The 72,089-nt window shown below is 38.1% G+C and overlaps 3 protein-coding genes, 1 long non-coding RNA gene and 1 pseudogene across 4 annotated transcripts in view; 3 read left to right on the top strand and 2 right to left on the bottom strand.

Moving 5' to 3' along the window:
* LOC140233369 (uncharacterized) overlaps nt 1–1,322 on the top strand; it is a 14,516-nt gene extending 13,194 nt beyond the window's left edge. Inside the window, exons 16-17 of the mRNA XM_072313475.1 lie at nt 316–479; nt 1,166–1,322. Coding sequence (XP_072169576.1) covers nt 316–479; nt 1,166–1,322 — 321 coding nt within the window. The remainder of the gene's footprint in view (nt 1–315; nt 480–1,165) is intronic.
* Nucleotides 1,323–5,997: 4,675 nt separating this feature from the next.
* Nucleotides 5,998–6,592, bottom strand: LOC140232579 (uncharacterized; annotated as a pseudogene).
* A 12,866-nt stretch (nt 6,593–19,458) lies between these two features.
* LOC140233368 (uncharacterized) lies at nt 19,459–23,547 on the bottom strand. Its single transcript, XM_072313474.1, has 3 exons — nt 23,396–23,547; nt 22,876–22,883; nt 19,459–21,121 (listed from the first exon to the last, which is right to left on the bottom strand). The coding sequence occupies exons 1-3, from the start codon at nt 23,545–23,547 to the stop codon at nt 20,484–20,486; spliced, it is 798 nt and encodes a 265-aa protein (XP_072169575.1). The 3' UTR covers nt 19,459–20,483.
* Nucleotides 23,548–38,101: 14,554 nt separating this feature from the next.
* Nucleotides 38,102–65,870, top strand: LOC140233367 (arrestin domain-containing protein 3-like). The gene is made up of 9 exons (XM_072313473.1): nt 38,102–38,140; nt 38,995–39,220; nt 42,813–42,947; nt 57,233–57,465; nt 58,477–58,659; nt 60,135–60,329; nt 62,672–62,909; nt 63,922–64,264; nt 65,750–65,870. The coding sequence occupies exons 2-9, from the start codon at nt 39,100–39,102 to the stop codon at nt 65,868–65,870; spliced, it is 1,569 nt and encodes a 522-aa protein (XP_072169574.1). The 5' UTR covers nt 38,102–38,140; nt 38,995–39,099.
* LOC140232485 (uncharacterized) lies at nt 45,221–50,319 on the top strand. Its single transcript, XR_011901488.1, has 5 exons — nt 45,221–45,240; nt 47,109–47,293; nt 48,003–48,115; nt 49,287–49,414; nt 50,206–50,319. It is a non-coding gene; the product is annotated as an uncharacterized lncRNA (long non-coding RNA).
* Nucleotides 65,871–72,089: the final 6,219 nt, after the last annotated feature.

Genomic DNA, 72,089 nt, shown 5'->3' with positions numbered 1-72,089 from the left:
AGACAGTGTACATGGCTACATACTCTGTAAAGGATTGATTTTATCACAAATATCTTTGCTGTAGAAATGATCAACTACTTTTAATTTCAGGGTTTGTGCTCCTCTACGCAAGGCATTCTTAAGGTACTATTTGTGTTGACATAAAGAATGTATCTTTTGCCTTTTACATTAGCGTAACTTGAGAACAATGGCATGAATAAAGTGGAACATATTATTGATTCATGCATATTTGTTTTAAATAATTTTAAGAAGACAATGTTACTAACCCATGTTGTTAAACTTTTGGAGTTCTTTTGTGTCTCTTTTGCCCTTCAGTCTTCTGCTGTCATTGCTGGCTGGGACAGCCTGGTTCTTCTTTCCCTGGAAACTGGGGCCATCTTGGCAGAGCACTCACTCCCATGCCAACCAACGGCTCCACTCATTGTCGGCGACTTCAACAATGATGGCTGGAATGATGTCGTGGTGCAATGCATGCACAGGTTGGTCCCACTCATTTTGAGTCTCTCCCTTTCTTTGACCCATTGCATGCTCGTGTTCCCTCGCATGTAGCTATGATATGCCTATATTATGGCTAAAGCATAATATGGGCATTTTGGTTTCTCCTTGAGGTACAGAACTCCAGTTTAAGTTTGATAATTCATTATACAGCTTCGGTTACACAATGTGAAACTATGCATAGTTTAATAAATGGTATTTTGCTTCAAGAAGTTTGGGCAGTCTGTCCACAAACTTGTCGAGAAGTTACCAGCGAAACTTGTTATGAAACTTGCTGCATGTACTTGGGAAGTTTCTCACTTCTTTGTGAAACAACACATAATTTCGAGTAGTTTGACCGACGTAAGGCTGAAACTTGGAGAAATATGTCACATGATCAGTTCCATTTCACATTGTTTACTCTTATTGCATAAACGACATTGAGGAGGTGGGGGAGAGGGGGGACTTAGGTACTGTAAAATCAGTTTTTGTCTCAACTTGCCTCATGCCACTTACTATTTAACAAATTATAAGTGGCTGTGAATCTATGCCAATAATTCACTGCTTTTCTTTTTTAATTAGTTGTTTTTTCCTCTTTGTCTGCCGGAGATATTTTTGCAAGTCAAACAAACAGTGTGATATTATGAGTATGTGACGTTTAAAATGCATCATATTTCTGTTTGAATTTCAGCTACCTGGGATTTTCCCTTCAGCAGCAGTCGCGCTACTGGGCCACAGCGGCGGTCGGCTTGGCCGTGGTAGTCATAGTAACAGCCCTCGCTTCTACCTGCATGCCTGACGACGAGCCAACAGAGGGGGCTGCAGAGGGGCATGAGCACCACAGGTGACGATGTGCATCACGGATTAAACGTCATTTGTGATTTTCAAGCGTTGTGGTTTGCCGTAACCGGCAGTCTTGCAACAGACAGTGGAGATGATGGTGGTTTGATTTTGGGGAGGTAAAGACTGCGTGAGACAAGAGAGACGGGTTAACGATCGGTCAGAGTAAGTACCGGATGGTGCCGGAGAAGTGAAGAAATCTAATTTCGACTGACAGACGTGCATGCATGTTTCATGTGAGCCAGTGAACATTACCAGTACTGTAAGTGGAAAACAGTTCATGATGTTGATTGATTCATAGGGCAGACTCCCAGCCATGAGGGACACATGTAGATAAAGAGGAAGTGTGTCTAGATACTTGGCTTTCTGTTGGTGGAATGGTTAAGGTTGAAATCTGGCACATTCTTGTTAGTGTGCCAGTACACCTGATAAGAGACCAGTTAAGCAACAGATTGCAATTCGTAGCAAAGCATTATAACACCAGGTGTCAGTGAGTTACCCGAAGATTACAACACTCTTTATGTCATGATCTTGTGTATCATCTGTATGAGAGGGAAAATTAGCTCCGGAGGTCTTTTACAAGAAGAAGCATGGAGATATGTCTAGTCTAACATTGTTCAGCGTCAGAGAAGAAATATGAGACTGTTCTGCACCTGCTCTCACAGTTGAGAGATGTGTGTTGGATATCCATTGTGAGAATTGCCAATTGGGAAGTAACCAATCTACTCATGTTGCTGTAGCTTTATGTGTGCTACACATGGAAACACAGTGTGTCAGAGAAATAAGGATGCTGCCACAGTGCATACTGTACATGTAAACTGTAGCCAGGCTGTTTTCAGGCATTCTTTTTGTGCAGGCCCCATACTGTAACGTAACACTTTCACCGCTGTGTCCACATTACTAAACTGGCTCGGGGATTCAAATATGGAATCCCGTGTCATGCCATTGCAGATCTCCTCACAACTCTCCTCACATATCCATTCCAATCAGACTCTGTATAACATGATAGATCCACACAGGTGTACAATACCGTTTCAATTAGATCAACTTTATTCTTCGATCTCAGCTCCGAGTACAGCACGGTATCACACACGTCACAGTCAAAGCTGGAGAGTAGGGGCAGTACACAGCTGCTCTTGATGTCTGCCTGTTGCCAACACACTGCTCTAGCCCTCGGTATGTTCTAGCCCCCGTGTGTCTACTGTCCTCAATCTATTGTGTGCGCTCTTCTGCTTACAGTACTACTTCCGAAGCGCACACACAGAAAATGCATGCTTGTCTAGCTACGCGATCCTTTGCTGTATGCGCATCATGTAGCACACACCCTGTGTGTACAGTACACACAGCAACTAACAAGTACATGTACTAGTGATTCCAGGCACACACATCGACAGGCCACTCACACACATACATACACAGAGAGAGAGTTAGGAGATGGGAAAGAGAGGGAGGGTAAAAAAAGGTAGAGTTAAGAGATACAAAGCATCAGAAAAACATGATGTGTAGTGGCCAATACAATGTACTGACATTACCTTGTATCTCGTAATCAATTTTGTTACAATACACAGTGTCTGCACTCAGCTTACTGTTGTACATGGTCCTTGCTTGTAGTTTGTAGATGCAGTCCCCAACGTCGTAACATAGGTTTTTGAAAAGTCTTTGCACAGTCTCTGTTTATGTAGTGACTGCAGACTCTGTCAACACCACAGGACTTTTACTGTGATTTTTGGGGATATACCACCTTGGCACTTCACACCAGGTGTCACAGAAACCACCACAAACCAATTACTGTAAAAGTGGATATTTTCGTGTGACTAATTTTTCGCGCTTGGCCGGGTCGGAAGAGTTTCGCGTGTTTTTAATTCCACGGAATCAAGACATCACGCACAGGCACATCTGGCAAGCAAAAATATTCGCGTGCTTTTATTTTCGCGCTAGTTTCTGGTTGCGCGAAATGCGCGAAAATTTGAACACCGCGAAAATTTCCACTTTTACAGTAACCCTTTCTATGCAAGTGACTCAAATGTGCATGTATTTTACACACATACTGGTAGACAGGAAATTAATTAGACATGCACAGGGTTAGGATTACCAGGCGCCTGATATGATAGGAAATACATCTGTACCACAACCTGTAACCACAAAATTACTATTCACTAGTCACCACAGCACTATGGTACTACACATTATTAACTACAGCTTCACCACATTCCCATTAAGACAGAACTACCAGACACCTTGTCCCACTGCAACCTTATACGTAACACATCACTTGCCTACATGCTAAAAAGTAATTCAGCTTGGTCCCAACATCTTGCAATTTTGCTATCTTTTGGTCCATCTAGGGATTTCCTCCTACAAAGGGTATAATAAGTGTGTCTTCATTGAATACTGGTACGTCAGTATGCTTTGATAGCACCATCCTAAAATCTGCTGTCGTCTGCCTAATGCTAGCAGCAGCGAATCGCTTTTGCCAGCCACTTCTTTTTCTCCCCTAGCAGGTGAGCCACTGCGTTTTGTGATGGCGTCCTTCTGGGGAATAGCTGTTTGTGTGTTAATCTAGATTTTCTATATTTCTAGTTTTCTACATGAACTAGTTGACTGAGACATTCTTCGCAAGTGAATTCTCTTTTAGCTCTATCTAGAGCAGCATGTTGGACGCGATGTCGTCCACTAGCTTGTACTGAGTGTCAAAACATTCTAGTTTCTAGATACAAGGCTGATCCTCAAGATACCTCTTTACGTCTTCCATTTTCTCATGAACTGGTTGACTGAGATATTCTTCACAAGTGAATTCTCTTTCAACTTCGTCTACAGTAGCATGTTGGACCTGATGTCATCCACTAGCTTGTACTAAATGTCAAAACATTCCGAGCAAGCCTAACATTATACCGTTGTCGCCTTATGTTGTATCTGCGTCGCAGAGCTGTGGCTAGAGGATTTGTGCGGTGCAGACTTTCTCTGACCGAAAACGCTGGATATGTATCCCCCTTTCACGTATTAACCCCATCACCATGGATTGACCTGCTGTTGGGCAAACCTGAAGAATACTGGAAACCAACTGATGAAGTTCATCATTATTGAGATCGTGGTATGCTTGCTCTCCTACTGGCATCCCTAGTTCATGCCTACAATTTCTCATTGTTCTCGGTGATATCCCCAGAATTTCTGTAATTTTCACCCATGAAAATCCAATATCACGCAGAAATTTCATCTGCACTAGGGATACATTACTGTATCCTTGGGCAACCAACACATCCTGAAGTCGTTCCGTCGTTGGGTGCAATTACGTCTCTACGTTCACATTGATTTTGTTCATTGCTTGCAGCACTCTCAGAAAGGGTTGAAAGTCTGGAAAGCAGGGATTGAACATTCCTATATTCATCATACAGTGCTGCGTTTATTGTTTATACTTGTTGTCATTTCAAACATACCCGTAGTTGATTCAGCCTTAGTTTAGCGATTGGCTGAGGGGTTTTTGGACTAGTTTACTTACTGTCAGGGGTAGGGCCGGGGAAAAAAATACATGAGGGCTAAGGGCAATTAATCCTCTAAAATGAAAAAAAAAATCATCTGTTAAAAAATCATTGTTGCGAGAGCATCATCCAAGAAGTGCACAGTTTATCTCCCACTATTTGCGACTGTGATGAGTTGGATTCGGCTAATTTTGTACCCTTTCCCTATGGCTTTATTCAGTTACATAGAAACCCAAGTACATGGTGTAATGTGCCAATATCACAGTGTATTAGCCATTCCTGAAAAATGTGGTGGCAATGGTTGCATGGAAAATTTTGTTAGTTTGGGTTGGGTGTTGGGTTTTTTTGTTTGTTTTTTCCATTGGGGCGGGCCCTGTGGTCACTTTCAAAGGAGACCGCAGCTGGCTGGACAGTAAGTTGCAAATGTGTACGGTCAGAGGCGGTAGCAGCTCATTGTCGGTGGCCAATGTGGCAGGGGCTTAGGGTTTTCTTCCAGCAGTTCTTGCATCTCTTTCTGGATCCACCTCTGTCTCGGTGTCCAGTAAGAGAGCTCACCGTTCATTATGACCTAAGGAAGGCGATGGTCTCCCATTCTTGAGACATGGTCAGCCCAGCGCCGTTGGGTTTTCATCAGCATGGCTTCGATGCTTGTGGTCTCTGCACGCTGAAATACTTCAATGTTGGTGATCAGTTCCTCCAGTGAATGTTGAGGATGGTGTGAAGACAGCGCTCACCATTAGCTCTCCTTCATTCCTAGCATGGCACGTGTACCGATGAACATTCTCTTTCTCAGTCAAATTCTTTTACTATTTGATTGAAGTTTTAGAGGGCAAGTGACAGAGATTACACTTTTAGTGGAATAGTAACAGTGGTGTTCTTAGAAAGATAATTTGTTTTTTCATATTAATGTAGTTTTTTTTTTTCTATAAATGCAGTTGCAGGCAGACAAAATGGTGATTTTTTCTCAAAGGGGATGACGCCATTTGTAGTTTGAGAGAATGGGTTCTGAAATGGCACAAAACATAGGCAGAGGTCGTCGAGACAGCTGACACAATATTCATGCACTTGTTCTGCCATAATTGAACTCTGTTATCTTGGAGTTCTCTCTCTCTTGGTTCATTACAGAAACTCATTCTTGTATGCATGTCATGGTAGCTTAAATTAGGCAGAGTTGACTCCACTTAACCTGTATAGCCTCTTCTTAAGCTTACCCTGCAAAACATGTACAATATGCCGAGTTGATAGATCCGGACTTCTTGTGGAGGCTCACCCATACCTTCCATGGCACGTTGTTTATATTCTGGGAGGGCCGGCACTCTGTTCTCAGGAAGCAGTAGTCGCTGTCACTAGCAATTCCATTGTACTGGATCTCCTTGACCCATCCAGAAGCAAAATAGCTGTATCCTTAATTTGCCATATTTATAGTCCGATAAGAGCCGTCTCTTAAGTGGGACATTGCCAATGTTTTCTAAGTATTACCCAATTTCTGGGACCATGGTTGGGGGCCATTTAGTGATGGCTTTCTGCTCACCTTCCCAGTCTTGAAGAGAGTCTGGATTGGGGAGCCTCAAATTAGTGTTCCTTACCATAAGAAGGTCCTCGAGTTTGCTAGCTCTCTCTTCTGATGGATCGGAGGTCGGTTCTGGGGCGAGAGACGGCACCTGCTTGGCTGCGAATACGAGCGCAACTAACTCATCTTTCCTCCCAGACACTTTTAGTTTCCTCTTCTTCAAGAAAGCTTTCAACTGTGGTACTGTCCACAAACGAATCTCGTCAATCAAAACTCCATCCTCCTCATCCATCGTCACAAATTTCACGCGGAAAAACTGCTAAATTAAATCACAAACTGGAGAAAGATACGAGCAAATGAAGCTTGAAGCACTATGAAAAGCCGACAGTGATCGAACGCGTCACACAACAGTACAGTAATCGGTATAGGTGGGAATGTGCATTGCATTGTATGCACGCACAGCGTTTTCGCACAGCTTGCTCGCGACCGAAAAAACTCCAGAACGGGCCCGATTGACCTCATGACCCGTGACGTCATAAAAGCCCTTCGTGCAACTCCGAACTCGCTTATTCCACCACCCTCATCCAACCAGAAGCATAGTGGGAGTAGGCTTTCTACCCTGCAATCTGGTCATCAGAGTCAGCCATCAGTCCCTCAGTCAATATTGTAAATGCTGCTTATCAGGCTTCTGGGGTCCGGTAGAGATCCATGTGGGGATTTCAGGTGATCCTCATACTCTTGTTTCTTTTATGCTGCTGCTTAGGCTGAGCTGGTCGCCGGTAGTGTGATAGCTGGCATAATCCTAGGTGCACAGATAAATGCATGCACACATAAGTGCAACTAACTCATATTTTCAACCAGAAACCTTCAGATTTCTTCTACGGAGGAATCCTTTCACCTTCCACAGTTTCGTTGTGCAATATCCTGCCAATACGTGAAAAGTTCTCGCTATAACTTTTAAGCACCATGTGATGGATCAACCTCAAACTTGGCTCATGTATGCATATGGAAGAGACAATTCTCTGATTGGATTTTGGGTCTCATGGTCAAAGTTCAAAGGTCAGAGAGGTCATAATGTACATAGATATAGTTTGTCTGGTGATAACTTAAGAACTCTGAAGATTCAGCTTCAAACTTGACTCATGTATGCATATGGAGGAACAGTGGTCTGAATAGATTTGGGGTCAAAGGTCAAGGTCGAAGATGTCATGGTATACATGAATATGCCATACATTTCCGATCTGGCAATGGTGGAGGCATAAATTCCACCCACGCGCGGTCGAAGAACTCATCTTGTCTTTTCTTCTCATTCAGTCTTTGAAAATGACGAGACTTAAATGGACAATCTATTCACAAAAAATGATAACTGAGATATTAGAAAAAAAAATGTCACTCAGTATCTCTGGGATGAATGTGATATTCTGCTCTACATCTATATGGGTCCTCATTAAAACAAAAACAAAACATGGTAGGGCCCCCATATCTTAAACTGTATCCCTGTGCCAAGCAATATGCATACTTATGTGTTCTGGGTACCTTCATTTAATACATACAAGTAAACTTTGATAATTTACTTTCATAGTTTCTCAGTAAAAAGGTACACAAAATTTACAGAACTCCCCAAACATGTCCATGTTAATACTGATGACATCAGCATCATCATGCCTTAGGCAAGCTGAAAGGAATTAAATCCCTATTCTTGCAATTCTACAACAAACTACGAAATCACTACTTTGATGCATATCGTACATGTAGTACATGTAAGTACTGCCTTTCCTTTATCCTAATAAAGTTTTAAAATCTTACTCATATGATCTGGAGGCAGCGACTGAAGTGGAGGCAACGACTGAAGTGGAGACTGCAGCAGAGGATACAGTGAGGGTGGTAGGAGGGGCTCCAGCAGGGGTTGAAAGTTCTGGATCCACCAGGTCGTCGTCAGAGTCAGAGATGACCAGCTGAGGGCAATTGTATGCATTCAGCTGGATGCGTTGCTCTCCGCTGTATGCCCCATTGGGAGAAACGAAAGTGACACTGACTATTCTTGGATTCTACATTGCCAAAGGCAGTCCATCGGTTGTCGAGTCTGTCTGAGTCAGTCCGAGTCTGTCCAAAGTCGCTCCCCACTACGCTTTCCCACGTCGCATATGAGCTTCCTGGTGGGGGGTTAACTCCAAGGTAGCTCTACCCTGGCCAATGCGACTGAAATGGGGGGAAGTAGGGGGATAAAGGTGTTGAGAGATACCGTCTATATCCCTGTACCAGAAATAATAGTTTAATTTATCCACACAAAAAAAATGAATTTGATTACAATAAGGAATATCATAAATGCTTAAAAATACCTTATAAAATGTCTGATCCCCTGTGAAATGCTGAGTGTGCCAATGCGCTTCTCAGAAGTGATGGACTAATTGCTGTCTCTGTGGGGCCTAGCCAGGTAGTCTCCTTTTTGTACAAGAATGCTCTCACATCCAGAGACAGATGGTATTATAGATGGTGTCAATATCTCAAAACTGCCTATAAGAGAAAGAACACTTGGCAGAATACTTACCTATGTTCGTATTCTGGCATCTTCTGTTATTTGAGATGACACAAAGCCCTGAAACGAGCGAGAACTTCTGGATCTGGTGGCTCGTTGGTTCTCAAACGTTCTCCCGTACAGCATATGTCCTTTGTTACCCGAAGGCATTCCGTTGGTCGTTGAGTCGATCAGTCAGTCCAAGTCAGCCTGAAGTGCTCCCCACTACATTCTCTCGTCGCATAAGAGCTTCCTGGCAGGGGGGTAAACCCCAAGGTCTACCCTCACCAATGCAACTGAAATGAGGGAAGTAGGGGGATAAAAATGTCTATATCCCTTTGCCAGAAATGATCTAGATCATCTAGATCCCTATCACATCTATATTTAGTGGGACAGCCTGTCATCCTGTGTGTCTGAGGACCTGTGGTCTGAGGGACGTAGGCCTCAGCCTACCTCTACCCTCTGTACCAGATGAGTTGGCTCGTCCTTTGCAGCCACAATCGCACTTCTTTTCAGTGCTTTCTGAACACACATGCTGTTTGCTGTATAACCATTTAGCATGAAGGGTGGCCTCCTTTAGCTAGCAAATCATTGATTCAACACTTGTTGACCAACCTACCGATCAGAGCAGCTTTGACAGAATCGGGTGATAATCTGTTGCTCTAATTGCTCCATGGGAATACCCAGAAATGCCCGAGAGGCTCATTAGGTAAGGCAGTCTGCCCATTCTGACAGTGACTTGGTTGGGCCTTGGCATGCATTGGTGAACTCAACATGCGCGAATTCAGGTTGCAGTTACCAGCCAAACCTTTCCTTCATGCACCAGTGTTGTGTAGTAATCTGCAGTGCTACCCTGAAGGCACCAGTAGAGCTTGGTGGTGCATTCTTCAGCAGACCAGCCACTTTGAGTAGCAAATGCCTCAAACTTCCCGAAGAATGTATGCCATCTACCAGTCCCATCGTGATATACTTTGGGGCGGATCATGGTGGTTGGGCCATGTGGAAATTGTCCTGTTGCCTCTGGCCACTGTCATCATGCTGTCCATATGCCGCCCTCTGATGTTCCAGGGGATATGATTTAGTTAAGGTGCGCATTGAACAAATGTAGTCCTTGTCTTTTAGACCTACTATATATACATTGTAGTGTGAGCACTAGTGGGAGATTACAACTTCATGTTATGCGTACAATGCTATGCCTCATTCATAAACTGATGGTACATAATAACCAGACATGAATGAATACAAATTTCTTCCGACAGATCATCATTTTTGCACTCAATGGGTTCAGTAAGATTCCTCTCCTTTGGATAAGTCACCTCTAGTTCAGAAATGACATCTGCAAGACACCAATTTTGAAGTTGCTTTGGTCTTTTTGCATACCTTTGTATTGCATTGTCTGCCTGTATGTGTGTCGAGTTATCAGGCAGCTTTTCCAGGTCATCTCTATGTTTGAGAAGGAAGACTCTTTCTTCAGATGGGGAAGTGTTTATGAAAACTACATCCCTGCTTGCCTGTGTTAAGAGTCATTTGAAGAACCAAGTAATAACATTCTTCTTGAGCACTAACTTCTACAAAATTCAGGTACTTGTTACTAATATGTCTGACTTGTCTCTTCAAGTCCATGTTGCCTTCTTTTGGTTCTTGAGATGCTTTCTCCAGCATTGTGCTAATGCCTGTCTGAGACTTACTGATGTATGATACAATGTATGTAACACATGCATATGGGTCCAATACAAATTGAATGTCCAGATTTGCTTTCCAACCTTTCAGTGTTGAGGGGTCGCATTGTCTGCCTGTATGTTTGTTGACTTATCAGGCAGATTACCTGCTGCAGGTCAAAGGTTGCGGCCTGATACTTTGGATTCGTTTTGCTTTTCTCTTTGCAGGTTGCTTTGATTTGACGCACTTTTGAAATCTTATCACGGTGTTTAGTGTATCTATCAGAGAGCTCCCTCTTCTGTTCCTCAGAGGACTTTGTGTAGGTGTCACAGAGGCCACATAAGTCTTTCTTGGGGTGATGGATTTGATTCTCATTTGCTTCATTATTGTCAGGTACATTGTGTAAGAGGCACAATGTCCATGTTCTCTTACAAACATTCTGTACATCGCCGCTTTTGTAAGGTCTGGAGAAACATGTCCATGTACGTGCTGCTAGATCTACAAGAGTATGATGGCACTCTCGGAAACTTGTTAAGATGGGCTTTGATTTTTTCCTACACTTCAGGTTTGTCCACAGACTTCTTTCCTCTCTTTTCTTTCTCTAGACAAACACACCAGTTTCTTTGTTCTTTTTGGACATCACTTTTTGTCTTTCTGAAATTCCAACTGTTGTGATGAACATTTTTCTGCAAACATGTACAAATTCTCCACTTCGTAATGGTAGGAATTACATGATTCTTTTCTTTTTCCCATGACTGGGTTGACATTGAATGTGTCTCGCCAACCACTCCCTCTGCGAACTTAAGTTGGTCATGTCATAGTACCCACTGCAGGTTGTTGTCATTTCATCAGCAGTGAATCTACGACACCCAAGCTTGTGTAGCTCACAATATTTTGAGTCACATCTAACAAATTCCTTGAATTTCCTCCCCGGAAATGTTTTTCCAGATTTCTGAGATTGGTAATGTCACCTCTGATCCTCTTTTGCTTTTCAAGCTTACCTTTAGATTGTGTTACTTTTGATGTTACTACACTAGCAGAGTTTGTACTGACTTGTGTCATATTACAGTCAAAACTTTTAACAGGGAAATTATCTGGCATTACAAGCTGATGTTCAGAGACAGAAGGAATATTGTTCTTCCTAGAGAGAAAGTTTACCCTACTATTAACCTTATATCTAGCCAAATACCGGATATCCCGTTGTTCACTAAGATGCTGCAAACGCCCAAATACGGGATATCGTGTAGCAAAAATATCGCCCCGTAAAATGACTTCTTTAACATTTGTGAGGTGTTATCTTTTTCATAATTGTTTGCACCTCAATTCTGGTATCATAATAGTTTTTTTTTTTTTTTTAATCTCTTTCTAATGATATACAATATTGGTGCATAAAACATATTTTAAGAAAAAAAATCTGCTTGGACATAGAACAAACAAACCCATCCCTGGTTAATACACTTAAGTACCTTGTACCTGCAGATAAGAATAGAGCATACACATGTTTCAAAAGTCATTTGCACATCATTGTCAATAAAATTTATAATCATTGTGTCTAAGGTTTGTTTGAACTGCATGTGATAATAACTAATGTTGCAAATTGGATATCAACAAAAGAAAGCTGATTGTTTGATACACCTGGAAGCATTTTCTAGTCACTATGTCAGGAAAGTTGAAGTGACATTAACAAACTGACAGTGTAAGGCCCTATATGTAGGCTATATTCATGAATCATTCCATGTCAGAATCTAGGACATCTTCATCTTCATTTATCTCTTCAACATGTTCAATATCATCTGTGAATATAGATAAGTTGTTACATTCTACACACTTGCACATGCCAGTACATGGCATCCTGCTTTTGAAGCATTCACACTGTCTAGTTTTGCACTTATTCTTACGACAGCGACATTTGACAGCAGCCAGAAAGTTGGCAGGAGGCAAATTTCCCCACTTGATCATCAAGTCCTCATTTCTCATAATCCACCCATGATGGATGGTGGATTGGGTTAGGTGCTTGAATCATCTGTTTGAGGGCTCTCCTATGAACAGCAGCTTGGTAGTTTGCTCGGCTAGTATGTTCATTCAGAGAGTCTTGATTTGGAGGGAGCGATCTTTCAAATTTGGAATCCATGTGAAACAGGTTGTATCTTACAGTGTTAATCTTCGATTCCTCTTGCCTTCCTCCATACAATGAACAAACAAACTCTTCTAGTTCACTTCTAAGACTGGGCGGCACCTCGAAGAGCTGTCCAAGTCTTGTGAATGCTTTGACATACTTCTCGTTGTCCAGCATTAACTTCAGAGCCTTCGTTTTCCCCTTGCCGTAAAAGGCACTCACAGAATCACAGCCTGTAAAGCAGTGGAGTCCTATAAGAGCATTAGATGCATTCTCTCCAAGATGATTTCTCACTGCAGTAGCATCAATGGTACGTACTTGATTTCCACGTCCTGCGTGGAATAATTAACCCTGCTCTTGATCAACCCTGCAAACCCAATCGCTATGATGAATACAACTGTGTCTGGGCTCCAGATCATTACAGGACTTGGTTCACAGTCTTCAGATGTTGACGGTTGATTATTAGCAGCATATGCACAATGCAGAAGAAGTCTTGTGTCTGCCTCTTCATGATCTGACTTCAATTCAGGAACCTCCTCCACCTCCAAAGTACCATCTACATTGTGGAAGGAATGACATAATGATTGATGGGCAAAGAAGATTTTCATGTTTTTGAATTTCTCTGGGTCTGCTGTCTTCCAGGTCTCAAAGAGGAATTCCACCAGTTCTTCTTTGTTTGGACCCCCTGTCAGGTATTTTTTCCACTGCAGAGGAATCGCTTGTTCACTCACATATCTTGATCCTTTGCATTCCTTCTGAAGCCGTCTTTCCTCGTTCAGCACCCTTGGTGGAGACGGCTGGGTAGCGATCCTTGACAAAGTGTATTGAGTCAGCATACAAGTCAGTAGCCAATTTCACAACTTTCTGCAAGATGCACATGGCCAAGTCACCAAACGTTGACAGTGAGTGAATTTTACCACTGAGTTCTTGGATTAATGCCATTCCATCAACTATCCAGATGCTCTTTTTTTGAATTGACTCTATTACTGGTGAAGGATCCACTGCAGATTCAAATGATGCATTAAGATAGCCTTGTTGGTTTTCACCATCCCACCACTCTCATTACCCAGAGCCAAAGGAACTGCACTGAGGCTGTGCTTCATTAGATCCTGTAGATTAACATTCCTGTTCTTTGATGCAATGAGAAGCTTTGCGAAAAGATTTCTGTCTTCCTTCAGAACCTGGGTCTTATCAAGTTTACTGTTGGATCTCTTCTTTGTCATTGATGAGAATGTTTTCAGTTTCTGTTACTTTATTGTAGCATGCACATTAGTGCCCCCTTCTTGCAATCTCTCTTTGATGTATTCTTCAGTCAAGGCCTGGCCATGGTCGTGTGCTCGAAGCATGTCCTTTGCCACCTCTGTGCTGGCAATAACACCAGACGAAATGTGCAGGAGATGCTGACTGGGATCCTCAAATGGGTTTACCATATTTTCAACAGTATCGCACACAGACTGCACAACCTCATTGTCCTTTTTGATCCTCTTATCCTGCAGGTCTTTGACTCGAGTTCCAGTGCTTGTCCTTCCAGCCATGGTTTCACACTGGCTCTGAATAGCAGCATGGAGATGGTGAGAAAGCACCCATCGGTGAAAGTAGCTCTTACTCGTGCTGAATCCAGACATGCCACCCTTTGTCTTGGTATCTCGATTTATTGTCTGTTCAATGGTCTGATCAGCTGCAACGCCTCCAAAGCCATGCCCATCTTGCCTCTGTACCACAAATTCACCATTGAGGAAGGATGCATATACTGCTGGATGAGTGGACTCAAGATTTTGCAGTTCAATCCAGTATGCAGGGAGATAACGTGAGTAATTCACATGGTCATAGGCAAAGAACCATGGAAGCAAAGCTCGTGTAGAGGCTAGGTGAAGTGGCCAGTTCCCTTCTTTGGATTTGCTTTCCACCCATTCAGTATTGAGGGGCTGTAGTAGTTTACTCGATTTTCAGTTGGCCCACTTTTTAGAAATATTTTTGGACCCCTCAAGGAAGATCTGATACTTTTGGTACTTCATGCAAAAATGCAGTGAATTCTAAATTGCAGCCATCTTTGAACTCATTTAGTCTTTCTTGAAGCTTCTCATACCTCTTCCTGTAGTCATCAGCCTCTTCTTCCAAAGGATGCAAAGCCATCATTCTCAGAAGGGGTAAGAGGGGAAACCCAAATCGGCATACGGATTTACCCTTTTTCTTCCACATTTTCGAGTGCTTATGAACCTGCAAGTCAGACTAGGCATGTAGGTGAAACTTTGTTCTGTAGTTCAGTTACACACAGTTCTATCCACTTCATCCACTGTGCTTGCAAGTCTTTGTGTAGATTCTGTCACTGAATATCGCCCTGATTTGAGACGGCGAGCAATCCCCAATACTTGCAGAGAAAGCTCCCTCATCCTCTTGGCTGGATCCATTTTGTATAGAGTTCACCAGAAGCAGTCTGTAGTAGAAATAAAGAAATTGAGATATGGTACACTAGGACACTTGTATGACTGGGAAATGAGAGCAGCTACACTTTTCAACACCTTGGAAAAGCCTACATATATCTGTGGAGTGTCTGATGTATTGCTTCAATAACCACAGATTTTCCTGTTCCTGCCCCACCTGTCAAAATGCATATATGGAGGTTCCTTGTTAGAGTTTATCCAATGGTCATACGACTTCATGGCACATGTAACCAAGTTAACATTATCCTCGACCCTTTTGGCTAAAAAGCATGCAAAAAAACAAACAAACAACTAATAAAGCAAAGAAATAGATGTCATACATTATCATCATACATCATCATGCGGCAGTAGGAACTACGGACAATCCATAACATACTCCGCTTTGCCTGGTGTGTATCAGCCCCGTTTGAGAATACCTTGTGCGAAAACTCCCTATTGGCATTTTATACAAATGTGTATTAATGGTATACAATATCTATATGAACATCCGTGAGTATTGTATAAGATTTAGCAAAGTGGCAAGAAACATGTATAGCACACAAAATGCATTCAGAGGCAAGTTAAAGTGTGAGCTGCTTGATTTGTTTGGCAGTAAAATCAAAGAATACAAAAACAGGTTATGCATTGCGATTCCTGTTTGTGTCAGACGTTGGATGGCTGCCTACAGTAAACATTCTGCCAGACATGTATGGGGTTGCAATCCTAAGGCTCTACGTTATGGGAGACTTTAACGGCAGAAAATTGGTCAGAAAGGATAAATTTATTGATATCATGTGGTTTTATCAAAAGTTATTTGGCTTTGATACCCATCCGGACAGCATTTCTATGAAAATACATGAGAAAATATGTTCAAATCTTAAAAACGTAATGTATGCATAGAACGGCTGCGGGGGGGGGGGGGGGGGGGGGGGGGGGGGGTTTCACTTGACCTTTGACCCCTGACCTTTGACCCCATGAACCCTACATTCTCTAGATAATCACTGCCAGTCAGTACATGTATATATACTATGTTCCATGAAGATACCTTGAACAATTTTCCAATTTACAGAGAAAAAAAAGAAGTTTTAATACTTTTACTTGACCTTTTGACCTTTGACCTTTGACCTCATGACCCAAACTTTCACCAGAGAATCTAAATTGGGTAATACATGCATACACTACGTTTCAAGAAAATATCTTCAGGCATTGCATAGATATGGTGGAAATAGTGAAATTTTATGTATTTGACCTTGACCTTTTGACCTTTGACCTTGAGCACATGATGTTCAGAGATGATGAACATTTCACACATAAAAAAACCTGGAAGTTATACTCAACTAATTAATGTCAATATAACAACGTTGCAGGAATAACGTAACAACATGATGATATTGTCTTGAATGCATAAATTTCAACTTCACTGATTGCGAAGATGAAATGTTACAACAATCGTACATTGATGTTCAAAGATGATGAGCAGGTACGCAAGTTTGCAATTACATGTACGACTATCAAGTCATAACCGTAAAAACTAAGCACAAGTTACTACGGCACGTATGAGAATAATCCCACAAGAATTCTTGTCTTCTGATACACACGCCATAATTCTATTCAAATTGTGAGTTTGTGTGCACCATATTGTATAGGAAGGAAATGGTCTTGTAAGATCCAACTTCATGTGTATAAATCATGTAGACCATTAACATAAATATCAGAAAAGATACATTTTGCGGTACTATAGCAAGTACATAGCAAGTATTACACTGTGCTATTGATCAATATGTCACTCTTGCACAGAATAAGAAGGTACATTTATGCAAAGTTATGTTGTGTTTCGGTAATCTCGTTTGCAACGCATCATACACTTTGATTGACACAAGTTTAAAAAAAAATGGTACATTCTACTATTATAGAATTCAAATCGTCAAGGGCACAAAATATGCCTTTTTCTTTCCATTCTAAAGTTTAATTCTAATATTGAACAGAAAGATCCTGCCTGACATCATAACTGCTGTAAGCAGGTAACTTCCATATAGACTTTCAGTGTCCGTACCCCTTTAAAGTTGATCTAACTACAACTTGACTCTTCTCAAAATGTTATAACCACTTTTTAAGAAGTTTACCTATGTCAGCATCAATTATTTTACTACACACATTTGACAACACTTTGTAAATTTTACCAAAAGTCTGGCCTAACTGTTTCATACACAACACAAACCTGTCCTCTTGACAGGGGTGTAATTTTTGTCATAAAGGCTAAAATACTGTTAGTATTTCACAGAAAAAAAAATCTGCAGTTATTGTTAATTGTTATTTTCCAATTTACTCTATTTATAATTGTTGAAGGAGCAAATTTTGCAGATATATACTTTTTCAGTGTCCGTACCCCTTTGATCTGACTTGTTAAAGGCATTTTTTCTCGGGTCAAAGCAAAGGTCTGGTAACCTTGGGTTTTTCTGATGTACAGAGGATCCATAGGGTTGTATTTATGTTGGTTAAAGCTATCTGTTATTGTTATTGTCAAATAAAATAAAGTGCAATACTCTTAGTATGCTTAGTGTTTTTCAGGAACCCTTCTTGATAATCGGTGTTTTGTTTGATCTTGCCAAATCATGTTTGATCATCTCTTTCTATTCTTTTCAGGTGACTTAACCCCAGAGGAACAAACTATCACACAAGGCTTTGTCGCGGAAATGGCCAACTCCCGTGGCAGAGGAATGTGCGCAGAACTCATGTCAGATCTATTCGCCTCAGAAAGCTCAATGAAAGTGGTGAATATTGGTGGTAACAGTACTGCCAATGAGCCAGCAGTTCGGGATACATTATTTAGAATTACATTTGAGGGAAGTGACAATGAATCCTCGTCATCAGAATCTCCTGAGAAGTTGCCACCAGAATCTCCGCTGCTAAAACGTTCACCTCGCAATCCTGTTCAGAGACAATTAGATATAGCCCCCTGTTCAGACTCAAAAGTCATCAAGTTCGTACCAGACATTGTTCTGGAAAGCGTAAGCAAAGAACACTTGGTAATTGAAGTCAAGAAAGGGAGGGTATTTCATCAGGAATATATATCTCAACTGAGATTTATGCTCATGCCTGCAGCACTCCATCAAAGAACATCTGTGGGTGTCTTGATTTCCGCGAAAAATGCAGTTCTAGAGAAATGCATCGCCAGTAATGACATTGTGAGTTTTCAGAGAGGTGTCTACGAGTTCGAGCCAGATTCTCTTGTGGCCGGCATGCAAAACCTCTTGAAAGATATCTATTGTAATATTGTATAAGGGTGGGGACCCCCGTCACATTTTCTCTGAGTCACGTTACGTTCTGGAAAGCGTAAGCAAAGAACACTTGGTAATTGAAGTCAAGAAAGGGAGGGTATTTCATCAGGAATATATATCTCAACTGAGATTTATGCTCATGCCTGCAGCACTCCATCAAAGAACATCTGTGGGTGTCTTGATTTCCGCGAAAAATGCAGTTCTAGAGAAATGCATCGCCAGTAATGGCATTGTGAGTTTTCAGAGAGGTGTCTACGAGTTCGAGCCAGAGTCTCTTGTGGCCGGCATGCAAAATCTCTTGAAAGATATCTATTGTAATATTGTATAAGGGTGGGGACCCCCGTCACATTTTCTCTGAGTCACGTTACGTTCTGGAAAGCGTAAGCAAAGAACACTTGGTAATTGAAGTCAAGAAAGGGAGGGTATTTCATCAGGAATATATATCTCAACTGAGATTTATGCTCATGCCTGCAGCACTCCATCAAAGAACATCTGTGGGTGTCTTGATTTCCGCAAAAAATGCAGTTCTAGAGAAATGCATCGCCAGTAATGGCATTGTGAGTTTTCAGAGAGGTGTCTACGAGTTCGAGCCAGATTCTCTTGTGGCCGGCATGCAAAACCTCTTGAAAGATATCTATTGTAATATTGTATAAGGGTGGGGACCCCCGTCACATTTTCTCTGAGTCACGTTACATTCTGGAAAGCGTAAGCAAAGAACACTTGGTAATTGAAGTCAAGAAAGGGAGGGTATTTCATCAGGAATATATATCTCAACTGAGATTTATGCTCATGCCTGCAACACTCCATCAAAGAACATCTGTGGGTGTCTTGATTTCCGCGAAAAATGCAGTTCTAGAGAAATGCATCGCCAGTAATGGCATTGTGAGTTTTCAGAGAGGTGTCTACGAGTTCGAGCCAGATTCTCTTGTGGCCGGCATGCAAAACCTCTTGAAAGATATCTATTGTAATATTGTATAAGGGTGGGGACCCCCGTCACATTTTCTCTGAGTCACGTTACAGACGATTTTCCAAAATCGCCTTGTTTTGTTTTGTTTTGTTAGGTGCACGGTCACATATATCTGTATATATGTACATATACACATATACACATATATACAGATATATGTGACCGTGCACCTAACAAAACAAAACAAAACAAGGCGATTTTGGAAAATCGTCTGTAACGTGACTCAGAGAAAATGTGACGGGGGTCCCCACCCTTATACAATATTACAATAGATATCTTTCAAGAGGTTTTGCATGCCGGCCACAAGAGAATCTGGCTCGAACTCGTAGACACCTCTCTGAAAACTCACAATGCCATTACTGGCGATGCATTTCTCTAGAACTGCATTTTTCGCGGAAATCAAGACACCCACAGATGTTCTTTGATGGAGTGTTGCAGGCATGAGCATAAATCTCAGTTGAGATATATATTCCTGATGAAATACCCTCCCTTTCTTGACTTCAATTACCAAGTGTTCTTTGCTTACGCTTTCCAGAACGTAACGTGACTCAGAGAAAATGTGACGGGGGTCCCCACCCTTATACAATATTACAATAGATATCTTTCAAGAGGTTTTGCATGCCGGCCACAAGAGAATCTGGCTCGAACTCGTAGACACCTCTCTGAAAACTCACAATGCCATTACTGGCGATGCATTTCTCTAGAACTGCATTTTTCGCGGAAATCAAGACACCCACAGATGTTCTTTGATGGAGTGCTGCAGGCATGAGCATAAATCTCAGTTGAGATATATATTCCTGATGAAATACCCTCCCTTTCTTGACTTCAATTACCAAGTGTTCTTTGCTTACGCTTTCCAGAACGTAACGTGACTCAGAGAAAATGTGACGGGGGTCCCCACCCTTATACAATATTACAATAGATATCTTTCAAGAGGTTTTGCATGCCGGCCACAAGAGACTCTGGCTCGAACTCGTAGACACCTCTCTGAAAACTCACAATGCCATTACTGGCGATGCATTTCTCTAGAACTGCATTTTTCGCGGAAATCAAGACACCCACAGATGTTCTTTGATGGAGTGCTGCAGGCATGAGCATAAATCTCAGTTGAGATATATATTCCTGATGAAATACCCTCCCTTTCTTGACTTCAATTACCAAGTGTTCTTTGCTTACGCTTTCCAGAACGTAACGTGACTCAGAGAAAATGTGACGGGGGTCCCCACCCTTATACAATATTACAATAGATATCTTTCAAGAGGTTTTGCATGCCGGCCACAAGAGAATCTGGCTCGAACTCGTAGACACCTCTCTGAAAACTCACAATGCCATTACTGGCGATGCATTTCTCTAGAACTGCATTTTTTGCGGAAATCAAGACACCCACAGATGTTCTTTGATGGAGTGCTGCAGGCATGAGCATAAATCTCAGTTGAGATATATATTCCTGATGAAATACCCTCCCTTTCTTGACTTCAATTACCAAGTGTTCTTTGCTTACGCTTTCCAGAACAATGTCTGGTACGAACTTGATGACTTTTGAGTCTGAACAGGGGGCTATATCTAATTGTCTCTGAACAGGATTGCGAGGTGAACGTTTTAGCAGCGGAGATTCTGGTGGCAACTTCTCAGGAGATTCTGATGACGAGGATTCATTGTCACTTCCCTCAAATGTAATTCTAAATAATGTATCCCGAACTGCTGGCTCATTGGCAGTACTGTTACCACCAATATTCACCACTTTCATTGAGCTTTCTGAGGCGAATAGATCTGACATGAGTTCTGCGCACATTCCTCTGCCACGGGAGTTGGCCATTTCCGCGACAAAGCCTTGTGTGATAGTTTGTTCCTCTGGGGTTAAGTCACCTGAAAAGAATAGAAAGAGATGATCAAACATGATTTGGCAAGATCAAACAAAACACCGATTATCAAGAAGGGTTCCTGAAAAACACTAAGCATACTAAGAGTATTGCACTTTATTTTATTTGACAATAACAATAACAGATAGCTTTAACCAACATAAATACAACCCTATGGATCCTCTGTACATCAGAAAAACCCAAGGTTACCAGACCTTTGCTTTGACCCGAGAAAAAATGCCTTTAACAAGTCAGATCAAAGGGGTACGGACACTGAAAAAGTATATATCTGCAAAATTTGCTCCTTCAACAATTATAAATAGAGTAAATTGGAAAATAACAATTAACAATAACTGCAGATTTTTTTTTCTGTGAAATACTAACAGTATTTTAGCCTTTATGACAAAAATTACACCCCTGTCAAGAGGACAGGTTTGTGTTGTGTATGAAACAGTTAGGCCAGACTTTTGGTAAAATTTACAAAGTGTTGTCAAATGTGTGTAGTAAAATAATTGATGCTGACATAGGTAAACTTCTTAAAAAGTGGTTATAACATTTTGAGAAGAGTCAAGTTGTAGTTAGATCAACTTTAAAGGGGTACGGACACTGAAAGTCTATATGGAAGTTACCTACTTACAGCAGTTATGATGTCAGGCAGGATCTTTCTGTTCAATATTAGAATTAAACTTTAGAATGGAAAGAAAAAGGCATGTTTAGTGCCCTGCAGTAATAGGTGTATATAACAAATATTGAGTTTAGGCAAAAAAGTGTGTTTCAGGTTACCTTGCCCTACCTAGAAATTTGGTTGAAACCTAAATTTTTTATTCCACATTTTATTCCACATTAGGCATATATTCTGAATATGTTGCGCATCTGGAATACAACCACACAAAATTCAGTGTCCGTACCCCTATCACTTTATCAAGAATGTTCATACCACATGCACCTTATTTCAGCCAGTAACATTTCAAAAATTTTCATTATAAATAATTCCCAATTTCTCAATGCAACAACAGCTATCTTTTGTTGGATTTTTGCACAAATTTCCTATATGAACAATAGTTGAAACACTATGCTTCTAAATCTGGAATTGATAAGTTATTTTAGCAGTAATGGCTACAACAGGCAAACTGACATTTATTTTGCTGTTAAAGGGCCTGATTCATTTTGTTTAAATCAGTTTTTAACAAATTGCCATGTTCACTGTCTCTATTTGTGTGGGGGGTGTACGGACACTTAAAAAAGGGTACGGACACTGAATTGACATAATAGGAATATCATAAATGCTTAAAAATACCTTATAAAATGTCTGATCCCCTGTGAAATGCTGAGTGTGCCAATGCGCTTCTCAGAAGTGATGGACTAATTGCTGTCTCTGTGGGGCCTAGCCAGGTAGTCTCCTTTTTGTACAAAAATGCTCTCACATCCAGAGACAGATGGTATTATAGATGGTGTCAATATCTCAAAACTGCCTATAAGAGAAAGAACACTTGGCAGAATACTTACCTATGTTCGTATTCTGGCATCTTCTGTTATTTGAGATGACACAAAGCCCTGAAACGAGCGAGAACTTCTGGATCTGGTGGCTCGTTGGTTCTCAAACGTTCTCCCGTACAGCATATGTCCTTTGTTACCCGAAGGCATTCCGTTGGTCGTTGAGTCGATCAGTCAGTCCAAGTCAGCCTGAAGTGCTCCCCACTACATTCTCTCGTCGCATAAGAGCTTCCTGGCAGGGGGGTAAACCCCAAGGTCTACCCTCACCAATGCAACTGAAATGAGGGAAGTAGGGGGATAAAAATGTCTATATCCCTTTGCCAGAAATGATCTAGATCATCTAGATCCCTATCACATCTATATTTAGTGGGACAGCCTGTCATCCTGTGTGTCTGAGGACCTGTGGTCTGAGGGACGTAGGCCTCAGCCTACCTCTACCCTCTGTACCAGATGAGTTGGCTCGTCCTTTGCAGCCACAATCGCACTTCTTTTCAGTGCTTTCTGAACACACATGCTGTTTGCTGTATAACCATTTAGCATGAAGGGTGGCCTCCTTTAGCTAGCAAATCATTGATTCAACACTTGTTGACCAACCTACCGATCAGAGCAGCTTTGACAGAATCGGGTGATAATCTGTTGCTCTAATTGCTCCATGGGAATACCCAGAAATGCCCGAGAGGCTCATTAGGTAAGGCAGTCTGCCCATTCTGACAGTGACTTGGTTGGGCCTTGGCATGCATTGGTGAACTCAACATGCGCGAATTCAGGTTGCAGTTACCAGCCAAACCTTTCCTTCATGCACCAGTGTTGTGTAGTAATCTGCAGTGCTACCCTGAAGGCACCAGTAGAGCTTGGTGGTGCATTCTTCAGCAGACCAGCCACTTTGAGTAGCAAATGCCTCAAACTTCCCGAAGAATGTATGCCATCTACCAGTCCCATCGTGATATACTTTGGGGCGGATCATGGTGGTTGGGCCATGTGGAAATTGTCCTGTTGCCTCTGGCCACTGTCATCATGCTGTCCATATGCCGCCCTCTGATGTTCCAGGGGATATGATTTAGTTAAGGTGCGCATTGAACAAATGTAGTCCTTGTCTTTTAGACCTACTATATATACATTGTAGTGTGAGCACTAGTGGGAGATTACAACTTCATGTTATGCGTACAATGCTATGCCTCATTCATAAACTGATGGTACATAATAACCAGACATGAATGAATACAAATTTCTTCCGACAGATCATCATTTTTGCACTCAATGGGTTCAGTAAGATTCCTCTCCTTTGGATAAGTCACCTCTAGTTCAGAAATGACATCTGCAAGACACCAATTTTGAAGTTGCTTTGGTCTTTTTGCATACCTTTGTATTGCATTGTCTGCCTGTATGTGTGTCGAGTTATCAGGCAGCTTTTCCAGGTCATCTCTATGTTTGAGAAGGAAGACTCTTTCTTCAGATGGGGAAGTGTTTATGAAAACTACATCCCTGCTTGCCTGTGTTAAGAGTCATTTGAAGAACCAAGTAATAACATTCTTCTTGAGCACTAACTTCTACAAAATTCAGGTACTTGTTACTAATATGTCTGACTTGTCTCTTCAAGTCCATGTTGCCTTCTTTTGGTTCTTGAGATGCTTTCTCCAGCATTGTGCTAATGCCTGTCTGAGACTTACTGATGTATGATACAATGTATGTAACACATGCATATGGGTCCAATACAAATTGAATGTCCAGATTTGCTTTCCAACCTTTCAGTGTTGAGGGGTCGCATTGTCTGCCTGTATGTTTGTTGACTTATCAGGCAGATTACCTGCTGCAGGTCAAAGGTTGCGGCCTGATACTTTGGATTCGTTTTGCTTTTCTCTTTGCAGGTTGCTTTGATTTGACGCACTTTTGAAATCTTATCACGGTGTTTAGTGTATCTATCAGAGAGCTCCCTCTTCTGTTCCTCAGAGGACTTTGTGTAGGTGTCACAGAGGCCACATAAGTCTTTCTTGGGGTGATGGATTTGATTCTCATTTGCTTCATTATTGTCAGGTACATTGTGTAAGAGGCACAATGTCCATGTTCTCTTACAAACATTCTGTACATCGCCGCTTTTGTAAGGTCTGGAGAAACATGTCCATGTACGTGCTGCTAGATCTACAAGAGTATGATGGCACTCTCGGAAACTTGTTAAGATGGGCTTTGATTTTTTCCTACACTTCAGGTTTGTCCACAGACTTCTTTCCTCTCTTTTCTTTCTCTAGACAAACACACCAGTTTCTTTGTTCTTTTTGCTTCAATAACCACAGATTTTCCTGTTCCTGCCCCACCTGTCAAAATGCATATATGGAGGTTCCTTGTTAGAGTTTATCCAATGGTCATACGACTTCATGGCACATGTAACCAAGTTAACATTATCCTCGACCCTTTTGGCTAAAAAGCATGCAAAAAAACAAACAAACAACTAATAAAGCAAAGAAATAGATGTCATACATTATCATCATACATCATCATGCGGCAGTAGGAACTACGGACAATCCATAACATACTCGGCTTTGCCTGGTGTGTATCAGCCCCGTTTGAGAATACCTTGTGCGAAATCTCCCTATTGGCATTTTATACAAATGTGTATTAATGGTATACAATATCTATATGAACATCCGTGAGTATTGTATAAGATTTAGCAAAGTGGCAGCTGGCCTTCTTTTTAGAAATATTTTGGACCCCTCAAGGAAGATCTGATACATTTGATGTATTCATCTTCTGTCATATTAGCTACTTCATGCAAAAATGCAGTGAATTCTAAATTGCAGCCATCTTTGAACTCATTTTATTGTAAATTACAATGTTTTCCTTTTTACTTACCAAAACTAAATATTAGTTTTAAAGTATGGTAAAAAAACTGTTTGAAGCAAATCTCCTTTATTACAAATGAGCAACCACATGGCTACTATAAATAATTTATTCTTTTCACTCCAACACCATGAACTGCCCTTAAGTATTAAACTGATCATTCAGAAATACATATTGATATTTTTAAAATGCAATTAATCTAATCTGCACATTGATCGAGTACCTGTTCTTCCTGTTGAGGAAGTACAAGGCTTGTTCCCCAGTAGGACTCCTGATGTAGACATGAATCCCATCGATAGCACCTATGACTCCTGGAAAGCAGCAGTACTTGTAGAAGCTCTGCTGGGTAGATTCAATCTCTTCTCTCGTAGTTGGAAACCTGATGAATTCTCTCTTCCTTCTTGCGATGGCTTCCGAAACATCTCTGATGACTCTGCAAACAGACGACTGTGACATTGATGCCTCGTCCCCATACATCCGCGTGAATGAACCTGAAAAAAATGTGAAACCACTTTAATAGATTTTTGGGTGGATAATCCTTTATCAAATGCAATTGTACACATTTGATTAAAGTACAAAAATATATATGTATATATGAATATATATATAATTTACTTTAAGCCTGTGAAAATGACTGATCCTACTCCCATACAAATAAGTTCCAAATGCAATAATTTCCCATGTAACCTGGAATATTTTTTGTCCCCCCCCCCCCCACAATCCAAAAATAAATAGATAAATAAATGCAAAAAAGAACTTACCTGGGCATAAAAGCGGAGAGTGTTCTCTCGTCAGCTAATCCTCTTTGCGGCCTTTCAGCTCTCTGGGCATGTACGGAGGAGTAATTTGGACAATGATATAGTGAGAAAATATGTGGTAAAACAAAATGATTCTCCTTGCTGGTCATAAAACATATTCAATAAAGAGGTTTATGAAACAAATATCTTCTATTCTGTTAACATTTCCTTGGTGCTGTTCACCTCAGCTCTACCAAAGAGTGATAGCAGGGTCAGTACGAACAACTCCTTGGGAGTGAGCATTTCTACTACTATCCTCATAATCAGTCAATACTTGGTGTTATTTTATCGTAACTAATTTAAAAAAACAACTTTGAGGTGAACAAGAGTATTGGGGAGAACATTATTGTATATGCTTAAAACAGTAATATGCAGCTGAATTGTCCATCTAATTTTCTGAAATAGGATGAGAAAATAAAAATCAAATAGTCCCCGCGTTCACATTGTCCCCCGCGTCTCGGGGACAGCCTCAAGAGATCTTATCTTTTTTACGACTGACCGTTCACATTGGTATCTCATCTGTCCCCGAGCTGTGGGGGCAATTGGGGCTTGGGGCGAGCTCTGCCAGGCATAGCGCATGCGCACATTTGATGACCACAGCTGGACGCTATCAATTTCGCCCCAAGGTCACTCTCCCCTCCAAATCTTGTCCCCGTACCCGACTTGATTCGCGGGGACGAGGGGACAAGTCCCAGCGAGCGTTCACATTATGGTTTTGGAGGAGAAAGTCCCACAGCTCGGGACTTTCCCCGCGGCGCGGGGGACAATGTGAACGCAGTGACAGAAAGACAAGAAATTGTTGTTACTAATGTCAGTTTTGTCAACTGTCAGCTGGTGATTATCATGAATTTCTTGAGCTAAATGATCAGTTGTACGGTACTTGCATAGTCCAGTCAGTAGAATACACAGAATTGAATAGGTGATCTTGAAAATGTCATTTTCGCTAATGCCCACTACTCTAATTTGCTATACATTTAACTTGAGAACTGTAATTATAAGAAGCATCACTGCATGTTGATGTACATGTGTAATTTGGAAGAATGATAATTTAGTGAGATAATTAATGTATGTCAACTTTGGCAGTGGCCCGGTTACCACCGGCAAAATAAAGTTTTCTTGAGGCACCAAAAAACTGAGCCCTTTGTGGCCCGGGCCATTTAGTCTTTCTTGAAGCTTCTCATACCTCTTCCTGTAGTCATCAACCTCTTCTTCCAAAGGTTGCAAAAGCATTGTTCTTGGCAGTGGTGGTAGGGGAAACCTGAATCGGCATACTGATTTACCCTTTTTCTTGCACATTTTTGAGTGCTTATGGACCTGCAAGTCAATTAATTCTTTCAGTCATCTTAAGTTTCCAAAGAGCATGTGACATGCCCATCAACACACTCAATGATTACCTGTTCTGAATCTATCTGGAATTTGGTGCATGCATCTCTTGTCCACAACAGCATATGCACCTCTGTTCTGAAATTCTACGTGACAGAACAGGTCAGTCACTGAACCTCTTTGGAAATGATCACTTTTAAGTATATTGTGTGTTTCCATTGAACAAAGTCATTCAACGGCTAATAAATTGCTTTGCACTGATTCAGAAGCAGCTAACAAGATAGCTTTTCCAAAAGTGTTTGACATTAATTTGAAAGTGTGCACTTTTAATTTAGAAAGTTTGAAGTCACTTTGTTTCATGTCAGACAGTTTTCAAATAAGCCTCGTTATATTTGTTGCCTTTTCATGTTTTCTAATGAAAAAACAATCTCATCCATAAAATGGTATGTGCTTCAAACGTCATCACTGCAAAAATTACCAAGGAGGATGTAATATGTTACTATACTAAACGGGAATACAGAAATTTTCCAGGAAATAAATGTGAATCAAAGGTGCTAAAAGTATTCATTCCTTTGTACCGAGAGTCAGCTGAGGATCAGTATTCATTCCTTCATCAAAAAATCAATACTGCTGAACAGTGTTAACTTATATCGAGGGAAGATGCATTGTAATGCATCTATACATGCTATACTTGCATGTTAACACATCCTTATACAATTCCTATTTATGCCTTTATAACATACTGACTTCTGCTAAAGATTCCTATAACACGCATTTGTTCCATAGTAATCTTGCCACAATACCTGGACTTTAATACTTAATAACCTGTCTATACCAATGTACTGTATGGTAACCATGCCAAAGAATACCAACTTAACCAGTACAGTAGATTTAATTATACATCACTTGTTTCCTATTGAGGTACGCTTTACCACTTCGAACTAAGTTCTTAGTGTATGGCAAAGTTTCTGTAAATTGGTATTACATAATAAATGAATGATTTACTAAGACCACAAAAATGTTTCTTTTCTGCATTCCAATTCAGAAGTATTGAAATTCACATCTACTGAAGATGAGCCATGTTGTGTTCTGAAAGATTATTATATTGTATTAAAAATCCATAGTCAGAGAGAGAGAGTCCAAAAGTCAAAAATATCCTAAATCTATCCATGTTCCTCTATCGTGGGATCCCCGGATCCCAAATTTGCACCTCTCTTTGCCCTCTTCTGTTGTCTCTGCTTGGTCTCATCTAATATAAATGAATTGAATCATGAGACAATAAAACATACGACTGAATACAGCATCTCAATCTTGGTATATATAAATTGTCTTCTGTCACTCAGTCTAAGTTGTCACACTTTGGTCACTTTGCTATTGAAATCCTTCTATACTATCATTGCCAACAATATTAAAACCATTCTTAATTGTCAACAACATTTAATAGACATTATCAAACCAGATACATCAGTCACTGACATATTATGACATAACTCTATGAGGCATAAAAAGAAAGCAAGTTAGACTTACAGTGGATGGAGGTTGAGGACGATTGATGTAACTAAAGAAGTGGTGCTTAGTGCTTGCGGTTCCGTGAATTTCCCGAAAAGTGACGAATCAAGCTTCCCGCCGGCTATATATACGGCGATCCTGCCCGCTCATTGGCTAAAAATCTCGTAATTAAGCCCTTTGTTATACTACGCCCCCTACGTTCGCGTTCAATATCACCAAGACAACTAACGGGTTGCACATCTAATACACAGGGGAACCCGCGAACTACAAACGGGACAGTCGGGATTCTGACTATAAATCAAGCTTAATTATTCAGGATACACATCAAAAACAATAAATTATGGTAATTTAGAAGTATTAATACCTCTCAGCTTGACCAGCTACGGAAACAGGTATTGTACGCACCTTTGGTTCATGTGACAAGTTAGGGTTTGCTAAACAATCGCAACTTAGTCCCACATACTATAATCTATGGTGTTATCGGTACCTCCTGCCTACAATGTGTAAAAATGAATGTGTAGGGCCTAATGTATCACGATCGTAATTGTGGATAAAATCTAACGTCTGCACTTAGAAAAAGATTTTCAGGAAAAAAAAAATGTACGGGGGGGGGGGGGGTATTCACCACAGTATCGAGAGTCAGCTGAGGATCAGATATTTCTTTGTTGGAGGTAGAAGTTGCACAATGTTTATACAACCTACTGGATGAAATTGATATGTTAATCACCAGACTAGGCATGTAAGTGAAACTTTGTTCTGTAGTTCAGTTACACACAGATCCATTTCGTCCACTGTGTTTGCAAGTCTTTGTTAATTTATTCTGCATCTGAATATTGCCCAAAATTGAGATGGCTAGCAATCCCCAATACTTGCAGAGAATGCTCCCTTGTCCTCTTGGCTGGACCCATTTTGTCTAGAGTTCACCAGAAGCAGTCTGTAGGAGAAGTAAAGAAATTGGGATATCGTACATAAGGACAATTGTATCACTTGGAAGGGAGAGCAGCTACACTTCTCAACACCTTGGAAAAAAAGCCTACCAATAGTGGAACTGCTTAGTGATCGTTTAGCTATTTTGCACTCATTTTCAAAAGCATTTCAAAAGAAAAACAAATGTTATGTGAAAGGGAATGATTGTGAATTTTTGTTTCATGTTTAATGCATTCTTGATTTCACTTGACAATTTGTTAAAGCTTGCAGCATTATTGAGTGAGAAATCAAGCTTTAGAGTTTATGAGTGCAACATGTTACCGGCAACACGTCGGGGATGTACGACCACTCTCTGTAAAATGTGCAGGATGAATATTTCTGGATTGTGGTCACATCTCTGTTAGAGTGTTTTTAAACATAGATATGATTTGAGAAAAGATTCCCAATGACGGTCCTTTTGACAATAAAGTCCATTAATGCTATGAATCTATGTGAGTTAAATATCCCATAGCTGAAATCCAAAGTGTTTGTTAAATTATGTCATTTTGTGGAAGGTACGACATGAAGCAGAATTGACCAGTTTTCCAAGATTGGACTATAATGTGATGAAATACCATTCTCTCTCTCTCTCTCTTTAAAAATATAATAGTAAAACTTGCTTCTCCCCTCTGCATGGATATTCTGTATACCTATTTCAATGGAAAAGTTAGATACAATGTGCCAGTATGTAAAGAAAAAAGCATACTTTATCCCAAAATTTATGTCTTTTGTCAGCACGCCAATACAGTTGTAGATTTCAATACATAATTTAGCACAAAGACTGGAAAGATGAATTTTTGTAAGATGTCAAGCACATGAAACTCTTGATGTTCTTCATTTTGTCAAAGTGACAAATGTAACAGAAAATTACTTGAAGGTATTGTATGTCATGTACATGGTCATATTTTCTTGAAAGTGATACAGATTAAAGATCACCTATTTTACTTGGCTCTTTTCGTGCTACTTGGCATTTTCAAACTTTTTCATTGTTTTCTGTTAATATCAAAAAGAATTTGGAGAGCACTGTTTAAATTTTGTGCTGAAAAGTTGTTTTCTGTTATGTTGTAACTGCAGTATATGAGTGTATGAACGGGTTGTACAATATCACAACATATCAGAATTAAACTCTGTGAATGCGGTGTTCAGTAACATCAAATGATTGCTATAATAAATTTCTTAATATGTGATATCAGTTTCCAACTTTGTTTCTGTGATCGCGCTGATTTGGTTCCAGAAATGTGAATGTGTGTATGTGACTCTGCAATTTCCTGTCTGTGAAAAGAAGTGCAAAAGATTAAGATCGTTCCTTTCTCCAGAATTTAAAAGCTTATAGTATTCTTTTATCCTTTAGTCTAGCATTTTTTTATCTTTGAGTTTCGATCTGCGATTTTTTTTAGTTTGTATGTGCAAACCTGTTCAAAAGATTACACAATTTTTAACATTTTTCAAATGTTTCACCAAATTTTTTCCACAGATCGTTAAATTTCAATTCTAAATTTGAAAAGCTCACTCATGCTCCCACACCCTTCCCCTTTTGGACCATCTCCATAAATCATCAGTTCACATTGATGATTCACTTGAAAATGAAGAGGTCACAGGTTTAACAATTTAGTTATCAAAATCTCTCTGAATTCTCAGCTTTCTTTCTTTTTTTTTTTCATTAGAAAATCACATATTATATTCCAGCAAGATGTGCATCATATTGTTGAATTTCAAGGTCATCAAATGCAAAACCTTCCTCTCGTGGAAGGGGGACACACCTTTCCTCTTTGGTCCACACGCGGATCGAAAGGTGACAGATACAGGTACCTCATTTTATTCCTCAAAATTTGTTCTCTTTTAATTGAAAAACTCAAATATTTTTTCAAAGTGTGCATTAGATCATTACATTAATTTTGTTGTAAAAAATGCAAAACCTTTCCAATACTCCCTCCCCTTCAGTCCACTTCCATAAACTTAAATAGGGCTTATAAAGTGAACAGGGATAACACACACACACTGATCACAGAGGTAACAGATACCACACGATTTAGTCATTCACAGTGTCCCTAAATATTTTCTTAGCTTTCTGACTGAAAATTTGGCAAATTTCCCAATCAAAGTGTTGATCAGATTGTTGAATTTTGCATCTAAATTGTTAAAGCTCCATGGCAGGGGGATACCCTGTCCCACGCCCTCCCCTCTGTTTGCGCCCCTCCTCCTCCCCTCCCCCTCCCCCCCCCCAAATTCCTGCTGACGGCAATGAATGGATCTTTCGACACAATTTTCCAGCGCTATTTAATTAAAGGTATAATTATTTCGTCTTTGGTGTTTCCGTCCACCTCCCCCCCCCCCCCCTCCCGTATATGAAATCGTCGCCACTCAAGTCTATAATAAGATAAGAAAACGTTACCTTTTATGTAAGACTTTACAGGATCAAATTTGGGAACGCATTTTGAGGTCCAAGCCATAATGTTTTTATTTAGTACAGGTATAAACAAAATCTGCCATCGACTTGACAAAGCCCCATGGGCGAAAATTCGTCAAAACTACGTCTCTCACGGAAAGAGAACTACTGTTGAGAATATCATTATTATATATATATCATATATATATATATATATATATATATATATATATATGAAGAGTTTGTTCGCAAAAACCGATAAGTCCATACTTGCCAAATGAAGATATTTGCGATTAAAGGTCAAGAAAAATAAAGAGAATAATAAGAAAATTTTTGTTTCTTTTGACCATAACTTCAAAAATATACCGTTATATGTAGTGACCAATATATCATTTAAAAGGTATTATTTTGTACTTTATGACAGAGACCGTACTTCAAAATCTTCAAAAATGGACATCGGTTTTTTGCGAACAAATTAATATATATATATATATATATATATATATATATATATATATATATATATATATATATAAATATGTATATATATTGTGTTTATGTGTAACATTCATTGTTGTATAGAGTTTTACTATTATGTACGAATGTTTGTTTGCTCTGTGCAGGGAATTGAAAAAGACTGTACTTTTGATTCTGGATTACCAAGCTTGCCAAAGGGGAGGCTGTGCAGTTCCATTTTATAACAAGTGAACTCATTTCAAAGAGATAGTCGGGATGATAATGACCGTAAACAACAAAACTTGTACGCCATAAATCTACTCTGTAGAGTGTTCAAGAAATACAGACCAAAATAAGGACTGAAACAAATTTGTTTTCATGAAATTTCCATTAAATTTTCTTCTTAAACGGACGCCCGGAAGTTGTAATGGGACTATATTGATGCAGACGTTCATGACTTATTAAATCCGCATCATACAGCTATAAAAGTTTTAGCTTTACTTAGTTGAGGTGTTAGGCATGCCTGTATGTTGAAAATTCTGTATCGGGATACTTCTCTTACATCTAAAATCTGTTGTAATCTGTTTTCAGTATAACGTGGTTTGCCTCAATGTAATAACGTAGGCCAATCGGCATATAGGGCTATGGAGTTACCAGCATCTGTCTTTTTCTTACTTGTGTGGTAAAGTCAGCGCTCCCCCCACCCCTTTAGATTTTAGGAACGTAATGACAGAATCTTCGGAAAATATGACTGTTGTGTTTCCCCCACCCCCTGGTGATTTATTTTTGTTGCTGTTTTTTTTTTTTTTTTTCGTTTTCATTTTTTATTACCCCAAAATTTAGGGGGCCCTGCAGCCCCTGTATAATGCACTGTGGTTGCGACTAATACTGCTGTTTCGCGAAAATATGGCAAATCAAAATCAATAGTAAATGTAGTTCTCTCATTTTATATTCAATACTTTCACCTCTACCCGGCTGATAGATTTTTAACAGCCAACTCGAATGCCCCGTAGACTATACTTCTTTACTAATATCATAGAGCTGTAGGCCCTATGTTTGTTATGATAGCTCCATGCTCTTATTAACAAAATATGACCATTTCGTTCATTAAACCACACTGCGTCATGAAAGGCAAACTGATGTGGAAAAAGACAACAACAAAAAAAATGTCCAAACTTGCTCTCTGTTTGTTTGTCTGTTGTTTGTATTTTTCTTCTTCTCCTTCTTCTTCTGCTTTTTTGGAGGGGGCTCTCTCTCTCGTTCTCTGCTTGGAGTTTGCATGTTTTTCATAGAATACAATGTTTTGCCTTAGTTATGACAGAGTTGTAGGCCCTAAAGCAACAACGAAAACATCACAGTGCACCAAAACAAACATGCGTCATTAAATATTGCCATAAACAGTATATCTGTATGTTTTCCGCCAATTTCACTGTTTTGTCATTCAATTTCATATCAGAAGCATTCATTTTCGTCAACTTGACAATAACATTTTGTCTGTAAAAATCAACTTAGACATGTTAGAAGGACTTAAGGGCTGAGGTCTGGTCTCATCTCAATTCTGTTGTCAACTTCACAGCAAACATGCAGACTACATGAACGGTCTACCTTTGTTCATTATGATTTTGCATTTTATCTATACATAAAATGCGTTCAGTAGCACTTCCTTCGTTGCATGTTTATGCTCTGAAAATGACTATATAGGAATTGATTTGCGTCAGGTTTTTTTAATCACATGTTCGAGTGATCGTGGTTTGGTAATCGGTAGTTGTATCAAGGAACATAAATGCTTTGTCAGATACGTTACCATCGTTTTATGGATTCTTGAGACCTAATTTATTATAGACCAGGACAAAGGAAAATTTAATTCATGTGTAGTATTTGCATAGAAATCTTTTCCAACTTCATTTTTACCGTCTTCCGTGTGAAAATTTCGGAAACATATCAGAAAAATGTGGATTTGTGTTTGTTTGGTTCTCATATTTCACGTTTATCTCAAAAGTTTTATTTCGGAGTATATCTAATCCTATGAAGAGATAATTCTTTACGTTTAGAAGTGCGGTGTTTTTCACGAAAATAGTCATATTGTGATGATCTTACAAGTTAGAATTAATTTATTGGCACGATTGGTATGCGTCAGATGTTACTATACGCTCTGTTCTTCTTCCGATCCAATTTGTTGCTCAGGTATCGAAATACAATAAAATCTTTTTTTTTTTTTTTTCATTCAAATAGACTACTATAACTTGGCAACTGATTTCGCATTTGTGCTTCTGATTCATCGAATGTTTGGGCGTGAACTTTCGGCAGTGGGTATTCAACTTTGTCTCGACCTGTCATCACTTCCTTTCGAGCATTCAAATTCACATATAATGTGGGCAAACACGTTCATAAAAGTAACATTCAAGTTAAACTTGTGATATAATAGGCCTACTGATGTCCATTAAAACAAATGACTTGTAACTAGTGCGTTTTAAATTAAATGCTAAAAACGCCCACATGTAGATCACATATGATGATGCAAATAAGTAGGCCTATAGGCATAGGAACTATTTATTTAGATGTAAAGTGAAGATCACAGAGCAGTATGGTGATCATTATAATAAATTTACGTTAAATAAAGATTATAAGCACAATAATTTGTAAAAACCGTAATGAAAATAAAGATGTGTTTTAGAGATAAAGAAGGCTATGTGATTACATGACAAAATGAGGATTTTGCATTGAAGTTTACACAGCATGTCTATAACAGAGGAAAAAATAAGAATGTTCAAATAAACAAATGCTGCAGCATAATGGCAAAATTCAAGATAAAAAGTGAAAGTCTCATTCAATGATTAGCTGGACATTAATCAAGTCGTGATTAAACAACAATTGCTTATTCATAAGTATACATGCATCATAACAAATTGGTTTTTAAAAAAATCGCTTGCTCAAAAACGAAATTGTTAAGTGCTAATCAAGCCCATCGCGCTAAGTTGAATGCACAAAACCGAACACGAAATTGAATGCTTACATCCAAATTTGAACTTGTGAACACTAATTTGGGTGCCTAAACAGAATTTTAAAGCATTGAACGTGAAACTAGCACCGCTTCAAACATACGCATTTGAGTCTACATAATTTGAAAGTGAAAACATATTATCTGACACCCACGCACAATCCCAATGAACATAAAAACCCCAGTCGTTTTTCCCAACAGAAAAATATATTTTAAACGTATTTTCCAGATATTTTTTGAGTATTTTCTTTAAAAATTCATATTTTTGTGATATTTTTTGGAAAAATACTCTAAAAATACCATATTTTATTCATATTTTTTTAAATACTCTGAAAATAGCATATTTTTGGGTATTTTTCGAGTCTTAAGATGAGATGAATATTTTTCGATATTTTTTCATCTTCCCTGTAATCGTTCTTGTCAGTTTGTAAAAATACTCTAAAAATAGGATATTTTTGGGATATTTTGGTCAAATTTGAAATGCAATTTATATTTTTTCTGTATTTTTTATCTTATTTAAACAAATAAATAAAAAAAAACATTAAAATATGCTTTACATTAAAAATGTGGTAAAATTGTGGTAAAAGTGAATTCAGTTTGTACAAATTGAAGTCAGTTGACATTTCAAATAGCAAACTATTATGTAGACCAGGTATTTATAATGCTCTTGTGTGTGTTTGTGTGTAGTGTATATATATATATATATATATATATATATATATATATATAATGGTATTATTATCCGCGTGTTGGAATAAGAGCATGAAGACGATGAAGACAAACAAGTTGACATAATGCATTAGAATCCAACTTCATTTATTTGTAAACCAAATTTTCGACCCTTGATCTGTTACCCTGAGGAAGATCCGTGCAAGGGTCGAAAATTTGGTTTACAAATAAATGAAGTTGGATTCTAATGCATTATGTCAACTTGTTTGTCTTCATCGTCTATATATATATATATATATATATATATATATATATATATATATACATATATACATACATACATATGTGTGTGTGTTTGTGTGTGTTGAATTGTGTGTAAACAGTTTGTTGACACTTGAAAGCTATAATTGTACCTGGCTGGGCTTGCTTACCAGTTCCTTCCAGATTAAAACCCATTAACCATAATGCCAGTTGATTCCAGTTGGTTTTTACTGGTTTCTACTGGTCATGCATATTCATAAGCTATTAAATTTCTCTTGGAATGGAAAAAGACAAATATATATATTATTGTTGTGTTATTCATAATCTCAACTTCTGTTATGAGGAGGCATTTTCTTTTTTCAATATCAAAAGTGTAATTTACTTGGTAACCATGCATGGTTACCAAGTAAATGATATACAATGTATAACAAAATTGCCCTATGTGAGTGAGTGTGATGTGTCTGGTACATAGAGCTGTATATAATAGAGCTCTATGGTCTGGTACCAACTAGGTATAGGGTATAGATACATAGGCCTAGGCTCTAAGACTTAGCTGTAGGGGTATGATTGTGAAAGGTCAATTTGGATATTGATAATGTCTTCACATAATTATATAAATAGAATATAATATGTTCTGGGATACCACTCAAATATCAACATAACTCAAGAAAATAATATTTGTTTTATCCAGACTTGAACATGTAACACAAAAATATTTGAAATATATATTTTTTGCAGTATTTTTGTAGCCCCAAATCATAAAGGCATTAAAGATAGCTAGAAAACATAATTTTACAGTATTTTTTTTTTTTTTTTTGCTGTAGCAGCATGACGTGACAAAAAATATTCAAAAAATATATTTTTAGCATACAGTATTCGGCGTTCCAGAACTGTACGAAAAAAATATATATATTTTCAAAAATATATTTTTTAGGTGTTTTTCTTATATTTTTAGCATATTTTTGAATGAAAAAATATCGTAAAAATACTTTTTGGGGCGATTTTTTGAATATTTTTATAATATTTTGGTGGTATTTTTTTTTTTTTTTCGAGCAGGGAACATTCAACAAGCGGTAAGAGCCTCGATCCCCAATACACTTGTACAGCATCAACGTGTGCACCTCGTCGGAAAACAAACCGCGCCCACCACCGCTAAGCGCTACCTTTCACAACAACATGTACGTAGTTTTGTACATTGTGCGTATGATGTCGTGCATTAGGATGAAACGCAGAGCTAGAGAGGAGCTATTAGGGAGGTGAGAGGTGCGGTGTAGCTAGGTGACAGATGCTAGATGCCAGCGCTCAGTAGGTGAAGGAGATCAAGTTCTGTTCATGGTAAGCCCTCGTAAATTGTTCAATAGACAGCTGATTGGAACTGTGACATAACACTGATTTGTCAAATCAAAAGATGTAATAATCAGGGCCATATTACTGGGCCAAATTACCGTATTACAGCTAAGGCAACGCTTCTACTGCAACTCGACTCCAGTTTAGTACGTAAATCGCAGCTCCACAGTCAGTCAGTCAGTGATCGTGTCCTCCGGGTTGCGTCCGTAGCAGCAACCGCAAGCACCCGATACCCTTGGCAAGCGCCAGTGCTGCACTGTACACCGGACGGTGTCAAAATAATATATGATGATCATCCGAGGAATAGATAATTTGGTGACAGCTGGACTAGGTTACGTCTTACATAATCTTATGAATTTTCTTTAGGTATCTCGATTATCGCTGCAACCAAGTCTATTTGCAAGTTACAGTCACCTTGTTGAAGGTGGACTTGTCCTTTAATGTCATCTCTGTCTTCTAAATCTAGACTGTAGGCCCTACCCATGCATGCATCATCAACATTCAGAGAGGTAGCCTAGGCCTGTACCTATACTATGCACAGGCCTGTCGCTGTACACATCACTGTATATAAATGTTGATACAATGTCAGCTTTCATCAACAAAGGCAGCTTAATTAGAGAAACTAGGTTGTTTGAAACCTACACATCAAAACAAATTACAGTGCAGTGTTCTTACCTATGGATGATTCTGAATAAATGTTCCTTGTAAAATTGAGTTGAGTTTGTCATGCATGTGTAGCAGGAGCAGCTCAAAAACTTAATTGCACTATTATTGAGACTGAGTAGATCTGATATTAAAAGCATAAATGCTGTGCCTTATCCTAGCTGTTCGTTTCTCTCAAGCTACAGGTACTCGAAGTTGGCTATTAGAGTGTAGGAATCACTCCCACAAGACATCGATTAGCAGCTCATGCATTGGTAGCTTGAATCATTGGATACCAAAGCAGAATGGGTAAACTGCAAGTCTTTGAAGTTCTTCTGGAAGGGAACTGTGACGTGTACAAACCTGGCGACATCATCCATGGCCAAGTGAGGATTGTGCTCTCGGGAGAAAAAGGAGACATCAGAGGTAAGAAATGAAACAATTATTCCATTTTGGGGGAACATTAAAGTGGTATGGTGTCTTTGGTTCTAGGATGATTAACTCTTTATGTGCCAAGGTGGAAACCCCCTGTGTGCCGCATTAATATTCTCAGACACCAACGCAGTTATGCTTTGAGAAAACCTTCTGTTTTTAAATCCATGGAACTTTTATACATTTCTGTTAAAACCTCGACACGTAGTGAGCAAATTGTAGAGAAAATGCAAAGTCTTGCTTTGACGTAAATTTTATGAAAAATCTATGATTGCTTTGCTTTCAAATGACCAGCAGCTACATTACTGTAAATGCTTGGCTTTGCACACAAAGCAGCTGCAGAAATTTAAAATGTACCTTCTAATCCAGTAGGGAACACTTTTTTTTGCTGGTCAATCATTACATAAATTGCACACTATATGTGAGAGGAACGGAATGGCGACAAACGCTTTCACTGAACTGTGGCATTTGGCGATTTATCTATCGGTTTGGGCGGGTTTGTGCGTTTGAGCAGTTATGCGAAGTTGGCACGCCATTGACTGAGTCGGGCTTGCGAATGTGGCACGTAAAGAGTTAATTACCCCCGGACAATTACCCCAGACCTTTCCCTGAATCCTAACTGTAATCATAATCATAATCCTGAACCTAATCATAATCTTAACCAAAACTTTCTAATCCTAACCCTTATCTTTACATTTACTCTATCACTGACCGCTATTTAATGGGGAAGGGGGGGGGGGTGTCATTGTTTGTTACTGGCATCTTCGTGTCATTTTTCCAAGACACATTAATTTTGTTAGTCCTTCTTTCCAAGACATGTCCGATATGCCAACTTTTTGATGTGCACACTCTAAAAAATGTGAGTTGTCTGACAGTCTTTCATTCTCTCTTTTTGAACCAAATATTGTCCCTCTGTAGTCATCATCTGTACTTGTTCACATTGTTAGAATTGTCATATTGAATTATTTTCATCACTCCATACCCTGTCAACAATGCTTTTCACAGCTGTTGAATTACCGTGTGATATTTATTTGCTCTATATCATGGTGATTCTTTTTGTCTGTTGATAAGCATCTCGTGCCTGTTAACAGACAATGCATTGCATGTGTGTACAGTTTACCATGGGATGGGTTCCTCAAATTATTTTAAGTGTCAGTGGCAGATGATTTCACTAAAATTTTTGTTGTATGCCAAATCACTTTCCCTAACTGACCCATTGGTGACATCACTTGATGAAAGGTGTAGACATTTTCAAGTGAGCTTTACAGTAAATAATGTGTTATATAAAGAATTGATGAAAGGTGTAGACATGTTCAAGTAAGCTTTACAGTAAATAATGTGTATATGGATGAGCAGAGTGCTATCTGAGTTTCATCAATATCATGCCGGAAAAACTTATAAAATTGCAAAATTGTAGGCCTATATGTTTTCATGACACAGAGATGGGATATGGAACATCTGCATAATGTATCTAGAGCAGATTAGTCACTAATGATATCATGGATCACAGTGCTTTCATTTTTTTTTTTTGCACAAAAATGTGTGCTTTTTACTATGCCTTTGGTTGATGATATATATAATGGCAGTTATAAACACATTCTTCCATGAAGAGTCATCATTGCGTCGTCATTACAAGACTGAAAAGAGATCACATCCTAGTCTCATTGCTGAAATGCTTATCATTGGCTAAGATCCAGAAGGGCGTTACTACATGTAATTATTAATAGTGTCAATCTTGAATAATTTTCATTTTCATTTTCAGTAAAATGACCATGTCACAATTTAAGCAAGAGCACTATTTTACTGGGTATTTGGAACAATGCTTATAAATTGACCCACTTTTGATATAGACTTTTCATATCATGAAAATTGGTTGTTTGTTTAATTTATTTAAGCATATATGCTCAAATCTTAGAATGCGATAACACCCTTCTGGTTCTTAGCTGACGATATTAAAAATAGAAAATAGTAAAAAAAAAAAAACTTGTGTTGACGTTTATAATGTGAGACTTCTGAGGTAGTGACGTCATCACCATCTCAAGTTTGTCCAATGTTATGGTTGCTTCCAATGTTGCCTTTTCAGGAAACCTATGAGGTATTTGATAAAACATGATGTAAGAATGTGCAACCTTCACCATACATTGTAGCATCGTCTGATTGACCTACGGTGTTGTTTGTATTATGTAGCCAATTTAAACGTGAAATCTGAAATAGAAAATTCATTATATTGATATCATGGTGATAAATCATCTTCCTTTATTCTAAGAACACTGACATGACTTACAAATTGATTTATAGGAAGGCATGAGATTATGGTGGTTTTTTTTTTTTTTATATTAATGCATACATTGTAGTCAGTTTACACATTTTGCAGTTTATCTCAAAGTTTCTTTTTTTTTTTTTTCTTGAGATCTGAAAGTGGCTTGGTAATCGGTTATGAAAGTAGACAAATGCTGGTCATTCATAGATTGATGATAAATATTTTGTGTTCAATGCAGTTTTATTCCAGTATAACTATTTCTTGATAAGTTTTCTAGTGCTTATAAATATTTTTTGTCATATATGTGAATTTCATTATTGTTTTTGTTTATTTATTTTTATATACCATGAGTATATGATATGTATTTTATTTTTTTTTTCTGACCAAAAAACTAAACATCACAAATATATGCAAGTTTATGACAATGGTTGTGGTGTTGATTTATGAAAATATGCAATTGCTTTGCACAGTAGAATAACAGGCTGGAGCAACTGTAGCCTGTTTTGATGAGCAGTTTTGATTCATTGTAATATGCCACCAAAACCAAGTTTATGAAACCAACAACCCGGTATCAAAGTGTGCAGGAAACATCAAAGAATGATATCTGAAAAGAGATTTACAGTTTACCCCAAATCAAAATGGGACAAATTGTGACTGTAGATATTCATGCCGGTGTTATTATGAAACCTGGCACGATATGCACTATCAATTGAGACACTTACATGATCGAACTCTTCAAGTACATAGATACTCGCGCCCTGGATATGGCAAGGTTTCAAAAGTGACAAGATCACGGTGGTTTCGCTGGGCCCAAGGAGTTTATTGTAACGAGAGCTGACTGTATCTTTAGGATATTGTTCAATTGTTGAAGAGTTGATACCCATCTTTTATTGTTGTTGTTGTTGTTGTTAATTTGTTAAACAAAACTTGATTTGTAATATGATTTTGTATGTTACGTTGTATAATGAAGAGGAAATAAATAAATTTGTAAAAAAAAAAAAAAAAAAAAGTACATAGATACTCAAATTCAGAAATGGGACAGTTTAAGCTGCATTCAAATCAAGTTAAAAAAAAAATTACCGAAGTGTCATCTTTTACTAAGGAAATTCTAGTACATCATATTCTGTTTTGGGTGGTTGAGAATGTTATGTTAGAAATACTGGCATTAAAATCGTCACATTATTGGTTTGATTTTTCTCAAATTAACACTCAGCTGTGTCTTCCATAAACGACTTCCCTTCCAAGTAAATTCCCCCGTAGCAAAAAAGTGTATTGTTTTCTTCTGCCACAAGGAGTGTTATATATGTTCTTTGACCCTTCTCACAGGAATCAAGGTGGTATGTAAGGGCAAGTCTTACACTCACTGGTCTGAGAGCAGAGGATCAGGGGAGCACAGAAGAACTATTCACTACAGCTGGAAAATTCCATACTTCAAGCAGGAGATCATTCTGCGAGGTGAAGGTACGCAAGCCAGAGCCAATGAAAATGCAGCTCTCGAAATGTATGTACTCACACACGAACATACCAGTCTGATATATTGTAAAAGCTGAGTAGTTTCATGTATTCTCACAAATGAGGAGGTCACAGACATTTTCACAAGATGTTTTCGTGAATGGACACCGAGGCGATCGTAAGTGGACTATACCCTACCGCATAGTGTTATTTTAAATGGTCTAACAGTTATTTGCAAAATTGACAAAAATTTAGCCCTCGCTGAAATGAATACTGTAGCATATATCGTAGATTGATCTTTTCTAGGAAAATTTTCTCCATTTGCAAGTAAAGTTGAAAATAAATTCATGACAAATACCAAATTATCAATGTTATTAAAGTGTACTGTTAACTGATTAGTCATTCGATACGAAAACTATTCATTCTTTTTGTGTAGACTCAGCATAAAGTATTTAACTACCACAATCCGCATCACAGTGTAAAGCACTTCATCTGGATTTGTTTGGAAACCCTCATGATTTAATATTTGCCTTGTGCTGTCTGTGTAAACAGCACACACACACACACACACACACATACACACATACACATACTATCAAGTTTTTGAATCCCTGATGCAATTCACCACATAAGGGCACACTACAGCGCCCAGAATGGCACTTCGTTCAGTGTTTAGGCATGCACATTTTGGATACTGGTATTTATAGTGCTTCACGTGCAATCAAATTAAGCTTGGTGGAACTGACATTCATTTTTGCATCATGATGCAAAAATTGATAACTCTTGTGTGTGAATGGGACCGATTCAAACATTGAGGTTTAAATAGTCACTCAAAAAATGGCACATTCTGATCAGTCTCCTATGAATATATTAGAGTGTTAATTGTGTTCAATACAAATATGTAATATGCTTAGTATAAAGGTGGCATAGCCCACAATTGAGAGTTATGCTCCATTTGTTCCACCCATTTAGGGTAAAAAAAAAACAACAACTCTAAAAATACTAAAAAAAAAACCAACAACCATAGTTTATGTGAAGAGTGTCTTGGATGAGTTGTCAACACATAGCGAATGTTATCCCCCCCCCCCCCCCATACCATCATGGTCTTCATCTCTTCGCTATCCATTGTGTAAGTCACTATTCAACATACCAGGTACAAATCTATTCAGCCAGTAGGCCTTGCATGCTGTGCACTGCAAACAAGCAGGGGCAAAAATATGTGGGCCGTGTATATTATGTAAATAATGAAACCATGAAACTAGATTTAGGAGAATAATGAATCACATGCGATATATAGAGCGTCGTCATGTCTATTTTTAGCATGAAGCTAGAAACTGGGCTTACATTGTAGGACAGAAAGAGAGAGAGAGAGAGATAGAGAAAACAGCCTAAGGTCAAAGCATCTACATTGTATGCTATTGTTGGCATGAATATTACTCCTTATGTGTTTGCTGTGTGTGTTGTGTGTGTGCTGTGTGTGTGTGTGTGTGTGTGTGTGTGTGTGTGTGTGTGTGTGTGTGTGTGTGTTCTTGCATGTGCATGGGGCATGGGGTGGGGGCTATCAGATTGTGACATAATTCATTAGTTCACAGAGATCTTCCTTTTTCTTTGTTACTACTTCTTCCCTCCCTCCCCCCCCCCCTCTCTCTCTCTCTCTCTCTCTCTCTTTCACTTGCTCAGTTCTACTTCTAGATAAGTCTAAACATGATGCGTTCTTTCTGATGTGAATGCACAATAAGGCTCCAATTCACCAAGCTAGTTTGAATAAAATCCAAGGTTTAGATTTACCTTTGTTAGTCTATGGAGTGAAACAAGCACACTCCTTGCACTTGTGTGTCAGCACACATTCATTATTGGATAAGCCCTATATCTGTTGGTGTATAACTGTGTGATCAGCCATGAGCACTTAATGCAGTGAAAATATGCATTGTCCATGATCTGGGGTCCGTTTCATGAAGCTATCACATAAAAGCTATCACATAAATCTTAAAATGGCCAAGCCGCTCCTAAGCTAGGAGAGACTTTCACAGAGAAGTAAAAACCATTTCACGAAGTCTCTCCTAAGCTATGAGAGACTTTAATTTTTTTCAATCGTCATGTTCGAGGGTAATACTAATTAACATATCATTAGCATATCATTAACGTATTCTCCCTATTGTGTTACATGCGGTGAGCACTCGCTACATAGACATAGCACGTATACACACAGTGTATACAGCGCAGAGGTAACAGATCTACGACGGAGGCAAGATCCTGAAGGCTAAGTTGCATTCTACACCGCGACCAGTACATATTTCTATTAGTGAGTATATTTAAAGCTGTCTGCAATTAAAAAGTAATGCATGTGGATTCATAATGTGATATTATTTGGATATATTTTTGTTCGAATCTTCTACAATTCTCCAAGGGCTAGCTAGATGTAGATCTAATCTTACCGGTAGTAGCGTTATCACAATAGTCCCACGTAGGCACATCGCCGTTTGTTTGAATGACCAAATGGCCAGCTGAGTTAGGTAGTTTGTTAATGTTAGCATGGTAGGGTCTAGGGCTACTACAACTTCTACAAGTAATAGTGAAATGTTTGTGGGTTGATTTTTAGCGTGCAGATATTTCATGAGAGCAATTGCCCGATTTGTTCATGTATGGGTGAATTGCAGGTAACTTAAGGTGTGAATAGTGAAGGGATCGAAGAAGAAACCGGAAATTTCATAAGTAAAGAATTGGTCTGCATTTTATTATTAATATTATATTTTTGAAGACGTGTCTAACATTGAATAATTACACTGTCACTAGCTGTGTGGATAATATTCAGAAGTGATACAAATTTTCTGTTTTGTGTCAAATCGACAGGAAAGATCTGGGTTTTTTTTTTCAGTCTAGAAAATCTCAGGTTATTTTGTCCAACAGAATTATGGGCCTAGCCTAAGCCTAATGTTTTTTAGTTTAGGCCCTAACGTGAACTTATAGCGTTAGCATTTACACTACAGAGAACCAGCTGTACGTTACCTGTGTCATTGTTACGTTTACAAGTCCTAATGTTACTATCTAACGTTACTAATATAGGTCTACAACAAAAACTTGTAAAATACTAGGGGTTAGGGGTTATAACTGCGACCAGCCCGAACGCAAAGCACTGTGTACTGGTACAACTAACAGGGAGTGCCCTGGGGTTAGGGCCGGTAGTACTATCTGGAGAGTCCGACAGTGGTTAGACTAACTAGATCAAGTACGGTAGTAATAGTAGGGCCTAGTAGTAGTACGTAGATCCAGGTCTACACAGAATATGAATTGGAAACCATGGTTCAGATCTTGGTTCAGACTTGAAAGCTATCTTCAACAATTCTAAGTGCATACAGCACTGTAATCGCAGTGCATGTGTCACAATAAGATAGAGAATGATGTTTACCTAAATTCATTGGCATGGAACCTCTAGAATTCTACTGCTATACTACCAGATGTCTATAGATCTAGAATCCAGTGGTATAGTGATCCTGAGTAGCACCTACTGACCTAGATACTACTTAACCAGTGTATACCAAAAGTATAACCAGACTAGACCCTTTGCCTTGATATTCTTAAACATATTATCATTAACATAAGTAGGCCTATCACTCATCAGTAAGGAAGTTAATAGGTCTTCTTAATAGTGCTATCTATCTAGGCAGTTAGTAGATTCTATAGGTCCATACTCCGATGCTAATTCCGCTTACACAACTTCTTTTAGCAATTTAACTGATGATGATGACATGACAACAGTTGATGATCAGAGTCAGACTGTGGCTGCATCTCAGGCTGTAACTGTGATCAACCCGAATGTGAAGCCACAGTACAGCTGGTCCTACCAGATCTTAGGTAGATGTAGACCTTGCAACATGGATGCCTAGCGACAAGATCGAGAACCTCAAGAAGTCATAATACCCTAAACTATAGGCTTACACATGTTGAATTGAGACAACTCAAATACTAGTAGTATGTCTTTTAATCATCCCCCCCCAAAAAAAAAAATAATAATAATATAAGATCCTTTATATATTTAAACTGCAAAAACATGTGAACTGATTTCAAATTTCATGCAGATTCTAGATATTGTGTGTAAAATCTTGTATAATCAAACAACAGTTTGAAAACACATTTTCTATTTTGTATTCACATTTTTAATTATAATGTTAGATATGGAACATCAGTCAGACTGCTACAATCAGACTTCTTCATCTAATAAAGCCCAGAGTCAGTTGCTGAACTTCACTGAACACAGAACCAAACTGCTGAACTTCCATCTTCTCCACAGCTAGACTGCTACTGAACTTCGTTGAGACTTACGATGTATCTACCAGCATGGTCACCTTCAACAGAATGCAAGTATTTTAGCTTTAATACTATTTTAGCAGACAACATATCTGTATATTTTCAAATACTACAATTGCAACATTATTTACATTTGGACATCAAATTGTCTCTGGATTTTTAGTTGAATAGTGTTAGACAGGAAATATTGAAAACAATGTTTGCTGTAATGTCCATCTTGGTAATTGAAAACAAACATTGTTATCCAGTGAATAGTGACCCTTCTAGAAACAACTGTTTTTTGCATTTTTTTATTTCACTATCTGTAGAATATTACATACTGATCCAATTGAAAAGAGATAATTCATGGAAGGGGGGGGGGGGGGTACCTGCATGTCTACATGTATCAAGCTCCTGAAACAAACTTTAGCAGTCACGTTATCTTAATAATGTAGGCCCTACTATGATTGTTTATTTACCCTCTCCCTTTTCTAGTATCAAAACCACCTTATGCTCTTACAATGTTTGAAACAAGAATATTCGACATAGCTAATCATTTTAAACTGTGAAAAGTCCTATTTATAGCTTATGGATCAGTAGATACTAGTGAATTCATTCTTTCAAAATCAATGGTAGGGCTTTTCAATTTGATTGCTATAGCTTGTTATAGCAAAGGCAAAGCAACCATCTCTAACATACTTTCTAATGTCCCATGTCCTGCACTATTGTTTTGTTTGTAAGATATTAACTGTTCTTGTATATTGAATAAACTCCAAACAGCCAAGGACCAGACAACATGTGAACTTCATCCACTTCAGAGTTAAGGACTGGGGGCAAGATGCAAATGGAAAAGTCAAGTGACAGTGTCATGGATATTCCACCATCTTCATTTGGTGTGTTAAATGATTATTTTTAGCTATTGAAGCAAGTTGAGAAATCATGTTATCTTGATCATCTACAGTTGGCAGCAAAATTATTCAGCCCCTCTCTTGCATGTTGGACACTCTGGCATAATGAATTACATTATAACTGAGATCATTTCTAAAGCATACAAGTGGTGATCAGATAGTTTGCTACAAGTAAATAACAGATCAGTAGCCTTTGATTTGCATATAGTTACAAACTTTGATCATTCATGTATAAAGAGATATGGTCCAATGAGCACATTTATGGTCATTTTCAGTCCTTTCAGTGATCACTGAAATGCTTCGTTGAATATGGTTTGTTCACTCAATGTTTTGATAGGTGACACAATATGATGGAATTTGATGTAGGATTCTTAATATTTCAATTGGCATTTTTCGTTGTACAAAAATATCTAAATGAACTCATTTCTAGTGAAAGTTGCCACCATAGAGTTTGTACAGAGGTTTAGCCGTGATATTAATAATTCAAAGTTTAAGTCATGTCAAAATGAATATAACCCAATGAAATGCTAAGAGTTGTGCATAGAATGGCAAGATACTATTTAAAATTCCATAAAAACAAAAGAAATTAATCGTTATCATCAGACCATAACACGTCATGCTTCAGTGATCACAGAAAGGTCTGAAATGACCATAATGTGCTCACTGGACCTTATCTCTTCGTGCATGAATGATCAAAGTTTCTAACTATATGCAAATCAAAGACTATTGATCAGGTAGGCATTTGTCATAAACTATCTGTTCACCACTTGTATATGATTTAGTAATTGTAATGTTATTTATTTTGCTATAGTGTCCATAATGCAAGGGGGGTGAATAATTCTGCTGCCAACTGAATAAAGTGAATGCTTGTTATTAATTTACCCTCTCATTCATTACTAAAATTACCTCATACTCTTACAATTTGCTAACAGGGGCTCATTACATAGTGATTCAAACTTTGAAAACTGGCAATTACAACTTGTTGTTCACATAATATATCTTACAAAATTGATAATCATTAATGAACATTTTGTTATTATTGCTTGTTTTAATAAAGATGTACACTCATCTCAAATATTTTCCAACTATCCCATTTGTGCATCCGATGTTTCTGTTTGTATGGTATTTAACTGTTCTTAAATTTGCACACCCAAAGGCCTGAAGAGAGCTGAACCTCACCAAGCCTTGGGACAGACAACTGCAGCTGAACTTCACCCAGGTCAGAGTCAGACTACAATTGGACTACAAACTGTATAGCAGCATCTTATCTACGACAGAACACAGGTATGCTTTTCTCAAATTAAACTTGAAAGTATAAAGATTTTACAAAATAAACAACTTGAATAACAGTTGAAAAAGGGCAACCTCTGTTGATGACATATCAGTTACAGGTAATTCGGTCTTTCTTATTTTAGCAGTTATTGTAGACTTGGTGGACAAACAATGTCACCTCTATATGTGAACTGTTCCATACGAGAAATGAAGAAATTAGTGCATTTATACACCCCAGTTGGGAGTTGATTTAATGTTTATGTCTATATCAGCCACAATTGGGAATTCAGTACGGCTTACATTAGTTGATTAACGCACTGACATAGCAATGCAGCTGATTTATTGCATAACCCATTGAATCATCTTTCTGTTTATTTTGGAACCCCCAGTTTGCCTGACATAAGTTACAATCCTTTTTAAAAAGTCATAAATGTATAACGTTCTGTCAGATGAGTGTTTAAAGTCACAATCACATTCTCATTTTGAGTCTGTGTCACACCTTTTTTGTTATCAGGAAGAATCTGCTACACTAATTCTTGTGTATGACATCCCAGACGATTTTCTTAGTTTTTTTTCGTAGATGCTGTTAAACTGTTTCTAATATACTGTATAAGAAATTGCTGAAAAGTAGTTCTGTGTAATGATATGTGTGCCAGTCGTGTGTGTATTCATTCAACTGTAAGCCCACATATTTAACACTCTGTATAATGTCAGGCAGAGGGGATGAATGGCGTGTCATAAAATTTCAGTATGTAACCAATATTTGTTTTTCCATATTTGTATTTCTTTTTTCTTTCATATAGATTCTCAAGGCATGGAGCTTGCCGAGGGTGATGCAGACAGGTTGAATGCAACATATGATAGTTTTTACGGCTGTAAATATATATATATATATATATATATGAATTTAATCTTTCAAAAGCAATGTATATACAGTGTAACCCCGTTATAACGAGGTCCGTGGGACCGCCAATATTGCCTCGTTATAACTGGTTCCTCGTTATAACCGTACGCACTAAAAACAAAGAAAACATAAGCATGGAGTCACATATACCAAGCAATCAAACTTATGAGCAGTCTTTGTGTTGTTATTACACAAGTAAATGGATCATTATTATTGAGAAAGGATAAAATGGAATCATTTGTGAGTTGATACCAAAAGAATTAAAAAAAAAAGAAGGGGTTGAAAACACGTTCTTTGTTTTTCTTCTGAAAAATCTCTTCGCGTGTCTTGTGCATGCCTTCTCGAAAAGTGCACGGCAGGGTTGAATTCGTAATCCTTTCTACACGTATCTCTTCCTCGTGTATTGAACCATTCTGAAAGAATGAAAATATCATTTGTGAAACACAGTATAAAATTTTAATAAACAAAATCACATTGTATTAAAAACATGTGTTACTTTTTTTCTGAACATGGGTGCAAGCAGAGTAACATGCATTATTAAACTTATTTTACGCTGAGTGCGCCCAGCGGGATCGCGATGATTACATTATTAATTATTTAGGCTGTATTCCATGATGTTTGCACCAGCAGGGGTTGAAAATGCATTTTGTATTTTTCTCCCCAAAATCTCTTTGCATTTCGTACATGTGTCCTTGAAAGGTACACGACATGGTTGAATTCGTGATCCTTTTTACGACTATCTCTTCCTCATTATAACGGACCATTCTGAAAGAATGAAATTATTCATTTGTAAAATACAGTGTGAAATAATATGAACATCACGATGATTTCATTAATTATTTCGGCTGTAATCTTTTACGTAGTATACACATCAATGTTTCACAACCAGCAAAACAACTGGAAGTCGGAACTAACATGGAAAGGATTATGATTTTGCAGAGGTTGTGCTTTTCTAATATACAAATAGGTTAGGAGAGTCCATCTGAATTGAGTTGTACATCATTTTAAATCTTAGAGTCTGCTCTTTCAGAAAGAGGATTGAGCTTTTAACTTTTTGGAAGATACTAAGAAACCACTAATGAAGTGCTACAGAGCATACCATTCTCAGAGGAATTCAAAGTTCATTTGATGAAAATCGATTTTGAAATGGCTGAGACATCCGAAAACAAAGTAAAACAAAGTAAAAGCGATTCTAATGAAAGGTTGGTTCCACCTTTTATTAGGAATCGCTTTATTTTGCATATTTCAGCCATTTCAAAACCAATTTCATCAAGTAAACATTGAATTCTTCTTGAATTATGTGCCCTTTCATATTTCAGAAGAGGTTTCTCATTATATCACACACAAAAAAAAAAAAAATCTGAAACCAGGTTTCAACCAAAACTACACCATCCCTTTAACCAGAAATCCATGTTTGGTGACTTTTTCTGACTTTTTGGGGGTTTTGTGATGCAGAGTCACAATTGCAGTGTTAGATATGAAGCTACAATCAGACTATTGCAGTTTGACTGCTGAACTTCACTCAGAGTTTTGTCATAGATGAGTCCATTGGTGATGGCATAAGTGCTTTGCCAGGCATTAACAAAACCAGAAATGAGACAAATCCCCCTTAGAAGAAAAGAGAAACAAATGCATTGCAAAACAAAACAGAACAGCTAAGCATGCAAAAAAGTCGGTGAAAAGCAAATGGGTGAATCGAAGCACACTAAAAAAAAATAAATAAATAAATAAAAAAAAGATAAAAAAAAACCGAAAAGAAGATTTATAGTAAAGTGGAAGAAACCATTTTAAAATGGACAAATGCAAATCTCTGTCAGCACATAACAGTCTGATTTCTGATTGCTTTGATGAATAAAAGCTATTGTGTAGCAGACAAGGTCATTATTATTAGTACTATTATCATAATTAGTATTCTGATGTAGGGAACCTCAGAGTGCAAAAACAGTGGATTGCAACACATATCATTGTATGCTTACCAAATATTTGCAATGATAGAATTGCTTGAAGTTCAGCTGCTTTCACAATTTGATTAATAAACCATGAAAATATTTCAAATGATTATGAAAGATGTGTTGAGGTATAAGTGATCCAAACATAAATACATCAGTGAACGTTGCAGTGCGTTATTTTTGTTATTGTTTCCAGGCGTGTGACGGCAAACTTTATGTAACCAAGTTAGAAAATTATATCTATGCGGGCAATTATAATTTGATCAGAAAGATATAATTAAGAATAACTTATTATGTAGAAATGAAGTAGAGTGTAATACCAGAAAATACTGTGAGTGATAATAATTTCACAAAGACTCTTACCAGTATCATCATTGTGGTTATGATAATTGTGCTGTGATTATGACGATATTGAATAATGAAATACATGTTTTCAAGATCAGATTTTCCAATGAATCAGGCAACCAGAATATGAAAATTTGACAGCAACAACTGTTTCAATAGTTTCTGCAGTTACATAATCTGTCACATGACATGTAGTTAAATTGTGTAGAACTAATATTAACCCTAAAAGCCCAAGGGGGGGGGGGGCACATTGTGCCCCCCCTACCAGATTTTCATTCGCCACTCCTTCGCCCTTTATCCAATTTTAACCAAATTTGGTGACTTTTCCTAAAATCTTATTCCGAACGTTTTGATATATAATTTAGCTATATTTGATATTGCTGGTTGCCATGGCAACCATAAACTGACAACCATCTCAGTCAGATTTTTGCGTATTTTTCTATTCCAATTCAAATTTACAATATTATAATGTATGAAATGGGCGTTTCTTGGCTGAAATTTGCTGAAGAAGCAGAATGTGAAGTAATTATGGCCTTGAAATGTTTTTCCTATTATTTCCTTTGTTTTTCTGTGCCAACAGCATAAAACAATAGATATAATAGAGATGCTTGAAAATAACAGTATTTTCCAAAGATTGACGTTCTATTTTGTGTCATTTTGATTCCTTCACCCAAGTTATACCTCTAATATCATTTGTTTATCACATTATCAATCTGCAAACTTAAAATTCCAATATTATGGGAATATGAAATATGATTACTATGCATGTACCTATCCCAAACAATACATCATAGGTCTCATAATGTATTTCTTTATTTTGTTATGAATAGCGCCCCCATGTGGTGACCTTGAGAAATTCCAACCATAACAAATAATCAGCTTTGACTTGCACATCATTTGTGGCAAATATGAAAAATATTGGTCTATGATAAGACATATATACTGGGGATAAAGAAATTATACAAAAAAATCATGTTTTTAGCATATTTCCTATGTATTTCTTTATATTTTGATAAATAGCGCCCTCTATGGGTGACCTTGAAACAACTCAAGTATGCGGTCATGTAGAGTATGAGTTGCTCTACCCATGTGCCAAATATGACGATGTGCCAAATGTGCCCCCCCCCCCCCCCCTTGGGCCTGGGAAGGGTCAAAATAGCTTGGGCTTAATAGGGTTAATGAGTATGAAATTGATAGTGGTGAATGAATTAAATAATTGAATCATTATCGGCGCTTATCATTATGCATCTTTAAATGAAATGTGTTTCAATTGTGGCAATTGATGAGTAAAATCAAATCCAAGTATGAAACCATGAATACCTGCAGAAACTTGAACTATCACTCATTGTGATTTTTACCCCCACCTCCAACTGAGGGAGTTCGTTCAACCAGCACTAACTTTATACGGTTTTATTTTTTATAAAAAGTTGTTACCATGGGAACGCATTGTTCAACATAGAATAAAGTCATGTTTTGTTTATTAAAAAAATCTGTTCGTCATTAAATTATGTGTCATAATTACGTATCGCAAATCAAGTGCTCAAAAACTGAGGGAGTTGGATGAATAAACTGGTAAGTCCTATGATTTTCATTAAAAAATGATGTTACCATGGCAACACACTGTCCAATATTAATGGAAGAAAATTTGAAAGAAAGGTTTGCACAAATACATATTATGACTGTCACATGTGTCAAATATCAAGTCAAATGCTCAAAAGCTGAGGAAGTTAGCTGAATCCACAGTATTTTTATATGATTTTCATTCAAAATACTCTGTTACCATGGCAACACATTGACAACGATCAAAGAAGAAATTCGCACATCAGTCAATGTACTTTAGCAGTCTCATGTGCCAAATTTCAAGTAAAATGCTCAAATACTGAAGGAGTAAACTGAATCCACAAATTTTTTTTATTATATTCATTGAAAATGCTGTTACCATGGCAACACAATGTTCCATATCTATGAAAGATTGAAGTTTGCACAACTGATAGTGGTCACATGTGCCAAATTTCAAGCCAAATGCTCAAAAGCTGAGGGAGATGGCTGAATCCACAATAGTTTTGTATGCTTTTTATTCAAAGTCTGTTGTTACCATGGCAACGCATTGTTCAACAATGACGAAAAATGAAGTTTGCACATCTACGTACTATACCGGTCACATGTGCCAAATTTCAAGCCATTGCTCAAAGACTGACAAATTTATTTGAATTCACAATATTTTAGATGCTTTTAAGTGAAAAAAAAATGCTGTTACCATGGCAACGCATTGTTCAACATCAACAAAAGATTAGTTTTGCACATCTACATACTGTAGTGGTCACATGTGCCAAAATTTAGGTCAAATGCTAAAAAACTATACGAAGTTAGATCAATCCACATATTTCTTTGTATGATTGGTATAGAAAAAACTGTTGTTGCCATGGCAACAGATTTCTTCACATCCACACAGGGAAAAAAGCGTCTTGCACAACTACACATTACATTGATCTGATTCTATGCTGAATTTCAACTGCATTGCTTTAAAACTGAGTGTAGTAGTGTAATCCACAATAATTTGTATGATTTTTATGAAAATATGTCGTTGCCATGGCAAAGCATTACGCGATATTAACGAAAAAGATGTCTTGCACATCTACCTTTGACAGTGGTCACACATGCCAAATTTGGGGTCAATTACTCCAAAAATGAGAAAAAAGTTTGATACAATGACTCTCAAAAAGCTATCACATAAACTTAGGAGTGCTCCTGACCACTCCTAGATTTATGTGATAGCTTTGCCAAGTTAGGAGAGACTTTATGTGCTAGCTTCGTTCATGAAATGGTTTGTAGAAAAAGTCTCTCCTAAGTCTGAGTTTATGTGATAGCTTTATGCGATAGCTTTTTCATGAAACGGTTTTTAGCAAAGTCTCTCCTAAGTATGACTTAGGAGAGAGAAAGTCTCTCCTAAGACTTTCATGAAACGGACCCCTGGATTTAAAATATCTCAGTGAATTCTTGCCTGCAAGTATAATATACATTATTTTATGTACACTGTAGGAATATGGAATATTGGCCTTCCTTATAGATTATACTACTGTAGCAATCAGTGTTTGTACTAATTGTACTTTGATTGAACTGAATCCCCTGCTGTGCTGCTCTTTAAATAAAAATATGTGCTATTACTCATTGCGTTCTTGAAATAAGCCATGTTTGTGTGTGTGTGTGTGTGTGTGTGTGTGTGTGTGTGTGTGTATGTGTATTAAACTGTTGATGGATTTGTTACAACACACTCGGCTCATTTGATATTGTGTGGCTTATTTGAATGGAATAACTGTTGAGTGGAAATTCCTCTTTGTAAGGACTTTCCCAGCACCCTGTCTTTTGAATATATTGCACCTACGGATTTGGAATATATGGGAATGCAACTTGTATTAAATCAAAATATTCCAGATTGAGGAACCTGAGAGCTAAAAAGATCATTTGTAAAGAGCCAGTATTAAAGTTCTACTCTTTATCATAGCAAATTGGGAAAACAGCATGAAACATTCAATTCTACATTTCTGACTGAGACTAAAATATTCTAAAATTAGGAACCTGAAAGTTGTAGAAATCATCTGACAAAGAGCCAGTAAATTCTACTATTTATCATAGCAAATGGTGAAATGGCCTACAAGTGACAAACATTCAATTCTACATTTGTGCCGAGACCAAAATATTCCAAATTAAGGAACCTGAGTGTTTTGAAAATTTTTTGACAAAGAGCCTCTATGTTCTATTATTTATCATAGCAAATGTGAAAAACAGTATATGGATGACAAATGTACAATTCTACATTTCTGACTGAGACCAAAATATTCCAGGTTTAGGAACCTAAGAGTTATAAAAATCAGTTGACAAAGAGCCAGTAAGTTCTACAGTTTATCATAGCAAATGGGAAAACAGCCTGCAAGTGACATACGTTGAATTCTACATTTGTGACTTATACCAAAATATTCCAGATTGAGGAACCTGAGAGTTAGAAATATCATTTGACGAAGAACCAGTATTAAAATTCTGCTATCAATTTATCATAACAATTGGGGAAACAGCCTGTAAAGTGACAAATATTCCATTCTGCATTTCTGACTGAGTCCAAAATATTCCAGATTAAGGAACCAGAGTTTTGAAAATCATTTGACAAAGAACCACTAAGTTTTATCATCTTAATAGAAAACTTGGAAAACAGCCTATGAATGGCAAATGTACAATTCTGCATTTCTTACTCAATACAAAAATATTCTAGATTAAGGAATCTGACAGTTATTAAAATTATCTGACAAAGAGCCAGTATGGAAGGTGTATAAGCTGTTATTTTTGCAGGGTTTAATTAGGGTTTGATTTTTGCGAATTTCACGAATCACATTTGGTCTGCAAATTCAACAACATACGAAAATGTCGCCATGCGTTAGGCCAATAATGCATTTACAATAGCCTCGGTGTCAATTCGCGAAAACAACATCGGAAAATGTCTGTCATCTCCTCATTCGCGGAAATATCTGTCCGCGAAAATAACAGCTTACAGTATTCATCAGAGCAAATGGGAGAAAGAGCCTGTAGGTGACAAATATTAAATTCTGCAATGTAATTCTGTCTTTTTGTGCCCTCTTGTAGGCAAGAATAACAAGGCAGCTAGCAGGATGAAGCTCCCTATGGGGGATCACCGCTTCGCTTTCCAGTTCCAGCTCCCAATGCAGTCCATGCCGCCGCCCTTTGAGGGCACGGTGGGCTACGTCCGCTATTACATCAAGACGACCATCGACAGGCCTTGGAAGTTTGACCACAAGGTTCACCGTTTCTTTAGCATCTGGACTGTCAAGGATCTGAACCTCGTGCCAAATATTCTGGTAAGGGTGTACTGTAGGATCTTGGGATGATGGTCTTTAAAGCAAATGAGATTAAAATGTTGCAAGACTGAAAGCTGCGTACAATAGTGAACAGGTGCACAACTAAAGGAGACAGAATCATGCTGAAATTTCAGGGACTCTTTAAGGTCTTTGTAATGCTGTACCTACTCCAATCCTGTGTTTATTCATTGTGTGTATCTTCAACTTGTATTATGGTAATCATGTGAATGTCTGATACGGTATATATTTTCATCCTATGAAATTTCACTTGAATCAAAGTAGAATGACCACGGTACAATCAAACCTGGTTTAGCGGCCACCTGTTATAGCAGCCACCTGCCACATACAACTACTATTAAAAAATCCTTTCCAAGAGAAAAGCCATACGACCCTGTAGCAGCCATCTGTCTATAACAGCCACTCTTTCCATCTCCCTTGGGTGGCCACTGTAGACAGGTTTGACTGCTGTTCTTCCTATTAAATATTTTCATAGTGTCCCTAGTGGTTTTGAAAATCGCTAGATTTACTCTGTTCAGATGTCTTCTGTTTTTCTTTCTATCTGTTGCTTTTTTTTTTCCTATCCTTCTCTCTTCCTGATCTGCTTCTAATGTCATGCTGCTTACAGCTGCAACACAGGACTCTTGATTTGCCTTCCTCGGTACCTTGATTGATTGATTTTCAATCCTTTCCTACTCTCTCCCCAACCTTGCACAACCAACCCCACCCTCATCCAACCCTCCCCACCCTCACCCAACCCTTCTCCATGCTAACCCAACCCACCCCACCCTTACCCGACCCGCCCCACCCTTACCCAACTCAACCCTCCCCTAACCCACCACCACCCTCGCCCAACCCACCCCAACCTCACCCCAACCTCACCCAACCCACTCCAACCTCACCCAACCCTCCCTACCCTCACCCAACCCACCTCACCCTCGCCCAACCCACCTCTACCCTTGCCCAACACACTCTCACCTAACCCTCATCCAACCCACCCATGAACCCCTCCAGAACAGGCCAGGTGCTGTGTCAGAGAAGACAGTCTGCTGCCTGTGCTGTGAGTCTGGTCCCATCCGGATCGAGGCATACCTGGACAAGTCAGGGTACGCTCCGGGCGAGTCCATTCTCATCACCATGAACCTTAACAACCAGACAGGCAGGGACATCATCTCTCTTAAAGCTGCACTCATACAGGTTGGCAAGACTTCCCTCTGGTATAACCTTTTCTTTTAAAGGGGAAATTTAGACCACTAACGAGTTTTTATGAAAAGAGAGAGTAAAAATTATTTTCATAAGCACAATAGTGAAAATTTTGTCATATTGGGATAAAGATCAGGGAAGTAATGAAATTGTGAAGTTTCACAAATTTTGCAAAACAATTATTAAAAAAGTTTGTGTGAATATGCAAATGAGTAAGCTGATGATGTCATTACCCTCAGTTTTCATTGATCTTGTAAAAAAAAAAATGACAAAAGTGCAGTTTTCTGCTATGAAAGTGTAGAACACATTGTGTCAATCCTGGGTGTATATCTTTGAAATTATGATCAGTCAGATATATTAGGACTTGAGACTGAGGCATAATTGCATTTGAACAAAAAAAACAACACCCAGATTTTACAAAATTTTGTGTACAAACTATATGGCAAGTTGTGAAGCGATGACATCATCAACCCTCTCATTTGCATATTCACATTGACCATTCAAGAACTGTTTTCTGAAAAGTAGCAAAACTTCATAGTTTCATAACCTCATTATTTGATCCAATCTTTTAATTAAATTTTTGCTGTTGTGCTTATCAAATCCTACCCTTTCTTACCAGACTAGCTTTTAACTCTTCCATAATTTCCATGTAGAGACTTTCAACCCCATGTTGTGCCCATGATAGAAAATGAAAACTATCCACAAGTCCCAAGCCAAATGACGACATTTAGTTTCTATATAGATAGACTAGCAAATGACATTTGGAAAAGTTTCCTGAGAGAATTCAGTAAGGTATACCTATCATTATCTAAACAAACCTACAATTGTATGGTCCTCAATATGGCTGAGTACCACTTCAAAAATTATCCTCCCAAGATAATCATCCCTATTAAAGACCATTATTCCCTATACCTTCAGACAACAACTCTCAGCACCACCCTTACAACTTCATTCCCTCAGAATATATCAGATGGAAACACCCACCAGCAAAATGAATACCTTACTACTAATGCAAAACCAATACCCTTATACTGGGATGTGCCAAAATAAGTGTGTATGTGTGGGTGTGGGTTTTTTTCTTTTTTTCTTTTTCTTTTTTAACCATCAGGGTTAGAGCTGTTTTTTCTTCTTCTTTGTGGATATTTTGTTGTTGTTGTTTTTTTGTGTTTTTTTTTTTTTTTGGGGGGGGGGGGGTTGGGGGTGGGGGGAGGGGGAGGGGGAAATTGTACATTTGAAGTAAGTCATTGATTTGTAATATTGCAATGCAATGAAAAAAGAATCACAGGCTAGCTTCATGATTACTGAAGAAAGCTGAACTTATATCACTTAGATAACGAAATAAAGCCTTTTCTTTCCAGTATCTGAAGATGTTATAACGTTTGGATTTCTAGTCCTAATTCAATTCCTTTATAGGTAATGTTAAACGTATGTATTGGTCTCCCCGATGTGATTTATGTTGTGTGAGACAGTACGCAGAGTACAAGGCCAAGCATGGCGGAAGCACTCACAAACGCCACAGCAGCAAACGTGTAGCTGAGCTCCTGTTCCAGGACTTCAATAATCAGGAAGTCCTCAACTATGTGGACAGACCAATGCTGATCCCACCCATACCTCCAAACAACTTTGACAACTGTCCAAACATCAGTGTTGTCTACAAAGTCAAGGTGAGAAAAGGAAAAGGAAGGCTCGCTTTATCCTTCTTTTCCTGTCCATGCCTAAGGGCTGTACTTTTTATCTTAAAGGGGATGGCTAGTAACTGATCAGTGGGATGCTGGGGGATGATTGTTCCAATCCTTGTGGGATTCATTGAAGAGTACATTATATATCTATTGTTGTGTGAAAATTATTTCAAAGCATGCCTGTACAGTGATGGGACGATTGCTAACTGTACAGGCATGCTAACCTGGAAACATTAAACTGTACATTACTTGAATATGAGACCATTCTGAAGCAAATACTTTTCACACAACAATAGATATATAATGTACTCTTAAATGAATCCCACAAGGATTGGAACAATCATCCCCCAGCATTCCCACTGATTCCCACTGATCAGTTACTAGCCATCCCCTTTAAAGGACCTTCATTAACATAAGGATTGAGAGAATGTAGCGATATTAGTAGAACACATCATTGAAAGTTTGAGGAAAATCGGACAATCCGTTCAAAAGTTATGAATTTTTGAAGTTTTGTGCAGTCACCGCTGGATGAGAAGACTACTGCAGTGTATGATGTCACATGCGTACAACAATATAAGGAAAATATAAAGAGAATTTCACAAAATTTCATCTTTTGAAAAAATTACACATTCCCTTGACTCGTTACTGACATAAGTTATGGGTAATATTATTCCCATTGCCTTTAGAAAGAGACAAGTCAAGTGCTCTTTTATTATGCGAAAAAAAGTGAAAATATGTTGAATTTTCTTTACATTTTCTTTATACTGTTGTACTCATATGACATCACGAGCCTTAGTAGTCTCCTCATCCAGCGGTTCCAACACAAAAATTTTTAAAATTCATAACTTTTGCATCGATTGTCCAATTTTCCTCAAACTTTCACTGATGTGTTCTACTAATATTGCTGCATTCTCTCAATCCTTATGTTAATGACGGTGAACTTGTCCTTTAAGTGTACTATTTGTGACACAGTCTATTGTTGTGTTTACTGTGAATAGAAAGTATTTTATCAATGTTCCTTGGGGCAACATGTGTGGGTTCACATGCCTATGGGCAGTAGTAAACGACTTTCCGTTTGTGTGCCCTGACCCACATGTTGTCACCATCCTTTATACCTTGGTCATTTGTGTCACATGTGCAGTACAGTTTATCCTTTTGTAATGTTCACTCTAGTTTTTGTTTTATGTTTGTAATGTTTATATGTATATGTTCTTTATCTGGACAAATGAATAAAAAGATTACTAATATTAATGATAATAATGATGATGATGATGATGATGATGATAATAATAATAACAACAACAACAACAATAATAATAATAGTAATAATAATAATAATAATAATAATAATAATAATAATAATAATATTAATAATAATGATAATAATAATAATAACAATAATAATAATGATAAAAGTAATAATGATAATGATATATTTTCATAGCATAGCCTCCTTTGATTATGTTGCTCAGTAAGTAAAATCTCTGTTTATTGTAATAATGCCCAGGCCAGACTACTCACTTACCAAAACAACTTTTGGCACAGATTTAACACAACACATACAAAGAGCTTGCTATTATTGTATTGTGCATTCGAAAACTCAAACATTAAAGCAGACACGTGGTAGTCAGTTTAGCTACCTGTTTGTTTTTTTTTTATCAAAAATAAATGAGATATCTTAAAAGAGACTTCATGCCATGCCAAAAATATACTGGCCTCCGATGAAGAATGTTACTCGAGGTGTCTATTTTCACCCATGCAATGACTGTAGAAATCTCATCACCTCTACTCTTTATGTTATCTCAGCTTGCCTTCCTAATAGTCCAATAGAAAATGCAATACTGTATATGCTGTTATTTTCTCGTACAGATATTTTCGCGAATGACAAGGTCATAGACCCTTTCGTGAGATGTTATTTTTGCGAATCGACGCCGACGCTTACGTTGATGCTCTATTAACAAAGTGTATGGAGACATTTTCGCGTGTTGTTAAATTCGCGATGCAACTGTGATACGCGAAATTCACGAAAATTAAACCCTCGCGAAAATAACAGCGTATACAGTATTCAAGTTGACTTTAACAGATAGAGTGAAATCAGACAAACGCTATGGTAAAGATTTAATAGAAATAAGACCTGGACTATTAGTTTATTGAATTTTTGAAATTCGATTTGTTTTGATAAAGTACTGATATTATTGTCACAACAACGCATGCTTACTAACTTAAGATGGCAGAAGATGAGAGTCTTACCAGCTTTGAAAAAAAAAAGGCGGATTCATCCTTTCTGTAAAGGGTTGTTTGAAAGAAGGTCTTTTTTTTCCTTGCAGTTTGAAGTGGACGTTGCTGGGACACCCATTGATCTCAAGTTGGAGCTGCCCATCATAATTGGCACAGTGCCAGCAATGCCTCATGTGATTGCGGCCCAACAGCAGGGCTCCCCCTATGGAGCCCAGGCCCCGCCTCAGCAAGCCATGTACCCCCCTCAGGGACCTCCCCAACAACTTGCAACCTACGCCCCTCCACCAGGATACCAAGCCCCGCCACAGAACCAACCTCAGCCCACATGTGAGATTGCGATTTTGCTTTCATGCCTCTTAGTGCCCCAAAGGGTCGTGGAGGAATCATGTTTCCTGGTTGACTGTCTGTCTGTATGTTCATCTGTCCATGTGTTAGCTTGTCCCACAACCTGTTTTCTGGACTCAAGAGCAAACTTGAAAAGGATTTATATGGAACCTGGCCCAGATTTGCCACATGAGGTGTAAATGCACTGAATAAATTTTCAGCAAAATACCTCGAGGTCAAAGTCAAAGGTCACTACTCTTGCTGTAGTTGTTGTTATTTGATGACACCATGAAGGAACTAGCAGCCACTATAGTCCTTCCATGTTTTGGTTTAACCTCACACCTCAACTTGCTCATGTTTTGGTTTAACCTCACACAAACTATTATGCATTTAGAAATTAGCCAACATTCAAGTCAGACACACTTCTACAAACAAACTTCACACAATGCAACGCTCACACAAAGATAGACTCCACAAACACGAGAAATCAGTAGTCTACAGATACCTTATTGTAAATGTAGGAAAGTCTGCATACCAGATAAAGGCAGATTACTCAAAATCAGCCTCAAAGAACACAAAACATGCACAATAACATCATCATGGCATAGAGGAAGAAATACATTTTGTCAGACCCTCACAAATTTGGCTATGACATTTTTTTTAATGCTTTAATACACAGTTTTATGCTATCATGTCAAGTACATGATGACTTTAAGTCAATAGGAAAATATAGCAATGTGGCAAAGACTAGAATACCAAGAAGAAATCATATGAATGTTACCAGATGTAGGTTTTTCTATACAAGAAGATTAGTATTCAAGTTCTTCAGTTGTCAAAATGTGTTATATGTGTATACATATTTAGATTTGTTGTGTGTATGTGTGTGCACAAATTTATAGTAGTGTTGATAAATTTTAACAAAGCTTGAGATACTTTGTGATATCAGTGAATGCACCAGAAGGCATATTCCTCCAACAAACTTACGTTTTTGTATTGTTTTGTTTTGCTTGAATAGCTCCATATCTGCCGCCACCTTCATACGAGGTTGCGATGGATGGTTTCCAGCAAATAGAGGGCAAGAAGGGTTCCTTTGGCACCACAACATATGCACCACGGTACCCATACTACCACCCTGACGCCATAAACCAGAGTGTGGGACAAGCAGCTGGCACCAGCGGTCAGGGTCAGGCACCCGTCACGATGCAGCCCCAACCACAGCAACAGGGGGCCAGCTACGCCCCCTACCAGCAACAGGGGGCCAGCTATGCCCCCTACCAGCAACAGGGGGCCAGCTACACCCCCTACCAGCAGCAGCCAGTCTCGCCCGGTGATGTGCACATGAAAACTTATCCGGCAATGTGAGAGGCAAGTCGAAAATTTGCCTGCCTGGTTTCACAAAGAGACCTGTCCTTTGTGGTATAGTGGTAGGGCTTCAGGCTTGCAGCCGGAAGATACTGGGTTCAAATCCAGCCAGGCATATACATCTCTGGATGAGTTGTTCTACATGCAATGTACCTCTTGACCCATGTGTGTAAGATGAATGGGTTCCTGACAAAGTGCAGGAAATAGAATGGTAAGGCCTTCTAGTAGAAGGGTGCCAAGACTGAAGAGGCTTTTACAGGTATATGCAGTCATGTTATTATTGTAATTGGAGCTTTTACTGTTAACATACCATGTATATGTAAGTGCAGCTACTGTAGCAACATCTAAAATGCTCGCAGTTGATTCGTAGCAGTTGCGCCAGTGTAACACCAACGTGATGATGTGATTGTTGTACTTATGGTGCCAAGAGAGCAGAACAACTCCTTAAATGTGATAAGTCTTGTCGATTTGCAGATTGTATCATAATTGTGTGTTGAAATTACTTGAAGGGTGTTTGAGGTGTCGAGCTCAAGAATCCCAAGATATGGGCAACGTTCATCTCCCCACTTAATTGCATGTCTCTGTCCATAGTCGGAATTTTCTTAACACAAGCCAAACTAATCATTGATTTGAGTGTCATTGCGTTCTTCTCAAAATGATGATTCAGTAATGTAAATCTTCTGTTGATATAAATTTTTGTATGAGATGTATTGCATATTTTCCATCAATTTACGGTTCAAAGAGGCTGATGTAAGAAACACAAGTATGATGTTATGATCAATGATTCATGTGTTTTTGTTCATATTATATACATATAGAATTATACACACTGTACCTATATGCCATTCTCTTTCTTCCCTTCCTTCCTTTACCACACACCCATGTCCTTTTATTCTGTTTATAATACTGTAGATAGTAACTTTTAGCACACAATGTTTCCAGCAAATTTGTTTTTACTTTAATGGACTACAAATATGTTGCAAAGAAATGAGAGCCCACAGCTAATATTTGGAAACCACTTGTTTACTTTGATATACTGTTAATGTAAAATATTTAATGGTGCAGAATTATCCAAAATTTTGCACTCCAAAGGTTGTTGCAAAACAAAAACATCACTTTCATTTGAGTTTTTATATCTTAAAGCTTGTTAACAAAAGAAAAAGAAACAGAAAATTATGAATATATATCCATTGTAATATACATGTATTTTCATCCACAAAAATCTTGAATAAGTGAATTTTGCTGATACTAGCCCGTAGTGAGGAAAAACAAACAAACAAACAAACAAACAAACAAACAAACAAACAAACTGACAGTTCTCACTTTGAGGCCTTAAGTATAAGCTTTTCTTGTCCACCTTTGGATATCTTGAGAAGATATGTAATAATTTGCAGATGTAAAGCATCAAGTTGATTTTATTCAGGTGTATGTACAAAATGTAGTTGAGAAATCATGTTTCTTATGTTATTTATGAATTGTAGTTCCAAGGATGGTGTGAACATGCATCATGAATTTTACATGTTTGTGAAGGTTTGTGGCAACATTGAGACTGAAAGTCACTGTGGGGCTGACTGGAGCTTTGTTCTGGCTTCTAAGGTCTAATGAGGAATTTTCAATGTGATATAATGGAATTGAAGTAAAGCAACATGCTTTTACTGTATATTTTGACAAAATTGAGCAATGTACTGAGAATATAGTGACACATTTTAGAGGCTGTAGAGTATTTATTGAAAATTGAAATGAGGTCATGTGCTTTCTATTCTGTAGTTTATATCAGTTGAAAAGATGTGGTATTGTATTTGCCTGTCCTGCTGAAAGCATGAAGAGAAAATGCATAGAAGCAGAGAAGCTGTTTTTGCACTTGATTCAAAGTCTGCTCAAAGTGAGGTAGGAAAACACTTAAACCAATAAATCTGCCTCTTGTTCAGTGGCCTCTTGTTAACTGTACGGTCAGTAATACAGTCTTACTGCTACCCCTCATAACAGATGGATGTCTTCCATTCACTCTGCTGTGCTGACTTACTTCCCTGATGATGGCAAGTAGGAATTGGGACAGAATTCCCCGTTTTCCTTTATAAGAGATCACAAACCTTGTTATGTATATCTTTATATATACTCAGGAATGAGTGAAGCTCACCAATTTTATGGTTTATTCCTCTTATACACCATTTTGCATGCCTTATAAGATAAACCGGCCTTTGAACTCTGCTCGCCTACAAGATGCAGCAGTCGCTTTCAAGCCGCTGAAATTGCGTATGCGCAGATAGATCGCACGGTTTGCACAGCAGAGTGAATGATGGAAGATATAGGTGAGGGACCAAATGTAATACAGACTGTGCAGTTAGCATGAGACAACCAAATAAGAGGCAGATTCACTGGTGCAGTTGATTGGCTGAATCAAAGTAAGTCATGTGAGTAGATAAATTGCTGTTTTATGTATTGTGATGTCATAGCCATTCATCACAATGGAAATTGGTTCTATAAGAACCTCACCTGGCCCAAGTGTTTTTGTGCACACCTGATTCCAATCCAAGCTATAACAAAACCCAGTGACATCATCACTTCAGTACTCTCATTCATCTCATTCTAGAAGGTGAGAAGAGTTATGATTGAAGGGTGAAAGGTATGCCAAGTTAGCACCTGCCTGAACTCAAATTGATCGGCTCAAGCACAGTAAGTTGAGGTGAATAGACAAACTGGTGCTTTTATAATGATGAATCAACTTGCCCCTTCAGGGCTACATGTAGTTGCAATGAGCTGCTTCATGCAAGTCCACTTGCCCCTTTCAGACTAGTCGCATCATGCGGCATTTATGTCAAGATACTTGCCCTAGTCCATTGTCACGAAGTCTCCAGCTGATTTCACATCTTGTAGATACAGTTATAACGAATGCGATTTCAACGAAATTCCTGTTATAACAAAGTAAAAATTCGAGCCGTAACATTATCCACTTTATGTATTTTTATTGTTTATTTGTTCGGTTATAACGAAATTTTAATATAATGAAAGAAAATTGCTGGTCCCGAGGACTTCGTTATAACAGGAGTCCACAGTACATGATACAGGTATCAGAGCCAATGACTGGCTGTAGGTAACCAAATGAATCCAGCTACTAGAAAGTATTCATTTTGATTTCACCATCAGGTTCACAAAACAACAGTTCACTTAAACATGGAAGTACTATTTTGATATACATTATTTGAAGACCAGCACATTGGTATTCTACTAAATAAGTGAGTTGAAATTTTCTTTGTGAGAAAAAAAAAGAATGAAACAAGTTAGTGGAATGTTTCAGAGGTCAGAATATAGGGTACATCAAATTTATCGCACAAAAGATTTCTAATTATGTTTATTGTAATCAAAGCATTCTAAACATATTTCAGATGATTTCAAGGTGCATTGCCATTACTGAAATCAACCTAGTGCTCTGCAGCTGGTGAGATATTTCTTTGTGTTATCCAGTACTCTGCATTGTGTGATATTTGTTTTATACATCTGTGTATTGTAGGTAATGATATTGTTGGTCTATCAAAGGAATGTGTAAATCACAAAACCTAGTTGACAAGAATTGACATGAAGATGTTCAACCACAAAAGTGTGGGGAATGAAAGAGGCAAATGAACAAAAATTGTATGATACAGGTATCATTTTTTGTATTCTGAGAGAGTTTCAAGTGTAAAAGACAGTTACGACAAGATTTAGGAATTGTGATTCCTCACCTAATGACTCGAGGTGTCGGCTTGTAAAAATTGTAAATCATCGCTGAGGTGACAAGACCTTGTATCTCAAATTTTGGTGAAAATGACTTTTTTTTATTAATGGTCAGGTAATCAGTTAAGTGATGTCCTGTCCAAATCCTAGCTGTCTTACCCCAAAAATAAAGCCACCACGGCATGTCATAGGAAAGGGAATCCCATTTGTTACAGGTATCAGTGCCATGTTTTTTTTTGGTTTTTTTTTTTCTCCCCTGAACATTTGACATTTTGTAGATACAAGGTCTTGTCACCCCAGCGACGATATCCCAATTAGGCAAGAGGAAATGCAGTAATAATAGTTATTGTAAAGAAGCGTTAGCAAACAGAACTACAGCATCAAGTTGCCATCTAGCTTGCTATTTACTGGCTTTGATATTTTATAGTATGAATTAGATCTGATGTACTTCATAGATCTTTCGTGATATTTTACTGCCCATCTGTTTTGTGTTCTGTTGGTAACAATATGGGAGACAGCAGAAAAATCAATGTGGTGTGATGCGTTTGTTGTGGTCTTGCAGCTTTTACAGTGTGCTTTCAGCTGGAAGGTCTAGGGATCAAACCCTGTTAACGGACTTGAATCCGTAAAGGAGACCATACCCCAAGCATATAGGGGCTTCTGTATAATGTAGAAATTAGTGAAGTCTGATTGAATTTTTGCAAGCCATTCAAAAAAAAAAAGGTTATCTGGCGTGAAGTATATGAAATTATTGCTACTTTTTTTTTGGTTTTTTGTGGGAGCTACATGTATGCGCTATCACTCACCTTGTTAGGAATAGATGGAATTGATATTTTGGCCATGTAGTGTACGCCGCGTCAGTCACTTGGGAGCAAAGTGGCCCTCTCTAATGCATCAATCTTCATTGGACAATTTTGAGTGGCAGCTGATTGCATTTTGTGCACATTTACATGTGTACTTCAGGATACGTTATATAGCCCACTTTTGGTTACTTCACATAGTATGTTGACTCTCTCTAGGCTGAAATATTGTTGTGTGAATGGATCTGTTAGCCACTAACGGTGTCAATTTTGTACGCTTACACTATCTGAGGTGGCCTTCTTTTATATAACCCGTTTCAGTCATTTGACAAAAGATACAATAATGTATAAAAGATGTGATTTAACTTACAGATTTGACCCACCATTACGTTGTAATATCACAAAGTTTTGGGTATCCCTTCTCAATGTGTTGTAGGTCACCTGAGCTGTGGTGTCCATGTTGTATGGTCAAGAAGCATGGGGGGGTAATGCATCAACTCACTTGTTATTTGTAAATCACATTCAGTGACACATGATGATTGAAATTAAATTTTTCAGATTATGTCAGACATTTGCACACTGTATGTTGGATGAGTATATATGTTATGGACTGCTTCTATAAAATTCATGTTAAACCTCTTCCTCTTTTTTTTCATATTACGCAAATTTAAGGTGGTTTGAATCAAATCCATGTTTGAATTTGGTCCTTGGACTATTCGTTTAAGCAATCTGTCGTGCACATCCACTCAATCAATGGTCTAAATCTAAGCTACAACTACAAACCCTTTGCGAATTTGTGCTTATAAGCTTGTCTAGGTAAAGCTATGTGATCAGGAACCTGGACCCTGATGCATAAAGAGATGCAATCAAACTCAAGGCAGAAAATCAAACTTATGTAGGTCAGGTGTCAGCCAATCAGAATTTTGCATTCAGAGACTTACGTTAAGCCGCACATTATACGATCCAACCGGTCGTACGACCTTAAGACCGGAAGTGTGACATCACCAGTCTTCCCAGTTTCAGTAGTACAACTGGGTCTTAGCGCCAGTCCTAGAGATTTGACTGTTGAATTTACGACCGGTCGTGGGCTTTCAGCCATTCACAATACAGTAAAATGCAAGCGCACACAGTGAGCACTGCATGTGCTTTAATACTCATTGGTAAATGTACTGAAGACAGAACAGTCGTAAAACTATTTGTAAGGTCTGATCGTATAGTATGCATTGGCAGGTCGTACTTGGTCTTATGGTCATATAGTCGTGAGTCGCATAGTGTGCAGCAGACGTAAGATATTCTGACTTGTGCTTGATCCCAGATTTTATGTAAGAGGGCTCTGGGCGTCTTCTGAAGATTCTGGAGGGAATGATCAAAATGTGTGGAAAGTATGAGTTAAGAGACACTCCAATCAGAATATTTGAAAGACAATTGATCCAATATTTTAAATGATTCTTGTCTTTTACCTTGAGGTTTTATGAATTTCCATTGTACCAAGTGGATTTTTAAAAACTATTAATGGTTCAACTTCCTCCTGTGGTACACTGAAGTACTCAACACCAAAAAGGCAGCCAGTGGTACATGGCATTCTTACCTCATTCATTTTGTAATTCTGAAAAGGTTTTCTATTTTCTATTTATCTGATATGTTCTTATTCTATATGCTCTTCATTTATGGTTTCATCAGGGGACTCTTTATCATTGCTGCTAGAGGTACATGTGTTGTGTCATTCATTTTGAACAAAATAATTGAGTGAATAAATGAATGTCATACTTTAAAGATATGAGAACATTTATCTTTTATTTGTTCATTCTTTGTTGTCTTTTGCTGCTTGATAAATTATTGGATATGTCTTTATGACTTGGGATGAATTTATTTGAAGTCCACCATGGCTGCATTCAACTAAGTAGGAAATGGTGTAAATGTACTGTGTATGGAGACATTTGACCATTTGTATGTGCATACACATGGTCAAACTTGCAGAAGCCAAAATTTCTAGTTAGATTTTGACTGTAACTTCTTTAATATGTATAACACACTGACTCAAAACTTTACTTTGTTTAAAATATATGTTTATAATTACATGTATATATATATATATATATATATGTGTGTGTGTGTGTATGTATGTGAACATATAAAGAGTAAATAAGAAAGCATCTCAGCCCCATTTTATGCATGTGACTGCAATTCTTTTTTTCTTTTTTTTAAAGAAGCGTAGCATTGCATTTGAATAAGATATTAAATGGTAAAACTCTGGGGTAGACCTCCCTTTTTCTAAATGTAATGTCTTCATGGAACTACATACATGCACATCACGTGTAAAGTGCTTCTTTATTTTGTATCATCCGCTGCTTAGTTTTTACTTGAGAGAGCATCGTAGCAGGGGAAGTTACTTTAACTTTCATTTGTAGGCACTAATATACCCGGTACTGTAAAAGTGGATAATTTCGCATGAGTAATTTTTCACGCTTGGCTGGGTAAGGTGAGTTTCATGTGTTTTTAATTCCACATAATCGAGACAACTCAGAAACATATAGCATGCAAAAACATTTGTATGCTCTTATTTTCCGCTAGTTTCTGCTTGCGCAGAATGCACAAAAATTTCAACACCACGAAAATTCCCACTTTCACAGTAGTATATCTCATGATACGAAAATTGGAAAGAAGACGTCACTATGATATAAGAAGTACTTGTGTGGCATAAATGCCACCTGATAAGTCATCTTTTTATTTCATATTTTCAAACATTTAGGTAACCACTATTTATACTGTATTTGAACAATGAATTCTCAGCAATACAAAATAAATGCCTGACATCACATCCCAAACCAAAGATTCAAAGATTATTTGCCCCCAAATCAAATAAATAAAACCCACAGAATCAATTGCAGATCTGTTTACACAGTGATAACACTGCTGCCCACAGTTAGTAAACAGGAAGAAACTTTACAAGGTACATGTATTCTATTAAAGATGGCTTTCCTTTGCAGAAAATCATGGATGGATAGGAAATTTTACCAGACAAGGAAGGATTTTACAGAAGTTGTCTTGAGTGGTCTTTCAATCTTCCACGTTATACAGAATCATGAACAATTATATTCACGAGTGCTGGCAAATGTGTCATTGATTGAAATCCCGTTTTGTTTTTTTGTTTTTTTCCAACTTAGTGACCATTCTATTGATCAGTCTTGAGCCACCCATAATGGGCGGATCCAGGAATTCTGTAAAGGGGATGCACCACCCCCCCCCCCCATTTTTTCTTCTTATTTCTTCTGTTTTAAGCAAAAATAAAGAGGGGGCACGTGCCCGGTGC

This window comes from Diadema setosum, chromosome 9, assembly GCF_964275005.1.
Source record: "Diadema setosum chromosome 9, eeDiaSeto1, whole genome shotgun sequence".
Lineage (NCBI taxonomy): Eukaryota > Metazoa > Echinodermata > Echinoidea > Diadematoida > Diadematidae > Diadema > Diadema setosum.
Note: the sequence above shows the minus strand (reverse complement) of the source record. Positions and strands in the feature narration are given on the sequence as shown.

Coding starts and splice junctions, on each gene's coding strand:
- LOC140233368 (XM_072313474.1), bottom strand. CDS start 23,547: ATGGGACTGGTAGATGGCATACATTCTTCGGGAAGTTTGAGGCATTTG.
- LOC140233367 (XM_072313473.1), top strand. CDS start 39,100: ATGGGTAAACTGCAAGTCTTTGAAGTTCTTCTGGAAGGGAACTGTGAC. Junction 39,221..42,812: donor AGAAAAAGGAGACATCAGAG/GTAAGAAATGAA, acceptor CCCTTCTCACAG/GAATCAAGGTGGTATGTAAG. Junction 64,265..65,749: donor ATGAAAACTTATCCGGCAAT/GTGAGAGGCAAG, acceptor TATGAATTGTAG/TTCCAAGGATGGTGTGAACA.